Source organism: Photinus pyralis, unplaced genomic scaffold (assembly GCF_008802855.1).
Source record: "Photinus pyralis isolate 1611_PpyrPB1 unplaced genomic scaffold, Ppyr1.3 Ppyr1.4_LG8, whole genome shotgun sequence".
Taxonomy (NCBI): Eukaryota; Metazoa; Arthropoda; class Insecta; order Coleoptera; family Lampyridae; genus Photinus; species Photinus pyralis.
In genome coordinates this window covers 1,768,114-1,835,786 of record NW_022170819.1, presented here as the reverse complement: position 1 = coordinate 1,835,786, position 67,673 = coordinate 1,768,114, and the positions used below count along the sequence as shown (strand labels likewise).

At 36.6% G+C, this 67,673-nt stretch overlaps 3 protein-coding genes across 5 annotated transcripts in view; all 3 read left to right on the top strand.

The window, feature by feature from the left end:
• Positions 1–13,594, top strand: part of LOC116177968 (lysine-specific demethylase 7B-like) — a 14,227-nt gene extending 633 nt beyond the window's left edge. Inside the window, exons 3-13 of the mRNA XM_031497169.1 lie at positions 1–194; positions 7,611–7,902; positions 7,951–8,096; positions 8,144–8,552; positions 8,603–8,814; positions 12,079–12,290; positions 12,342–12,456; positions 12,506–12,687; positions 12,738–12,952; positions 13,004–13,124; positions 13,257–13,594. The exon at positions 1–194 is cut by the window's left edge and continues 227 nt beyond it. Of these exons, the coding sequence (XP_031353029.1) occupies positions 1–194; positions 7,611–7,902; positions 7,951–8,096; positions 8,144–8,552; positions 8,603–8,814; positions 12,079–12,290; positions 12,342–12,456; positions 12,506–12,687; positions 12,738–12,952; positions 13,004–13,124; positions 13,257–13,342 (2,184 nt within the window). The 3' untranslated portion in view covers positions 13,343–13,594. The remainder of the gene's footprint in view (positions 195–7,610; positions 7,903–7,950; positions 8,097–8,143; positions 8,553–8,602; positions 8,815–12,078; positions 12,291–12,341; positions 12,457–12,505; positions 12,688–12,737; positions 12,953–13,003; positions 13,125–13,256) is intronic.
• A 2,132-nt stretch (positions 13,595–15,726) lies between these two features.
• On the top strand, positions 15,727–22,457 carry LOC116178830 (alpha-taxilin). 3 transcript variants are annotated; one of them, XM_031498454.1, is made up of 3 exons: positions 15,727–15,872; positions 18,943–19,289; positions 20,845–22,457. In XM_031498454.1, the coding sequence occupies exons 2-3, from the start codon at positions 18,951–18,953 to the stop codon at positions 21,805–21,807; spliced, it is 1,302 nt and encodes a 433-aa protein (XP_031354314.1). In that variant the 5' UTR covers positions 15,727–15,872; positions 18,943–18,950; the 3' UTR covers positions 21,808–22,457. The 3 variants fall into 3 exon arrangements, with proteins under 3 accessions (XP_031354314.1, XP_031354312.1, XP_031354313.1); XM_031498452.1 differs by lacking the exon at positions 15,727–15,872 and adding an exon at positions 15,908–16,017; XM_031498453.1 differs by lacking the exon at positions 15,727–15,872 and adding an exon at positions 18,785–18,863.
• Positions 22,458–27,952: 5,495 nt separating this feature from the next.
• On the top strand, positions 27,953–49,750 carry LOC116179614. Its single transcript, XM_031499416.1, has 31 exons — positions 27,953–28,057; positions 28,116–28,254; positions 28,299–28,507; positions 28,558–28,769; positions 35,421–35,556; positions 35,603–35,762; positions 35,814–35,917; positions 35,969–36,170; positions 36,219–36,409; positions 37,583–37,675; positions 38,155–38,365; positions 38,412–38,614; positions 38,661–38,829; positions 38,874–39,089; positions 41,304–41,560; positions 41,606–41,841; positions 41,892–42,016; positions 42,061–42,222; positions 42,275–42,456; positions 42,506–42,695; positions 42,746–43,059; positions 43,106–43,219; positions 47,401–47,595; positions 47,640–47,865; positions 47,915–48,126; positions 48,174–48,351; positions 48,403–48,712; positions 48,760–48,982; positions 49,027–49,194; positions 49,245–49,446; positions 49,493–49,750. The coding sequence occupies exons 1-31, from the start codon at positions 28,025–28,027 to the stop codon at positions 49,699–49,701; spliced, it is 5,781 nt and encodes a 1,926-aa protein (XP_031355276.1). The 5' UTR covers positions 27,953–28,024; the 3' UTR covers positions 49,702–49,750.
• Positions 49,751–67,673: the final 17,923 nt, after the last annotated feature.

The window sequence follows — 67,673 nt, the reverse complement described above, 5'->3', positions numbered from 1 at the left end:
ATGAGTGTTCCTCCTAGTAATTTTAGTGTGTATGACGTCGAAGCTTCCGTCGGTGGCGAAATGGAACTCGATGTAATAGATGTTACGAGACAATCCGATATTAAAATGAAACTTAGTGATTACGTCGCTTATTACAATAGTACCAATCGAATACGAATTTTCAACGTCGTTAGCCTCGAATTTTCCGAAACAGGGTGAGTTTTTATTATTCATTTCGCAATTTCTACATCTTAATTGGCGCAATCAATTACATTCTTTTATTATCAAATGAGTAACTGTGACGCTATAAACAACTTTATCTTTGCAAGATTATAACCAGAAATTATTGCACATTCGTCATCAGTAAAACATTCTTTCATTACCGGTGAAGTCTAATCGAATGTTTATTAGTGTTACGGTGACTAAAAGATAAGTTCGCATGAGTGTTTCATTCAAGTCATGATCAGGTCACTTTCACGGATCAATTTTATCTGGTATTATTGAGAAAATCACTATGATAATTCAATTGGTTTCGCATTAATTGTTTATTGTGCGAATATTTTTAATTTGTTTACTTCGTTCTAAAAAAACATTAGATTGATCATGTGTGGTTTGGTATTGCATTTGTTAAACAGAATTTGACTTTATTTTGTAGTTTTTACACTTCATTTCTTTGGGTGGGTATAATAGGTACCTTTAAATATTCTTTGAATAGATTCAGTCTATAGATATTCACTGTTACCTTTCGTGTACCTAGAAATTCAAATTTTTCATTTTTGTATAAAATTTTAACACGATTGTATTTAAACAATGATCCTTGCAATGATCCTACTTTGTTAGTTGTCTTTTTTTGTAGTTTGCAGTAGATAAGGCACCTATCTGCGGATTTCGTAGCTGTACCTTTGGTTACAAAGGTCCTGGGTTCGAATCCCAGGAAGGACATGTTGTTTGTGATTGTATTAAAATAAAGGGTAAGGGAAAAGGGCGGTAGTTGGTAGGAAACTGTCCCTTTTGTTGAGACCTTTAATTAGAATACCATGAAAGATAAAACAAATTTTACCCCCCCCCCCCCCCTCCGTGCACTCCCAGAACCCGAAAAGAAGTCGCGGATGGAAGTTATAGTTTGTAGAAACCAATTCCTTTCAATGAAACCTTTCATTAGAATACCATGAAGGGTAGAACCGAGGGTAGAACGCCCCCCCCTCCCCCTCTCATTTTCAAAAGTTTTACCACTAGAGACATGCGTATGCAAAATCTTGTGTCCGGGTAGGTTCGGATGCACATCTTTTTGAAATTTTAAAGAAAATGCGCAAAAAATTAAGGGGCTATATTACACTCTAATTAGACCACAGTGTTTGCATCTCGGTTTGCATAAAAGATGTTGAATATTGGAAGTGGTGGTGATGTACCAAATTTGAAAAAAATGTGTGGCTGCAAAACATTTTAGAAAAAGGCACTTGTATATTGATTAGTAATTACATCCTGTGTATAACATGTCTTTGTGTTGAAATTTTGCATATTGCTTTAAGATCGACTCCTTACACGTGTTCGTTAAAACTAAGGTCCAAAGAATACCATCGACGATGTTCGTATTATAAACGAATGTTGGATTGCGCATGCGCAAAACAAATTTTTTGAATGGGCCATAGTATTATTTCCATTCAAAGTGCCTGTGTATCAAATGTCATTTTATTATCTTAACGAATTAAAAAAGTGGTGTTACGCATGCGCAAAATAAATGTTGTGTATCAATATTAGTTTTACATCTATTTGAGGTGCCTGAACACAAAATTTCATTTAGATATCTTAAATTAAAGAATTGGATTGCGTATGCGCAAAAACTAACGCTTTATCTGCAATTTTGTATATGGGTGCTTCGAATGCTACAGTGACAAATTCTTGACAAAACAACTTCTTAGCTCGAACCAAAGAACGCGCTTTTTTACCTTTTGTTTGTATTTATTGCTAATATGTACCTATCACTAATAATACATTTGTTATCTACAGTCAAGCAACGTTGCTCCCTGTTAGTATCTGGATATCCACTCGAAAACTCCGCTTGTTAATAAAAAATGTGGAAAAAAGTTTTATGACGTCACGTTGCTAAAAACTCAAATATTAAAAAACGTTTTTGACAGAGTCTTACATCCTTTATGTTTAATGTACATTTGTAAATCCAAAACGAAACATTTCGAACTGTCTGTAACGTACTCGGTTTGTTATAAGTTAATCCCCGACTGAATTTACGTTGTGTAAGTTTGGTTGGGTGTACCCTCATATTGTGAACATTAAATGTGCGCATGCGCAGTCTATGCGCATTCTGCGTATTGCCAACTACCTTATTTATGAAAATATTTCTTTGAAATTTTAACCATAGATGCCTCTAGTAAAGAAAAACAGAGCGCACATATCTATGGCAGTTTAGGAAGTACTGATCATTCCATGGAAAATGCACTGAAGTTACTTTTCTTAGGGCGAAAACCTTTTTATTTGTTATTATTAAAGATAATTGATTTTGGCAAAATCTTTTTTATGTACAATTCATCGCGATAGACCGTTTTTATACAGGGTGCTTGGTTTTTTTAAATACGACCCCAGACTACATTTTTTCATATGGACGTAAAATTCTTCATTGTTTTTTTGTGTGTGAGATTAATTAGAATTATTTGGAACTATTAAATTTTTCCAGGTAACAAATAAGTTGTTGTTTTAAACATTCCTGCCATCTTTTATTCGCCATGGAAACCGAGATGTCTGCAATAAAAATATGTATAAAATGCAATATTTAATGTAAATATACCAAGTAATAAATAGAAATTTTACACTTATTTCAAAAACTCCAAAGTATGTAGAGTTGTTCGTATGAAAAAATGTAGTTTAGGGCTGTATTAAAGAAACCACCCTGTATAAAAATTGTGTATCGCGATGGATTCTATATAAAAAAGTACATACTCTAAAAAAGATTTTGCCAAAATTAATTATTTTAAAAATAAGAAAGTTAAAGAAATCCACTAAATTTGAGAAACGTCCCTTAGCGCCCAAACGAGTAGAGATGAATTCTGTTTGCACCAGTGATTTTCTTTTTAAAATTGAGCTCCGACCTAGGTCCATTTTTTTCTATCTCTTAAAATACAGGATGGTTCTATAAGAAAGTGTCCAATCTGGACTACCTACCCTGTACATACATCTATCTATCTATCTATTCACAGGAGAGCCCGACCAGGCAGCACTTAGGCACACCAAAGGCTCATTGTGCTCACCCCCTTTCTTTCGCAACTAAGTTCAGGGTCCGTTCCTCTCAAACCCTGTTTAGCCTAAGTTGATTCTACCCTTCCCTCGTTCCAGATAGCTGTGATGATGTTTGTCTCTGATCAGGACGTCACAGTGACAGACCACATGCTTGGTAGTTTCATCTGCCTCAGAACCTGAATGTGTGCTCCTCCACAAGCCCAATGTTACACAGGTGATAGTTGACCATCCAGTAAGGACACAGGTGATTGCCAAAGCGCCCTGTTAAAAAGGTCCTGAACTGTCTGAGTCCGGTTGCTTCTTACCAATGAGTTTGGAATTGCAATCCGAGTTAAGCCACTGCTCGCTATCCGGGAGAATGACTTTATAACTCTTTGGTCTTAGTAAGACCTGGATCACATCTTTTCTTGTGAGGAGGGAATCTGATCCGAGGGTTTCCTTCTAACACCACCCGTGCCCAAGGCTGCTTCGATCCTTCCACTCATCCCAATCGTTTACCCGTATGGAAGCCTTCCGAGCCTCTGCTTCCACAGCTAAGTGTAAAGGTTTCTAGTTCCAGAAGTGCCTCCATGGCCAAAGTTGGTGTGGTTTTCATGGCTCCAGTGACTTCCCAACACGTGAGTCTCTGGGCTTTTCTGATTGGCTTTGCCGCCCCTGTCCATGGTAGGCTAGCAAACGAGTGCACCGTACAGTTTAATATACCAGTTGAGGCAACACTCCACTCTGCGGACATCTTCTAGTAACCGATGAGCTCGTCTCCGTCGTCCCGATGGAGAATATAATGACTTTGCTTCCAAGCATGGCTCAGATCCATCTTACCGATTTTCGGTGGAGCTCTCTCCCTTACCTGGCGCAGCCGGAACACTCGCTTTCGTCACAAAAGTGACGCGCGAGACCCCCGCGTGTGTTTGAACTTCTGCCGTTGGAGTACCTGATAGGATGCCTCATCGACACCAAATGCGAGGAGGACCTCCCGGCGGAAGAACGTCCTCAATTGGCTCGTCCGGAAACCAGGATTTTGCCTCTGGAGGTGCTGCAAGATGGTGGCCGTGTCATCCGGGAGCCTGTATAACACAGCTATTACCTTGGTTACATACCCTCTAGGAGGAAACAACTTTGAATTTTTGGTGTATACCCTTTTGACTTAATTTGAATTAACGTGAATTAATGTGAATTAACGTGAATTAATGTGAATTAATTTGAATTAACGTGAATTAATTTGAATTAACGTGAATTAATTTGAATTAACGTCAATTAATTTGAATTAACGCGAATTCATTTGAATTAACATTAATTAATTTGAATTAACGTGAATTAATTCGAATTACCGTGAATTAATTTGAATTAACGTGAATTAATTTGAATTAACGTGAATTAACGTTAATTAATTTGAATTAACGCGAATTAATTTGAATTTGAATTTTTGGTGTACACAAAAAATGGTACTTGTTTCCCCTAGGACGCGTCAGTCCAAGGTGTACTGGTCTTTGCATTCGGCCTCCCCCCGTCCATCTCGTTGACAACTACACCCATAATGCACCTCGGCCGAGGCTCAGTGATGTCCACCTCCGGGTGTGATTTCGGAACGATGGTCACTCTAAGCCCTGCCGTAGCTACTTGCCAATAGGTTGGTGGTGCACCCGTAACTTTGGGTATTCCAGAACCTTGAGGCTTCTTCTCAAGTTGCCCTGAGCCAGACCCTGGAGTGCTTCCCTCCGATCTGAGACGCTTGGTGCCTGACGTCGGGTTGCCGCCCTGAGCCAACAACTCAGATACAGCACTTGGCCTTTGCAGGGCTATTCTTCTTACGAATAAGAGCTGGCCCAACACCAGGTCGTTGAATGAGGCCCTGCGTTGGAGCCGTCGACTCTTTCAAGGGGCCTGCTCTGTTACCGGACTCCTTTTGAGGACCCGGGCTTGTTGGCCCCCTCTGACGAGGAGCCCAAAAAGGGTTTGTTTGAATAATCGTCCATACAATTCCCACGAGTAGTGCGGAAATGCAGAGCCGCTTGCCCAGGGCTTGGCTGCCAGCGCCTTCCTGAAGGAAAGGGGCCACCACTCGGAGGTTGCCCAGTATCCGAGGGGCACCATTATCACCACCTTGACTTGAAAGTTTGGTCCACGGCGACGACTCCTATCCGTCACCCGAAGACGCGCCCGATGAGTGCCTCCACAGCATGGGTAGTTGAAGGTTTGTTGTAGGACTTCAACGCTATCTCATTTTGTAAAAAATTGTGAAACTTCACCTATATTGTGCCAAAATGAATGATGATACTTTTATTTATTTGTTTATTTATTATCCCTCTTTTGTTCTGGGCCCTCAACCGGCTTGCGCCCAGTTAATATACAGGGCGTTTCAAAAAGAATCATCCGATTTTGTAGGTTTATAATTTGTTTAGACGCCATTTTGACAATAACTGAGCTGGGCGTTGACAGAAGCGCGCTACTGCTACCTAGCGGAAACCACGCGAAACTCGAGAGCTTCCTCTTACTAACAGTACATTGTTCTATCAAATCGGACTTATAGATGAATAGCAATAAATTTTTAAAATCGGATGATTCTTTTTGAAACGCCCTGTATATAATATAAATTTCTAAGGATCCTCAGGTCCTTTATAGTTTTGTATTGTCGTCCGTCCGTCCGTCCGTGTGCGCTCTAACTCTTTTTAAAAGTGGTCGATTGTGTTGAGATTAGGTGTACGGATACTTTGGACATTAAGGACGGACGCTATGGATTTTCAGGAAGCTGGTTCAACAAGAACAAAAGTTATAGGACTCCCAGTGAATCGGAAACAGGAAAAACTGCGGGCTCAATATAATAGAAATCAAAATATTTCATTCCCTAGGTCATGTATCGAGTTTGGACTTTCGGTACATTATTCCCTATGACTCTTAGATGTGTAACAATTCAATATAGCTCTTCTCTGTGGTATAGGTCAAAAGTTTTAGAGCAAAATGTACCTAAAATTATTTTTTACACATGAATTTGGAGCTTTAAAAGTTTTAAAACGCATGATCTTGATGCTGAAAGAGTACGTCACGTGCACATTTGATAACCGCATGTGTGTGATTCAAAGATGTTAAATTATTTTTCTGAGGTTACATGGATTTTGATCAAAATATGTCAAAATCGTTATTTAAGCACCAAGATCGTTGGGAAAAAGACTAGGGGCTTTATCTCAATGCCCAAGATATGAATTTGAAATGGCGACCACGTGGATTTTGATCAAAACATGTCAAAATCGTTATTTATGCACCAAGAACGTTGAGAAAAAACCAAGAGCATTATCTCAATGGTAAAAACATGAATGTGATCTATTTTTGGCGGCCACATGGATTTTGATCAAAACATGTCAAAATCGTTATTTATGCACCAAGATCATTGGGAACAAGATTAAGAGCATTATTTATCTCAATGCCCAAGACATGAATTTGATGTATTTTTTTTAGTATCAATTGATTTTATTTAAATATTATATAGAATATTTCGAACATTTAAAAAAGGTTTAAAGAGGAAGAAAATTTTTAATTGTAAGATTAAAATAAATTATCGTTAAAAGTGATTGTAATACTGAGGATCCTTCGATATTTTGTTGTATCGGTTTATTAATATTCGGTTTAAAATGGCTTAATTCGTATAACATAGCGTGAAATAGAATCATACATCATGTGGGTGGATTTTAGTTAAATTTAGTGTGACTGTAAGTATGCATATGTTGTATATTGGCGTGGGGTTACGTTATCAGTTCATTTCTTTTGTTATCTTTATTTTACTGTAAAACATAAAACTCCAGTAAATGTTTTCTTATTACGCATCCTGATTTATAGAACTGCAAAAAGTGACATCTCTAGTATGATCATTAAACCTCTTGTATTTTTGTGTAACAAGTAATAACTGAGGTGTGTTGCCTAAACACAAAACCTATGCGACCGCCCATAGTGGTCATGAACCATAACAACCGTTGCCCGGGGTATGTTTAGGCAACTTAAATTGAAGTGGTGTACATGACGAAACCATACATTCACCGCAAAGACGATTAACAACTGGTGCTAACTAACGCTAAGACTAAGTAATCTTGAACTGACGGCAAATAATTTATTTTGCTTTTATTTTTGAGTGGGCGTGGTTTCAGCCAAGGCTGCTCTACCAACCCAACCCACTATGCATTTACAAATATCCATGCCCAAACTCGGATTCGAACCACGGACCCTTAGCACCACAGTTCAGCTTTAACTGAACTGCGCCACAGGGGGGCTGCAATACAGCATAATGTCACAGTAACGCTTCATATCATATGCATTGCTATTGTCATGTATCTGACCAATTTGTACATGTAGTGCCAGTATTATTAATCCATAAATCTAATGTGGTATGTTCACAGATTGTCCAGATATGTGGAAGCTCCAATGGTTGCACGAAAATTAGATTGGGTTAATATAATGTGGATGCGAAACTACCATATACCTCCACCACGTGTTCAAAAGTATTGTTTAATGAGTGTAAAAGATTCGTATACTGACTTTCATGTCGACTTCGGTGGTACAAGCGTTTGGTATCACGTGCTGAGAGGTGAAAAGATATTTTATTTTATTCGGCCCACACCTGCAAATCTAACATTGTATCAGCAGTGGATGACTTCTTCAAATCAAAGTGAAACCTTTTTCGGCGATCAAGTGAGCTTATATTGGCGACGTTTCGCAATACTAACTGTTTATATTCAGGTCGATTGTTGTTATAAGTGTACTTTACGGCAAGGTCAAACTATGTTGGTTCCAACAGGGTGGATACATGCAGTTCTAACACCGGTTGACGCTTTGGTGTTCGGAGGGAATTTTATGCACAGTTTGAACATTCCAATGCAATTACAGTATGGACTAAATTAAATTGGGTTTGTTCTAAATTGTTTAATTTCAGAATTTACGAAATTGAAAAAAAAGTCAAAACCTTAGAGAAGTTTAGGTTTCCTTTTTTTGAAACGATGAACTGGTTTGCTGCTCAAAAACTCTATCAGCAAATACGCGAATTAAATAGCGAGGAAAAGAAGTGTCCCGATCTGCTTTTAGCTGGTCTAAAGGCTCTCTTGGCAGTATTAAAACAATGGAATTTAGAAAAGGATTATAATGTTAACGTACGAGAGCAAATACCCACCACAATAAATTCGGCAAAACTGATTAAAGATATATCAAAAGAGATTCGGCACGCTGAACGCTTCATAAATGCACTAAATCCTCCCAAACCAGAACGCGAATCAAAGAGGAAGAGGAAACGGCCCTTCAATAAAGACTTTGTCGATTACCCGCTGTCTCCAAAATCATCCCAAGAGGTAAATTATTGGTATTATTGGAGAAGGTAAAATTTCGAACTATGTTGCAGTATTTTTCGGAACCAAGAATTGAGCCCAACCAGCCACGAATTAAATTAACGTTACCCAAACCGGCGATGTATCCATACGAGAATATATCGTCGCATAACATATACGCCAATAATCAAGAACCGGCCACGCCTTGGGATAGCAATCTGTTCTACCGTCCTGAAGAAACTACCGCTATTCATCGAGGAGGGGCAGTTTTAAAATTTAAATTAGGGTATGTCTTTGTCGAGATTTTAGGAGAATCTGTTTGGTATGAAGTTAGCACTGAGCAAGAGCAAAGAGCAATCATTTTGGAATTCAAAAAGTAACTTTGGAGTCTAGAGGATTGCTTAAACCTTGTCCTCTTATTCATTCATTTTGAAAATTCAATCATAACTTAATTTGTCGCCGGTGACGATCCTTGAGAGCCAAGGGCCTCCCATCTTCAGAGATCTTCCCTATTTGCTCGGTCCTTGTTAATCAATTCAGGTACAACACCAGGGAAGGCGGCTATTTTTAGCTTGTCGCTCAGGGCGGTCTTCCAAGCTGTGCAAAAAAACGATTAATCCATAACTTATCGATTAATAGATAATTAGTCATTTAAAAGTAGTGCTTTGCAAAAAACGATTAATCGATAACTTATCGATCAATAGATAATCGATAAATTTAAAAAAAAAGTTGACTAATCGATAATTTATCGAAAATTTTAAATCTATAATTCCCCACAATCTATCGATTAATCTCACAACTAAACTAAGAAAATAGATAATTATCGAGAGAATTTTTAGCGACATAAACTTGAGAAGTCCATTTTTAATGTTTATACCAGCTTACTTAAAACAAAAGCGATCAAATAAGAGCAGTGTGGAGTTGCCATGATCTAGTGCTGTGCAAAAAAAACGATTAATCCATAACTTATTGATAATTATCGATTATCGACGGCCGATAAATTAAAAAAAATATCGATTAATCGATAATTATCGATAATTTATCGATTAATCGATAATTAGTCATTTAAAAGTAGTGCTTTGCAAAAAACGATAATTTGATAACATCGATAATTATCGGTTAATCGATAACTTATCGATCAAGTAAGAGCAATGTGGAGTTGCGATGATCTAGTGCTGTGCAAAAAAACGATTAATCCATAACTTATCGATAATTATTGATTAATATCGATAATTATCGATTAATCGACTGCCTATAAATTAAAAAAATTATGGATTAATCCATAATCGATAATTAGTCATTTAAAAGTAGTGCTTTGCAAAAAAACGATAATTCGATAACTTATCGATTAATCGATAACTTATCGATAAAAAAGATAGATAATTATCGAGAGAATTTTTAACGACATAAACTTGAGAAGTTCATTTTTAATGTTTATACCAGCTTACTTAAAACAAAAGCGATCAAGTAAGAGCAGTATGGAGTTGCCATGATCACAATTCACAACCTATTTCTCTACTAATTTTTTAGGATTATCGTCCACTTGATCACCTTTGATTTAAGAAAACTTCAGCACACCTACGTACAGTTGCTTTAATATTTTTCAAAACATCCTGTTTTTATTTAAATTATCTCTCGCAATACCAATACAAAAAAAGAAAAAATGTTTGCGAGTGTACGCATGGATGATGTAATTATACCGTCTAGATTGGGATCCATCTTGTAACTATACCGATTCAGAACATATTTATATCGATAACATTTATAAAAAAGTATCGATAGTTTTCTCTTTATAATTACTACTTCTTATCTATTAATCGATAATTATCAGAGATGAACAATTTTCGACAAGTGTCAATAATAATCGATTATTATCAACATCTAACAATCATTATTGATTATTTTCAAAAGTTATCGAATTATCCATACTTATCGATTAACGATTAATCGATAATTATCGGACTAAACAGACTTATCGATAAATCGATAACAATTTTATTTATCGCCCATCACTAGCTGCTATAGCCCGAATTACAGGATCAGTCAATTTGGTTTGGGTACCTTAGGTTCCTTCACTTCCTCAATTTGATACTGTGCTCGAAAGGAATATATCATCTGCAAAAATTGGGGAAGTGACCGTCGTATTACCACGTAGGGTGTACCCTGGTTGACTTCTCAGCATGCACAGGAACGGTTGCAAAACTGTTAAATAATAGGGGCCAAAGATGGTTGCATTGTCGAAATATCCTTATATGCTTCATCTACCATACATATCGCCTTCTTACGGAGTGCAAGTGCCAGTGCTCCTTGAGGCACTATGTCGAAGGTTCAGGTCTAGGAAACGCACTCCACTTTTTTGAATTGTTGAGGCACCTGAGACCGCGAGGTATTCTCCGTCACAGCTTCAGTATTTAAGAAAATGGTATATTCTCCATACTAGAACAGAAAGAAGTTTGTCTTCCAGTTACTCACGTGCATCGCAAAGAGGGAAGATTTGTCATGCTGTGACTATTATCAGAATTTTAGCAGTATACAGACTTGATTAGACTATTAGAAAACTGCTTATGCTCCTTCGATTTTGAAGCTGAGTTGTGGTCGATTCAATGTAAGAAAGAGAGTCTTAAGGAGTATTCTTACGAAAATCACGTTCGCGCTCATTTATACCAAAACGCAAGCAAATCGAAATAATTACGAAAAAATGTCTAGAAGATGCATTGTAGAGAACTAAATTTCTAATAAGATCGTTCACTAGGGCATATGCCTACTTCAATGGTTTTTGAATTGAGTCGGTTTATGTAGGTGTTTGCAATACCTCCGAATGCTTATAACACTAAACATCACGGTAAACACATGCCGTCGCAGCGTTCTTTGTTTTGTGCAAAATTACATGGTCTATCATTTGCGCATGCGCAATCAACTCTTATTTGTTAATATATTTCGTTGAAATTTTTACCACAGATGCTTCTAGTAAAGGCAAAACAAATCGCACATAGTAAAATCAGATCTGCGCATGTGCAGAGTGCACCAGGCCGACTTTCTTATTTATGAAGATATTTCTTTGAAATTTTAACCATAGATGTTTCTAGTAAAGAAGAAAATAGCTCACATAGCTACGTCCTTTTGGAAATTACTGATCAATTGCATGGAAAATGCGCCTTATTGAAATAAATGCTCGCGAACGTGATTTTGGCAAGAAAACTCTTTATAATTCCACTAGTTGAAGTGGGATAGGCTGAGTATATTCTCCATTTTTCTTGCATTTTGTCCTCATACAAGATAGGGAGTTCATAAACCTCTTGCCCCCTGTTTTACTTTAAATTTTGTTTGGAGTTGGTAAAAGGAATTCGATACCAAGACATCCCTTGTTTATTATTGAACCCAAATCTCGATTGAACCCCTCAAAAATCTCAAACCTTATGAAGAAATGGTTTCAAAATTATTTGCATCAGAATTCCCACAGAGAAATTAACTCTTGGCATTCCAACCAGATTCTGTAGAGATGCTTTGCTTGTATGTTGTAAAGCATTCAAATTTACTAAAAACTTTTTAGAACCAAAGACTATTTCGCCCACAATAAACCCCCCGACGTTACCGATACGGAGGTTGTGAACCATTTAATTTCGCCTTCTAGTACAAAATCAATTTATGACTTCCACGATGACAGTGAAAAAGAGGAGGGAAGATTGATGGTTGATGAAAATCATAAAAAAGCAAAAAAAAAATTGGCCGCTCCAAGAAATGCACCGAAATCGAAATCCGCAAGTAATTTTTGTTCCCTTTAGTTTGATTAGATGTATGAGAAATTTCTTTTAGCGTCGTGGTGTGTCAAAAATAAAAAACCAAAAAATGAAGGGGGTGACGGTTTACTGCCCAAAAATGGGATTGAATCTCTCCTGAAGGCTTCCGTTCTTACAAACAAAATTAAAAGGTAAGCAATACCGCTCAGTTTGGCTAAGTTTATTTAATCGATGTGTTAGGGAGGAGGGGGGCTGTGCGTCACCTTCTACAGAAGATGCTATAGCCGGAATGTTATCAATTAGTCAAATGTACATCCAGCCTGGAAGGAATGTATCTAAAAATTCGCGTAAACATGGCGTAGATAGTGACTCTCCTGTCGACGAGGAAAATGTAAACAACGTTCATCAGGACGAAGACTACAGTACATATCTACTTTTATGTTTCACTCTCCTAAACATGTAACTCTTGCAGTTTATCCGTCGTTAGATAATTCGGACGATGAAGAAATTCACATATTCAAACCGCGTGGTCGTTCAAAAATTGACGAGGCGTGGAATCCCAAGGCTAGAGTCGGCCCTCTGCTGCCGAAAATGAACAGGCCGCTGAGGGAAGGGACAAAGAAACAGGCTGTAGAAAAGGTACTCGAAGCAGCGGCAGCTAAACGTGCAACTGAATCTCCAGAAAAAGTATTTCATAGCTTCCCTAGTCGAGGGGTGTCATGACATTTTTAATTTTAGAGTCCAAAACGACAATATAGGAAAAGAAAGATAAAACCCAAGCCAGTTATGAAGAGCCCACCATCCAGTTCGTCTGCAGTTAGTACACTGCCTAGCACTTCTTCCACCAGTCCTAGCGTTGGTAAGTAAGGACTTTGATACAATCACAATTCCATAGCATATTTAGTCAGTGGTTAAACAATAGTAAACGAACATTAACTATTGTAAAAAACCTTTGGTACAATGTATAGTTTAATTATTTTTTCTGTTTTAGCAATAACACACAAACAGCGAAAAGGAATGAAAACGGTTAAACAGCGGCTGGGAAAAATCTTAAAGATCCACAAAATGATCTACTAGCCGTAATTCGATACTTGAAGAATTGCATCCGATTTGTGTTCTTTTATTAGTACAGTATTGTTAGATTATGTTAAAATCTATTGTTTAGTAGAATACTTTCAATTTGATTGGACGGAATTGTAGAATTTGTTTTTATCCTTGTTAATTAGTAGTATAGCTAGTTTTTAACTTTTAACAATAGCGTATTTTCAGTTTATGATTTGTTAAACATTTCTTAATTTTATTTAAAATAAAACGATTATGAATTTTGTACTACTATTAGCATTTGTATATTTACCAACGACAGTTATGTGAAAATGTTAATGGACCCCTCCACTTGAAATATTTTATATAAATAATTTTTTGATATCCCTCTAGTTTCCTCAAGAGTTACAATACTCAATGCCGGGACTGATCTCGACAATCAACAGTCTCGAAACCCCGAACGAAGGGCGAGTTACCTATCTCGGGGGCGAGATTCTGCTAATAAAAACTCTTTTGTTTAGAATCTATGTGTGATATCTGAGTTGCGATTCACTGATTTCCACATGCTTTGTTTTAATATTGAATTTGCCCCCTGTAATTTTCCATCTTGCTCTTAAGACAGGGATTTTATTGCACCAAAGATGAGTCACATCCTGTGTAGTTCATCCTTTCTCAGAAGATTGGTACCTGTACATTGTTCCCAAAACCTGTTTTTAACCTATATGTCACCTCTTGAAACCTACATGCTACTTTATTTTGTTAATTTTGTTGTGCATTCACATCATTACAAACAATTTTGCTACACAATTTAAAATTAATTTGCCAACTGATTTTTTTCTTGGTAAGATCTTTTTTCTCATCCTATTTCTGTTTTTATTCGGTGAACTGGGATTTCCAAAGTTTATTCTTGCAATGTATTTTATTTCGATAATCTTCATAATAATATCAATAAGTATTAAATTTCAGTGTTTTATTTACGTTCGCTTCCCAACCGGACTTCAAGTCATAGCGCTAACTAAGGGCGACCCCTTTGATTATATACTACCTTCAAAGGGGGACCCTGCCTTAGGTGCTTGATCACGTGCCACTTTTCGATTAGGATCTGTTTAGTTTTGGAGGGAATAGTCATTCGGGTGGCCATTTTTAAACGTTGCCGGGTTGACTTCATTTCCGTGTTCTTGTAGTGTGAAGTTAGCGTACAACCTGTGGGTTAAGTAAACTACAAGTTGCGTAAAATTATTTAAAACGTCGAAATTTGTCTCTTCAAAAAACAATAATCGCAATAGTCCTCATGCTAGGAAGTGAATAAGTTACTAAAACAATTAGTGGAAGTAACAGAGTGCAGTGGTATGTTGTAGTTCTTCCATAGAATCATCCATTCATGTCAAAATAAAGGACATTTCAGGTAACAGTCAGCTCCGACTGGGTGGTACGAATCTAGCACTCATACGTTGTGTTATACTTAGGCGATTCTTTTGCGTGTTGGGCCATCGCCCGACGCATCCCCACTATTAATATTCTATTAGACCGACTAGTGCCAGTTGGCCTCTCCTGCAGACTCTAGATTGCTCATCTGGGCACAGTCCGTATACCAATATCACGTGTAGGCACTTATATTTGTTGTCAAATTGATTTTTTTAATTAAATGTGTAGTACAGATAATAACAATAATACAAATAGGTAGGTACCAAACCAAAATTAGGTCTATTCATGGAATAAGTATTACCTACATATTCCATATGATCTCTGCTACTGCGAGGACTCTGTATAGCTTTCCTCTCGCTTCAAAATTTCAATTCAACGACATTCTAATTTATTTAATGTATTAATAATAGTAAAAGGTTACTATACCGTTTAGAATCCATATAATAAGTAACAATGTACACATACAGGGTGTCAATTTTAAAACTTGCAGTCGGCCATATTTTTCAAACTAAAGAAGATATTGAAAATCGCGCAAAACCATTTTGGGGGTATCAAGGGGGAACCAGACTGACGTTATGAGTGACAACCCCCTTAACCCCCCATTCCCCCCCCCCCTCTTCAAAAACCCTAAATGGCAATCCCATACTTGTGACACATCGTTGACTTACAGTACAGCTGAACGTGTGGAAATATAATATTCCTTTATGGCTCCGAAAATCGATCATCTTTTAGAACAGCTAGAACGTTATTAATAAGAGACATCCCGGGAGAAATGTAAGCGGCCGATTTGGTCGCTAAATGCGAAGGGGTAGCTTTCCAACGATGTGTCACAAGTATGGGGTTGCCATTTAAGATTTTTTAAGAGGAGGGCTGAGGGGTTAAGGGGGGTGGGGGATTGTCACTCATAACGTCATTCTGGTTCCCCCTCGATACCCCCGAAACGGTTTTGCGCGATTTTCAATATCTTCTTTAGTTTGGAAAATATGGCCGACTGCAAGTTTTAAAATTGACACCCCGTAAAGTGTAAGCTACTTTTATTGGTTTTCATAAAAAATATGCATAAAATTTAAATGAGCGCGGGTGAATTTTTTTTCTTAATTTTGGCAAATCCGCCCCTGAATTCAGATCTAAATCTAAAACGGTAAGTGAATCTGAATTACCTTGTTCTGTTCTAATCATAGAACGAGTTGAACTAAAATTCTATTTATAAAAATTCGCTTAAATGATGCTAGTAGTTTTGCGTGTTACGTTTAGTTAGTTCCATTTAGAGTTCTTTCGCTTTCAAAGTAAGTTCATGGTGTGCTTTTATTTTTGATAATTTTAAAATTGGAATCATTGCGTAATATATGTATCTGATGTATGGTGTGTCTAAGTATAAGCACTGAATACGCATAATATGCACGAGGAAAATTATTGCGTGCCCACCGCTAAGTATAGGTACCGTATTCATTTTTCTGCGCTGCATCTGAATTGGTCAATGAAACATTGTAATAATATCAAAAAGTTTAATTTTCCCGGTACCTATAATCGTATTATCAGTTGCTTTAATTTGCATATCTACTTAACACTGCATAGTCGCGAAGACATGTTTTCCGGAAACCGGTCTTTCAGGATACCGCTATTTTTGATAATTGCATACTTTAACGCGGCGCCTTAGACATTTTGACCGCTTTCCTTTTCAAGTGTCTCCAATCCAAGAGTCATGACGAACAATAAGAGCTGTCTTCAAAAACTTTTCGGAATCGTTAAGAGACTTTAAGGCCTATAATAGTTTTTGGAGCCTTTAAAAGCCAATCGGAGCTGTCGTTCTTTAATATCTTGTCGATAATAATAATCTTTGATACAAATGGAAATGATTTTGTTCTTCTGTAAGAGTGTGATTCGATTATTCTGCAGTTAACTGTCAAAGGAGACCATTTGAAGTGGATTTTATTGTTTTATTTAAATTTATTATTTATTCCCATAAAAATATATGTCTGCAAAGGAAGATATTTGTGTTTGTTTTTTTGTTGTAAGCGGCTCTTAAAATTTGGTTCAAAAGTATTGGTTGTAGTGTACCTACACAACTATAACTCCTATATGGCTCTACGCTTCACTTCACCCTACAATAACAAGCAAATAAAATCAACCCGGCAACGTTTCAAAATTGCCACCGGAATGCTGTTCTCTCCAAAACTAAACAGATCCCACTTAAATTTGAAATCGAACGGTGGTACTTGATCCAAAGTCTAAGACAGGGCTCCCCTACGTTACTTCTAAAAAACGCTATTACCTGAAGTAGGGTAGGGAAGGAACGTAAAATGTTAAAAGCAATATGGAAACTTACATGGGTTCTAAACATAGGTTTCTAAACCGAAGAGTTTGGTCTTCACGCGGGAATTCCAAGGGATTCGCGGTCAATCAGGCAATCAGTGCGTAACTAGTGTGGTTACAAAATTCCTAACCCTATGACTGTCTCAAGGCGAAAAGAAAGATGAAAAAGATTTCAAACAAAAAAAGGGAACGGCATTTTCCAAACACGTACGTAATTCCGCAATGCGAGGTTTGAGATGACCTATCTCAATTTCGAAACAAGGATTGAAAATTATTAAAAAAAATAAAATGTATACAGAACACAAATAAATTATACAGAAATGCAAAGATTACTACCCGCATTAAATAATACAAAAAACAACATACTTTTACAAGATGTTTTCTCGACTACCGCTGAAACCAAGATGACCCTAACGTAAGAATGAGCGTTGGTGCTTTAGAAGACGCATACGTTATAATTACGTTTGTTTCGCACCCCAAAGTTTAACAGATGAGAGAAAGGTAAACACTGGTAACAAGCACTAATTCCACAAACAGTACATCCTTTCCCCATTTCAAAAAGGGTTCAAATAATTAAACACAATCAAATAAGTTTTGAACTGAAAAAATGAGCTAAAAATGCAGAAATCAGGTTTTGTAGAAATAAACAGAAATCCTCTCAAACAGCGTTGCCATCATGACACGCTATAATCATCATACATTTTCTTATCTGTTTAATTTCAACTTAATTATAATTGTTTGTTTTTCACAATTCGTCTAAATATTTTAACATCCATTTAAATCGTTCGAAATATATGTACTATTATTCCCTTCAAAATCATCTCGTGAAATGTGACAAGTTGGCTTACTGTGGTAAACACGAGGACATGATGGCATGCTTACATATAAGCAGCATCAAGCACGGTCGTATACACAGGTCTGGAAACCCTGTTTGTTTTTTATTCTTACATGTCGCAAAGATCAGTATGATTTTTGCATGTCGTCAGATTCGTAGTTCCTCGCTCAGCTACCAGGTGGCGCATGGATTGAAGTTGTCAGGATTTACACGTCATATCGCATAGCCAAAACGGGTATAAGCATATGTGAAGCATGCGTCCCATTAGCGGACATGGCGACTCAGGTTCGAATCCAAGCGCGCGCGTAATTTTTTTACTATACGTTCACTAAATGTATGCGATAACTTGTTTTGCTGCGATGTATATAATACAGAAAAAAAATAAGCGCGTGCTTGGGTTCGAACCCGCATTAGCGACCGTTGTAAACCGAGGCGAAATTGAACTACCTAAGTTATGATCGCCTTGGATACAAGGTTTTAAATTTGTATATCAATTTCAAAGACACATCGACGATTTTAATGCCATATTTCTTTTTCAAATACGCTTTAAAGTTTAAACGCAATTGCGAGACAGGCTGCGGTCAGCTGCGCCGAGCTCGTCTTCGACTGCCGAGCACGTATGAGATGATTTTACTCCCGTCCAAAACGTATCTGATAGAAAAGAAGTAGTCACTTACAAAAACTGGAACCGGAACCGAAACACAGAGCTGAAACCCTTCAAAAATAATTCTATAATCATTGTATATGTATTATAATATATAATGCTATAATTCATATTGGTTCCAACCCCTAGTTAGTAGTGTGGCGTTTCTCTTGTCTAATTTATTGGAATCTTTCAATAATTAGTTCTTAGTTACAGAATAGTTCCAATGTCTTTAGTTGCCGGTTAAGGCGATTGGCACTACTTATTTCAGTTGGCAGTAGTTTAGTTTGTATCTCTATAACCTTTTGAACAACAATCAGCAGTATCAAAATCAAATTGTGGTAATGAAATTTACTTTTATCTAAATTACTGACATAAACCATTCATTAGCGAAATTAAAATGATAATTATTTTAATTAGGTAGAAGGATGGATGTTAAGAAAGACGAGGTCGGCAATGGAAATAAGAAGAGACGGGAGGACAAAGTTAGACGCAGAGATACAAAAGCTCCCGATAATGTATTGAAGGAACTCAACGTAGCATCATTAACGGACCAGCAAAAGTACGACGCTTTGTATTCAAGGTATTCAAATTTGTACGAGGAGTATCGCACTTGCCATTCGTCGCTTAGTCTTTCTGAAAAGAAATGTGTTACGTTGCAAAAGGAGAAGAACCAGTTACAAACGGAACAAAGCAAGCTGGTGTTGGCACGTTCGCGGATGGAAAGTCTGTGCAGGGAATTACAGAGGCAAAACAAACTTGTAAAGGTAACCTTAGTCGATCCCACATTCTCTATCCCAGATGCGGTTCTTGTGTGTCTTTGTTGTTTTAGTGTCAAGCTTGATTAATTAAAGAGTTTTGTAACTAATGAAAAGATGACTTATCACTGTGCACGAATTCTGTGCCTGCAATATTTTTGAAATTGTTTAAATTTGCAAAAAGGTGTAAAAAATCAGGATTTGGTAATGTTAACACATTGGAGTAAGTAGGTACCAAAAAGTGCAAGCTGGGGTTCAAAAACTGTGGTTTTGTGAAGAAAAAGCAGGGTGATACTTAAGGACCAAGTGTCACAGAGTAGGCTCTAAAAAGCTGCTTAACATTTATAACAAGAAAGATTCAAACTATGCTGGATATCAATACAGACTGTAGCAAATTCTTTTATTGTAATTCTGCTGAGCTTTTTCTAATATTAGAAATAGGTAGGTATTTACTAAGGCAGCCAACCGTCGCGTATTCAGCAGAACCATCCCCTAATGACAAAACACAATCCCGCAATATAAAAATTAACATATAAGTCCCGGAATTGTACCAATGCATCCCATAAGACCCGCTTTTTGCTTTTGCATTTGGCAAGTGGGTGTCCCGTCGCATCGCGTTTGCACTTTGCATTACTTTTATTCAAAGCGTTAATGGTGACTGACGACTGACCTGCATAGCGTTTACGTATATAACTTCGTTTTTTATATCGAAATAAAATAAAATCGAAAATGTTGTATAAATAACCTGATTTTGTCTCGCATTGCTATTTTAAAAGTTGGCCGCCTTATATTTGCGCCCCTTGTAAAATTTGACCCAATAAATGCTTTATCTTACAAGGATGAATGGTTTAAATACTTAACTGCGCGCTATCATAAGCTTTTTTGTCATTCAGTATTCCGTTAGTATAGACCTATTTCCTTTCATTCCCTTTCAGCTTCCTTGTGGTTAAATAAAATAGCTTTCAATGCTACATACCATTTCACCTACACAAAAGAATGGTATTACCAAGAAATTTGCACTTAAAGTCATTATAACGGTTTTGAAGAGGTCGATTTTCGGGAATTTATCCTGTGAACGGTGAACCAATTAGTGTACTTTTTTAGGAATGATAAGTGAACCCAAACTAGATATTGGTAAATTTTTTTTTCATGAATTGTAAAGTGATTTTGCAGTTCAGTAATACCATTGTATAGGTCTCCCACCAGATTTTCACTTAAGTACTCGCCGAATCGCAAATATGAATCGGACGCACCGCAACCGAGGCGTTCACTTTGTTTTTATACACGCAAAGGTATAGCAGAAAATACTCCTCCGCGATGGTTTTTGGCTAATTTGTAGAATTTAAAAAAAATCTTAAACGACCTCCTGTTATAAGGGTAAATTCTTCTGAGAACCGCAGTGCCGCCCCCTCGGCCGCCACTCTAATATATTGGGGCTTTTTCACATTTTAAATTTCATTTTAAACTCGAAATTTCTTATTTGAAGTGGAAGTGCCAATTAAAACCTAATTCCTATATGACCCTTCAATGCGTTCATAATTAACAATTACTGTATTTTTTGCAGGAAGAAAACATAGCTAAAATTCGCGAGGAAGAAGAAAGAAGAAAGGAGGTCGCGGCCAAGTTTCAAGTAACCTTAAACGAAGTAATGGGCATGATGCAAGAAACGAACGAAAAAAACATTAAATTAAGGGATACCAATCTAGATATGGCAGTCAAAATTGAATCCGTATGTAAGCAATTTGAGCAGCGCAAAGAGCAGCATTCGAAAATGGAGCAACAAATTGAGTTAGAGAAGCAACTGGCGCAGGCGCAAATATTGAAAGCGCAACTCGAATATAATGCCGGTCAAGAAATGTGGACGCAAGAGCGAGAGATGCTGTTGCACAAAGTTAAAGAGAGCGAGGAAAACTGTAACCAATTACAGCAGACTATAAAGACCTTACAGGAGAATCTAGAATTTTACTCAGGAAAGTACCAAGAGTTCAAGTCATCTATAACCAAAAGTAATCAAGTGTTTGACGATTGTACTAAGCACATTGTTGTGTTAGAGAAAGCGGTAAAAATGTGGAAGCATCGGTCACAGAAACACGCCGAATCCGTGTTGGAATTGTGCGCGAACAAGCAGGTGCAAGAAAAGAAATTGGATCAATTACAAAAGCTCTGTAGGCAATTACAAGCGGACCGTTCTTCTTATTTAAAGTTGCTAAAGTCCAACGGAATACAACCCACTTCTGAGACGATAGTCGACGATCAAATTATCGTACAAGCGACTATGGATCAAATTTCGAAAAATGCGAAGTATTTGAAACAGCTTAAAGACGGTTTAAAAGTATTGGGAGAAGAGCTTAGCAATATTCAGCAGGTCGGTACGGACGATTCTGTGGAAAATGGTATTGACACAGACGTCACGGAGGTAGATGGTGAGGATGAACCCATCGACATTGCGAGTATAGAAGAAGATATTGCGAATAATTCTCTCGATGAGCACAATTCAATTAATACCCTCGAAAGTAATGTTGCTTAAGAGAGTGCGAAGAGACTTTTTTAAGTTCTATCTGCAACGGTGGCAGTGTTGAATCCTCACTTAGTGTTCATCTTACTTTTTATTTTCAGACCTTAGATTTACAAACATAGCTGTAGTTAGTCGAATTAGCTGGTTGTTTTCAGGCCAATTGGTATTGATGTGGAAATTTTAAGTCCTGGCCTTGAGACGCTTTCACAATCACGAGTAAGGTAATGGCCTTGAGAATGTTGTACAAACCATTTCCAGAGGGGCCAAATTTTCTTACTTCAATTTGTTATTAGTAAAGTGTTGCACAGTGTGGGGCCACTTATAATTTAGGCGCCCCCATAACACAATTTATTACTTAGTAAAAATTGCTAGGTTATTGTACACTACAGGAGGATAGGCATTTCCGCCGTGTTCCATACTGTCCATGTTCACATTGGACACCACAAACAGGAGATTATGATTGAAGAATTGTTTGGAGCATCTAAAAGAAACCCAAAATTCCTGTGATATAACCATTTAATTATAAATCAAAAAATCTGTTGTAAATTCAAATGGGAAACTAATATCATTTTATACGATATTCTATAGGCCTGGAACAAGCATTAAATTTGCACAGTTTTATATGTATAAAAATATAACTACAATTTATCTCTCTTCACTTTTGACTTTGTTTTATTTAGTCCACCAACCAGATCCAATTTTGCTGAATTACTCTTTATTCGTATACTACAGGTTTTGGGAATAATGGTGCCTATACAGGGTCATTCTTGACGAGCGTCAGTTAGAAAGATATGGAAAACCTTTGAAAATGAAAATAAACTGATAAGTTCTTTAAGGGTTTTGGCACATGATGAATTGAACTAAAAAATTTTCAAGATGGCGCCCCTACCGGAAGTAGCTATCAAAATTGTTATGTTAAATAGGGATCTATTTTTTCTACATTTTCGGATTCTACCTCGAATTTTGAGTACAACGATACCCAATAGTTGACCCTTTGCTCCAAGGGCTTCGTCGATATTCTAGTTTTTATGTCAAAAATTGAATTTGCAGGGGTAATTTTAAAAATTTATTTCCTTATGGTATGCGTAACCATCTAAAAATGTAAAACTACGTCACTTTTTCAAAGCTCTCAACTTTTTAATTTCCGTAACTCCATTTTTTTAAATGGCACCCCCCATTTTGTTCTTCACCATTGTTTTCCTTTTTCTCAGACCTTTAATTTGATACAAAATGTCAAAAGCTGCTTTAAACGGTTTCCGAGATATTCCATGTTTTAGTTACTTCTTGTGGCAAATTGATAAACTATGTCGCTTGATGTTAGTCTTTTGTTTTTATTATGACAATGTTATGTTTAAACGTCAAATTTTCGCTGCTTGAACTTATACTTCTCGTCAATAATGGCTCGTTTGGGTTACACTTTTTTCCGAAAGATACCCTGACAAGGCGCGACCCACAGAGGCTACAATTCGCAAATTACTACAAAATTGCAGGAATAACGGTATGTTTCAACCACAAGTACAAAAAAGAGCCTGTGGTAGACTCTGGAGAACAAGAAATAATTGTACTGGGATATTTTGCTGCAAATCCAACTGCATCGCTCAATGATATCCGAAGAAAAATTGACATATCAGACACGAGCGTACAAAGAATTCTCAAAAAGCATAAATGGTACCCATATTTGTAAAAAAAGTGTACTGTCTTTACATTATGAACGCAGAATTCAATTTTGTGAGTGGATGTTAGTAAAAATTCAAGAACAAATTAGATTTTTAAGTGATTTGATTCGGTCTGACGAGGCAAAATTCACTAAAAATGGTATGTTGTACAATCGCCAAATCCGGAAGTAACACATGGTGCACCATCAAATAACATGTTTTTTGTTTGTTTGTTTTTTGTGCCATAAAAGGAAATAGAATATTGTGTTACTCATTTTACAATGAAAATTTGAATGCGGAAAGGTATTTGGATATTCTGCAAAATGTCTTAGGCCCCGCGTTCGAAAATATTCCATTAGAAGAATTGGCGAGTGCATTTTACCAACAAGATGGGGCGCCAGCTCATAATTCCAGGGTAATTCCGGATTATCTGGAGCGAACCTTTAATGGTAACTGGATCGGCTATTTAGGCCCTTATTCATGGCCCGCGCGTTCACCCGATCTTACTGCCCTAGACTTTTTTCTTTGGGGAACTATCAAAGATATGGTTTATGCTACTCCACCAACAACAAAAGCTGATATGGAAAGACGAGTTAGAGATGCTTTCAATTCATTAACACCTCAACAGATCCATAGGGCAACTCATGGAAATGTCTTAAAAAGGCTAGAAACATGTTTAAACCAAGAGGGAGGAATAATTTAACACATCTTAAAACGTCAAATGTAGTAGATATTCGTTACGTTACTTTTATTTGATATCTTTTCAATTGTTGAGTTTCTTCATTAAATTCGTAAATTAAAACTTTATTAAAAATTTCGTGAATTTTAATTTGAACGATTCTTCCATGTGTGGTTTTGTTTTCTCATATGACTCTTTGGATATTATCAATTTAAAATAAACGGTTAACTATGGGGTACCGTTGTACTCCAAATTCGAGGTAGAATCCGAAAATGTAAAAAAATAGGAGGCCCCTATTTAAAATAACAAAGTTGATGACTACTTCCGGCATTTCCGGAAGTGACGCCATCTTTAAAATATTTTAGTTCAATTCATCATATGCTAAAACCCTGAAAGAACTTATCAGTTTATTTTCATTTTCAACGGTTTTCCATATCTTTCTAACTGACGCCCGTCAAGAATGACCCTGTATATATGTTACATTTAAAGGTGCAGAAATTTGAGACAGTTGCTTTCAATTTGCAGTTTCAGAGTAGTCAATAATTTTTTCTAAATAAATTGATATGTGTAAGTATGTATATGTCTTTTAAAGACATTCCAACCCTTTGTGAGTACTCTTTTTCGACACTGTTCTGGAGAACTTTGCTTAAAGTATCATGTCAGTCATGTTACATTAAGCAAAGTTCATGTCTCTTAATATAACCAATATCATTGTTTAAATAAAGCATTTAAACAATTGCCAATATCCATTTGGCGAGGCGCGAAAAAGGAACGGCAATTAGATAAAATGTGAAAAACTCAACAGCTTTGTGTTGCGATGAAGGCATTATTTTTACCTTTAATCTCTATGTTAATCTTGTGCATCCTTGTTATAAAGGTGATTTTGTTACACAATTTGATTGATCAGCATCAAAGTTCAAAGAAGGTACTTATAGAAAAGAGGTGGGAAGAAAAACTAATCACTTCATAAAATTAGTTACAGAACCCGTCGTGACTTGAACGGCGACACAGCTGCCTTAGGCCCAACAGCCCCGTTTGTACCTTATTTTTCCTATTTAAAGCAGGACACCACTTTCACAACTATCGTACTCCCATCTCTATCAATTTCAAACGTAACGCCAATAAGGAGCACTTGAGGTGTCCCCTCCTCCATACCAAAATTACGCGCCAAAGGAACGTGCAGCTGCCTCTTCGTTTTCCGCGCTAACGCCGATAAAAAACATTTAAACAAGAAACTAATCCATTCATAAATCATAACAAATCTAAAATGGACAAATATACATTAAAATTACAAATGACGTGCTTATTTGTAATAAATTTATACTAAATTAAAACATTCATACGTACAGGATGGCCCGTCCTTATCTTTGGCATTAGTCCAACCTAAAAAACGTCCTTCTGACGTTTACCAACAATACATAAGATAATAACATGCCACTGCAAAATATTCATACAAAACATGTTTTTTTTTGGAAAGGGCTGTAATGATCCTCGGGCTCCCAGCGCATCTGGCACTGAAAATGTTGACTTACCCTATACCTTACCTACAGTTGGCAACTCTGGGAAAAACTTTGAGCAGTCACCTCTACTTTTTAGCGCATTTCCACAAAAACAAAAGAAAAGTGCGCTATTGTGGCCGCTTTGTCCGTCCGTTCGTCCGTCCGCTCGTTCGTTGAGACGCTACTAGTTCTTTATCTTAAGAGCTATTGTTCTACCTTTTTCGCTATTTGGTTGGTTATGGTGTCGTGGCTTGCACCAAAGAAGGAATTTTTTCTGCGCGTATTACTAAAAAAGTTTTTGTAAAAAAACCAAAAAAACCGTTTTTTACATATGTTCCATAATTTTACACTTTTGCCGTTTATTAACGATCCTAGAGATCGTTTATAATTTTGTATTGCTGTCTGTCGTCTGTCTGTTGGTCTGCCCGTCTGTTCCTTTGTCTATCTGTCCTCTATCTGTCCGTGTGAACGATAACTTTGTTTAGAAATGTCCGATCGCTTTGATATCTCCATCAATTATGAACTGAATTGCATGAAATTCCATATGGGCATAGCTTTAGCCATATAATACGCAATGGCAAACGTTGAGTCGAATCGATTCAAAATTCACAGTGCCCTTTTCGCATCTCGACCATTTATAAACCGCATTGCAAACTTTATTTTATTTATAAAAGTATTTGAATGAAATTTGATACATATAGGCACTTGGAATAAAGGAAAATCAAACGCCAGTTTCAAAGTTTGGTTTTGCGCATGGGCAGTGCCAACTTTTTTATTTATGGAAGCATTTAAATGAAATTTGATACATAAGGCACTTGGAATAGAGGAAAATCTAACGCTAGTTTCAAAATTTGTTTGTGCACATGCGCAGTGCCAACTTTTTTATTTATGGAAGAATTTAAACGAAAAACGAAACGAAATTTCGAAATCGGGCCAAATATGAAAAGAGATTTCCCCCGGGCCACGTAACTTTTTTTGTTAATTTGAAGCAAACAGATTTTGTTACATAAATAGCATCCAAACTCTTAGTCACCACGACAATTTAACAAAAATGTTGTACTGACTAGGAGTTTTGATTCTATTTAATACATTTACAACCACATAATAGATGGATTTATTAACGAGCTCCTAGTTTATGATTTAGGACTTTCTGTCCGCTCGTCTGTATACATGATGACTCGCGAACGATTTCGAATTTTCCAATGATGTTTTCAGTATTATGTTTATTATCATCCGAGGAAGAACTGATTAAATTTTCAATGATCCAGGAGCTCGTTTGAAGTATTTAGTTATCTACATACCTGACAATTAAAAAAAAATTTTACATGAAAACAAAATCGACCATGAATTGGGATGTTCTTACTTAGAAGGAATGCTGATTATTTTCATTCTTTTGGAATTTGTATTTTAGTTAAATGAGAATGCTTATTTCTTTAAACCAAACCTCTGTGGCCGTTTGATAGCGGAAAGCTGTTCGCCTATGATTACAGCATTTTTCTTGAAACGGGTTCAAATTTTTAATATATTATTGTGTTTTTATCACCTTTAAATGAGTTCAATTTTGGTTAGCTTTAAAGTGTATTTTTTGTGTAAAAATTTTTGTTTTTCATTGAAGTTTAAAAAGGGAAGGAGTATGGTAGAAGGAAACGTGGCCACGATATAGAATTTAAATGTTCAATACTCGCCATAAACGTAACCAATTGGATCGATTTTGATTTTGTTCAATGTCATTTAATAATAAATTTGAATTTGTCTACAGGAAAACTGAGCGCCCAAGTTTTGATTTTTAGATTTAAAGAAAAATGGCCAAACTTCCGTAAGGTAAGGGCATTAGAATTTGTGCAAAAATCAAACAGTTTTCGCAAGGGGGGCGGAGGAACTCGGGGGAGGCGAATGGACTATTGCCATTCGTACTTCTTACATAATTCCACTTTCAAGTGAACACCCTGTGTAGCGTAAGAGTGGCATTCGTTTTGTGCTTTGTGCTTTTCTTTTTCCGATGCACGTTATATGCGATTCACTTTATTTGTAACAAAAGAATTTTGTATTGTTCATTTGGCAGAACACCTTTAATAAAAGTCAAGAAAGTACATAAAAGCACTTAATTATAAATAATGCCACGAGCAGATAAATAAATGTTTCTTGTAATTCGTAATTCAGGTTGAATTATTGTAGGTACTTCTTATGCACAAACAAATGTTTCCGCCACAATGCCGCATAAAAGATCGATCACATTGTATACTATTGAGAAATCTGAGCGCAGTTGTATGGCCCTGAACAATTTTGATTTTATTAATGATTATAGTAAAGCAAGTTGACTTTATTCTGATAAGAGAAACATGCTGAACTTTCTTTAGTGTCAAAAACGAATGCTTAATAACAGGTTGTGATAAATTATGCTTTGGTGGAAGGTGATTTATGGGTTATTTGTAAGATCTTAAGGATTTTTTTTTGTAAACGACATATTCGGCTTCTGTCTAATTACAGGGTTTTACAACAGTAACCCAAATTTGTCTGTGTAAAGCTCATAATGGAAAAGACCAGGCGCCTAATTACATCACTCGTCTCAAAAAACGCACTGGAAGAGATATAAAACGGTTTATCGATGAGAAGACGACGGAAAAGGGTGGGTTGTTTTATTGTGTGCTTTAATAGATCGAGTTTTTTTAGGTTTAGAAATTAATATTAAATTCAACCCCGTACAATATTCTGCGTTATCCAGTGACCATATTAACGTGGCATTCATTTCAATGTTTGGGAAGAATGATGTTATTGCCGGAAATAGGACGTATAATATCGTTTTCAAAAACAGTACCTTCGTTTTGGAACCAAGTACCCCACATTTCTTGACAATGCAGCCCGAAATGGATTTTGTGAGGGTACGTTAGTATATGTAATAAATATGCAACTCTCAAAATAATTATTGCAGTCAATTGAATATAACCACTTTCGGTTACTTTACGCTGCTCACAATAGTTACTCTTGTATTTATATGAAAAGTAATAGCACCAACTTACCATGGATTATAGTGCAGACAATAGCAAGCGAGGGTAAAGTTGCAGATGCCCAATTTTTCCAAAATGGCAAACATCTTTATTTGGTTATCGTTAACGATGAAAACCATTTACCGACGTATTCTAAGTAAGTTTGACGAATCTTCTAAATTTTCTTTTTATTTGAGCCGCTCAACCAAATGCATTTTTGTACCTAATAATGTAAACTACAAAACAATCATTCTCAGTTTAAAAATTGGCACCTTGTAATGTAATGTATAATGACATATAACTGCATAGGTATGTAATAGTGCATCCGCTCCCAGTTTTAAAATTAGGAAATTTTCAACTAAATCCGCTCTTACATGCCATTGTCTGCTGTAAGGGTTGCGTTGAATGATGGTAAGAGTCGATAAGCTAGCTCATAGCTCCACATCAAAATATATCCCGTCCCATCACCAATTTAAAAATTAGAAAATTTTTAATAAAACTTCTCACATGACAATCGTGTGTTTTTTGATCAGTTGTTCAATTTTGAGGGGGTCCAGAAGCTACCGCATAAGTGATAGATAAAAATGTATCATCTACTTGTTCCCATTAAAAGTCACCCATTATGATCCAATATTTTTGATCCGTTGCCAAATTTGGTTTAGTTAGAGGGTTTTCAAGCCACTATAAATATGAATCGGGTTTAAAATCACGATAATTATCTATTGCAAGGGTAGTAACTTTTGTGGACCATCAAATATTTTTGGTTAGTCGATTATTTAGAGTGTTCACAAGTATACAGGGTGAGTAAACTTTCGCAGGCGGTCTAAAGCACTCAAATGGTCGAGGTTAAAAAAGTATTAAATAAGCCTTATAAGCCAAAAATATTTATAGGTATACATGGTGTTTCATAAATATCGACATAATTTTTGTTTAATGGAACACCCTATTTATTTATGCATTTTGTGTCTTGCCATCTTTTCGTAATGTTGAACACTTTTCGGATGTTACATTGTAGAGTCGTCCAAAAAATGTTTTTGTAGCTTTTTTTTGCATTTAAAAAAGAAGGTATGTAGCGAAGTTACCTAGTGTTCTTCACAGTGGTCACAAAGTCATTAAGGGCCTAATCAGAGATTCACAAATTTAGCGAACTTCAGTCCGTAATACCCAAACACCCTATATTTCTTTAATGCAGACATGTTCCAAATGAACAAGTATGTTGGCAAATTAAACTGCTCGTTGAAAATAAATTTTGAGAGATGGCCTACTACTCCAAATTAGGGACGAACTGGGCTTCAGGTTTCTGGAAATTTAAAGTTAAACGTTTGTTTATTCACTCTGAAGAAAAAAAATCACGAGGAATCCGGCCCATTGCAGTTGGGAATTTGACACCTTGTGTAAAAAATGGTTATCTGGAGAATGACTCGTGCTCTTCAATTTGGTGCAGGGGTCAAGGGTGGAGAAGAGGCAGGGGCTCAGACGGCTTCCAGATACTTTTCATCTTTTCAGATTATAAACATGTCTTCCAGGCTGTATAAAGTAGGATCCTCAATCTCCATTCCACGGATGAATTTCTCTTTGAGAGTTGCTTCTACTTGGAAGCATGGGAAAAATCTGGTTGAGTACGATGGGGTACTAAAAGTTTCCCTTGAAACCTTACTCAACTGTAAACTGAGTGAAGGTTCTTGGGTTCAAGACCTTAAATAAATCTACTTTTTATAGTTTCATTTTAGTCAGAACCCTAGTTAACTAAGCAAACAGTTTGTTTACGTTAAAGAACAGGAAGTTACTAAATGTACTACCATTGAATAATAAATCTGAATAGAAGGTCAGTGAGATAGGAGAAAAGGTGGCCAGTATTCTTTATCTAGAATGTGCTGGTATCGTACGGCAAGTAACAAAACGTGATTAAAGGAAACTCTTCAACATTTTTTAATTCATACAATATAGCCGAGATACTCACTTCAAAATGAGTAGAGAGGTGAGAGAAAATGTTTTGACTACGGTGACATCATGCCATTGATAAACTTCCGCACGTCGGTAACTGGATACCTTTGATACCACGATCGTCTAAATATAGTTTTCAGATGAATATCCGACTTAATTTTTTAACAAGTTATAAGTTCTTAATTCAATAATAATAACAGTGTTGTTGCAGAACGTAAAAAGTCAATTATTGGATACAAGATAATTAGACAACAAAATATGCTATGATAATATGATAAAGGGTCCGTTTCACTTAGCCAAAAATGAACTAACTTTTTTTACGTATTGTGCCTCAATAATCATTTGTGCTCAATAGTGCATTTATTCGCACCGTTTGTGCCTTTTTGGTTTTGGAGATAATAGGACAAATCAAATGGGGGCAACTTAAATCGTTATTTTTTTGTTATTTGTGACATTTTCAACTAACTACATACGAAATTAGATCATTCACTATATAGTAGTAGGCGAGAGACACTTTGCCCCAAGGCCCATTCTCCAAACGAGTATCTATAACTTTTGTTTGAAAAGTTATTTTAAAATTTTGTTCCTTAACTCATCCAGTATGTACACAACCAATTTCGTGGAATTCTCTCCATTATCGTTGTCCGGCCAAGAATTGCAGTGGAACCTTTTTTTCGAATTTTCAAAAACTAATTCCAGATTCGTGATTTTTATGTTCAAAAACCGCCAGGCACCAAATTTCGTCGAAGCAGGGGTGCGCCCTTCCGTGATAGGAATTTTGAAAATTTTTTTCAAAATCGGAAAGGGCATACCCGAAAACCTAATTAAAAACGTGTCACTCATCTTTGTAACTGTTGTGTAGTGATTGTTTCAGGTACGGTGAAAATTTTTTTGCGGTTTTAGGTCACTAAGTAGGTCTATTTTAAGAATCCGCCCAAAAATGTCTGCAAAAAATACAAAAATTAAATTTTTTAAAAATATGGGCATGTAGCACATCGATTTTAGGGTTTTGAAGTTTTCTGAATTTAAATTTTTAGTTAAAAATGTTTTTGGGGGCATTTTGGAGGAGTGGGGGGTGTTTTTAAGGGGTGGGTTTTTATATTTTTCAATATTAACGTGTCATACATCGATTTATATGTTTTTATGGATAAGGATCCCGAATTCCATATCAAAATGGAGGTACAGCAAGTTATTCAATGTTAAAAAAGTAGAACGACGCCGACAGACGGCCCGAAAATAACATAAAACGCGCGGTACGCCTCGCCCGCGCTGCACGACATCATTTTAATAAAAAGATAATAATTTTGACGCTATCTTGTATATCTTTCTAGGATTTATTCAAAAATCATACTTTGACATCAAAATTGTAATCTCCACCCCAAGAAACCTATAAAAAGACGTATTGCACTTGTTATAATTATTATCTTTTTATTAAAATGATGTCGTGCAGCGAGGCGTACCGTGCGTTTTATGTTATTTTCGGGCCGTCTGTCGGCGTCGTTCTACTTTTTTAACATTGAATTTGCTGTACCTCCATTTTGATATGGAATTCGGGATCCTTATCCATAAAAACATATAAGTCGATGTACGACAAGTTAATATTGAAAAAATATAAAAACCAACCCCTTAAAAACACCACCCCAATCCGCCAAAACGCCCCCAAAAATATTTTTAACTAAAAATTTAAATTCAGAAGGCTTAAAAACCCTAAAATCGATGTGTTATATGCCCATAGTTTTTAAAACTTTAATTTTTCTATCTTGAATTTCACAAAATGCTCAAGGGTGTCAAGGTGGCATTCTCAAAGTAGACATCCTTACGAACAAAAAACCGTCAAAAAACCTTCACCGTACCTCACTTCCAGGTTAAGCCAAAAATCCCAGTTTGGCATCCAGACTATTAGGGAAGCGATTGAAGAATGAAAGGACACGTCACGGAGAACGGCAGCGACCGCGCGGTACGGCAATTATAGTGCTGTCGCTTGTTTACTTACATGTTTTCTATAATTATGTTTGTGTGCCAATTAATATAGTTTGCGTTGAGCAGTTTGTTGCTGCCCTTTCTTCCAGTAAGACAACACAAAAGTAACTCTGGTGATTGCTGAGAAAAAAATTAAAGAACTCCAAATTTCACCACTTCTTTGGGAGTGGCTCCCAAACGAAACACGTTTGACCCTCGGTTTATTTGAAAAAAAGTGCTTATCTTGAACCCCTCGGCCCTCTACCACCCAATTTTCACCCTGTATAACCAACTTTAAATGACATCCTTACCTGTCCATGTCTGTATATATTAGAAGTTTTAGTTTTTGTTAAGATGAATTCAGATATTTTCAATCGTCTGAACGTTAATCATCAATACAACACAAGGTATGGTCATAAGCTGCAGTATGAAAGACATAATCTGAAAAAGTATAAACAAGTATAAATTGTGCACAACTCTTGTACAGATAAAGCGCATTTTTTTATCCGAAATAGCTTTTGTTTTGACATCACTAATTGATATATTTCTTGCAGACGTCTCAATCGACCTTTGTGAGTAACACGAACTTATAAATTAAGATGGACTGTTAATGCTGAATTGACAAATGACACCTACACGGGGGCCGCCATGATGTGCACTCACATGGCGCGAAATTCAAATCAACTAATAAACAAGCATTAACCCAACATTAACCTCACATTTTCTAAATAAATTACTGTGACACATGTCATTTTCCAAGGCTGCAATAGTCTCAAAACTTGAGCACTAGGAAAATTCCCCTAGAAAATAACTAGAATGTGCACATTATGGCGGCGCCCATGCTAGGGCCATTTCTACCTCTATGCAACTGTTTGATCAGCGGTCCATCTTAATTTATAAGCTCGTGTGAGTACGCTCTTCCGACAATCCGATCTTGAGGTATAAGGGAATATACCTGATCACGATAAGAGGTTGAGGAGGAGGGCTATGGTTGGTAGAAATTAATTCCTTTCGTTGAGACTCTTTTCATTAGAGTATCATGATGAAGGATAAAACCAGTTCCACCCCCCCCCACCCTCTGATCTCGAAAATGAGTCGCCCGGAAAAGCTATAGTTTGTACAAATCAGTTCCTTTGATGAGACCTAAGCGTTCACTTGGTCCCAGGCTTAGCCCCCATTTGATTTTTCCTCTTATCTCCGAAACCAAAAAGGCACAAACGATGAGTATGAAAGCACGATTAAACACAATCGAAGTACTACGCAATACCGTCGATGAACTATCAAAAAGTTTAATTTTTGGGAGGGCTAAGCGTTCATTTAGCCCCCATTTGATTTTTTCGATTATCTCCAAAACCAAAAAAGCACAAACGGTGCGCATAAATGCACAATTGAGGCACAATACATAAAAAAAATTGGTTCATTTTTGGGCTAATGGGGGGCTAAGTGAACGGACCCTATGATAAATGTATGTTCTCTTGATTTATTTTTTGACGGTAAAAAACATTCCATTGAATGCGATTGACGACTGCGTCTTTTCTCTCTAAATTCATTATAGCTTTGAAATTTCTTATTCGATCCGTAAACTCGAGAACTTAAGCCGTTCTCTGCATACGACTAGGAAAGCGCTTCAATAGAAATTATATGGGTCGAATAGCGTGTCTAGGTGTGGGACTTAGTATAACATTTTGAGTAAATTGGATTCTATACCGTGTTGTTACGTTGTTAGGTGCCGATGTAAAGATAAAGGACACATCTATGCCTCTATTGTAACAGATTTTTGATTTAATACTCGAATTTTGCATAAATAATTGTAGAAGTACTTGATATTTATGGTATTTTCAGGTGCCGTAATTATTAATATTTAAAAAATATCAAAAATATGTTACAAGAGAGACGTAGAAAAAGGTTTAGAAGCAAACGTGCCGGCATGGCGTTTTCGAGTCTTCGTTTCGTAAAAGTGCAATACAATTTCTTTCATAAAGCCGATTTAAAAAACCTTTCATTTCACATCATAATAGATTATATTGCACTTCTCTCATTTGAATTTTAAAGTTGTTGTTTAAAGTAGTACTTAATTCCAAATTTTGTCTCAAAAACATGTTATTTGTGCATTTATATACGGAAACAGCAATTAAACAATATCTGTAAATGCTCGCACAACTGAGACTGACAGTATATTGCATATTCTGAAATATCCCAAAACATTGTCTATAGGTACAATAATAGTAAAGTTTAATTTCGATCTTAAAGTCTACATTCCTAAGAGGTGTGCAAATAATAACATGTATTACGTAAGCACAAGTTTGTAAATACAGAGATAATATTGCAATACGATCTTCACCTGCTGTTATAACTCCCACGCAGTCTACGAGATAAGTACGCGAAAGTAGCGTCATCTAAAGAAATCTAATCACTTTGATTCAGTTGAGTAGGTGGTATAAAACCTCGATTAAAATTTAGTTACTTTTGATAGTTATAAATTCAATGCTTTTAATAAGCGGAGTTTGTCCCAGAGGGCAACCTACGGAGAAACTCCGTTAAAGTGGACCCTTCAAAAAGCATTGCGTTGTCTTTCTATTCAGATTTATTATTCAATGGTACTACAGAAAAAATGTAAGTATTGTAAAACAGCGTATAATTGCAAATTTAGAAACTATTACGATAAATCCGAACAGTAGTGGCAGTTTAAACCCGTCATTTAATGTTTTTTTTGTGACAGTCATGTACGAGGGATCATTTACGATTTTGTCTCTGTTTTTTCGCGCATGTTTCGAATCAGTTTGTACGCTTGTCTGACGCAAACTAAGTATATTTTGCGATTGGTCGAAGATTAAGCATATGCCACCGTAGTCCCTTAGATCAAAAACTCGAGTCTACTAAGGTTGTACTGAACCATTCGTTTTAGAGTTTACAAATGGAGCGGAACACATTTCGATGAAATCGACAAATTTATAAGCAGAGCACCAAGCAAGATACTATCTTTTCCGAACCAAGCCGATGAACTAATTATAGTTGTAGAGAATAATTCCTTTGAACAAAAGGTATGTGCTCACAACGTGTTTAGTGATATTTAGTCCATTCTTTCAGCACAATGTTATGGTTTATAAATTCCAAGATAATCACATAATTAAACATCAATTAATTTCGGCGGTCCATTACAGTTACGTAGTTCTATACACTTTTCAAAAGCAGAAATATCTGGCAATATTGCAACAAAGTGGGAACTCTGTATTATACGTGTGGATTGGTAAATTAAACAAAGCAGTTTTCTAAGTTGGTGAAACAAAGTTCTTTTTAGGGGACGAATTTATCGAAACTTCACTGTTCAGTAATTTTGAACATATTCGTAAAGTATTTTCGATTTGCCTTTCGGACATCCCTTTAATTTTCATAGTGCAAAAGGTCCATTACGCTTATTTTTTTCGTAGGTAGGTACTAATTTTTTTTCTTTAGGATAAGCTAACTGTATTGTCCCATACGTCAAACAATCTGAGACTATTGGCAGATGTAAATTTGAGCAAAAGGCTTAGGCAAGTTTTGGACATTACCGTCGTTGTTACAGAGTCTAATTTCGCTTTGTTGGTATTTGCGCGAACGCAAGACAGTGGAATGGATTACATAATGATACCATTCACTCTACCTATCACAGAAAAGGGTATGGCACTTTAAGTAATTCCAAAACATTAGGTTCTTTTTATTTCAGAACAAAAGGCCGAACTGAATGAAATCATTTTGTGCATGTTAAATCTGGAAAAGGCGGTCCAAGTCTACAAGCCTATAAATAAAACGATTTTGCACACTGAGGAACTGCGACCACCAGATGATGTTATACTTTCTTCTGCGTCTCATTCTAAATTAGACAATGTGACCACCCCTATAATTTATCACAACAGTGTAAGTAAATATATCGATATAACGGGGTCTTAAAGTAAACATTTTTATTTTAATATCTTCTATTTATGCTTATTTGTTTTGCATGGTGTCACTCAAAAATGAACAGTTTTCAGTGACTCTAATTTATAAAGGATAATTTACGGCTTAGAAACTATTACGTTAAATACGAACAATAGTGGAAGTTTTAAATACACAACAAAATTGGGCGAACTTAATAAAGTTGCATTGAGAAATAGAGGATATCGTTTCGAATACGGATAACAGCGTAAAATACCGGAAGCGCGAAATTAAACTCATCATTGAAGGAATTTTTAATGTTGTATTATTTTCGGCGGTCGATTGTGCGCAAGTAATATGTTTTTATATGACATTGATATTTACCGTCGGATTTTGAATAATCGTATGGGTACTTCAAAATCAAAGGAATCATTCATTATACGAGACCCAGCCGTTTGTATCGAAACTCCAACAAACCAGCTCCAAATAATACTCGATATTGTTATTATGCACTGGAATAAAACGCCAATGTTCCGCTGTGTTAATATTAAAATGTTGCCCAATTAACTAAGCTTTATGGTGTGAGTAATTGCACCAATTAATTGTTTTTGAATGTCCTGCCAAATGACGTCGTGCACCAAATATTATTGCGCAAATGTTTCACACAACCTCGATAAACAGCTTTTAAGTGAACAAAGACAAAATTTCTGTTTATCACAATGAGTTTTTTAATTCAGTCGTCTTTTGTTGAACATACAGATGTTATTATCGCCTTTAATTTCCAGACATACTTTTGTTTCTGTTCGCTATAAAGCGATATATGTCTAAATCTTTCTGTGCTGACCAAAATATAAATTCGAAAAATTACTTTTAAAAAACCAGCTACAAATGTGAAAACGGCGTACCATAGAATACCGAATGATACCTTGCAACCATTGTACTCAGATATAAAGATTTTATGGAACACGACCTGATCTCCAAGGTCATGATTTCCATAATGGCGACCATGGTGATATTGCGAGTTCTGTTTCAATGGCTTTCTATTAGTCCAGGTGTAAGATTAATTGGAACGATGAAATCATTACTCACCACTCGTGACAAAAAACTTAATTATAACAGAGAAAGACCAAAGAAACAGAATTTCTGGTAGTTTATCATTGTTATTATGTTCCTTAGGTTATGGATTTAAGGATAAAAATTGAGGAACTCACGAGAAGGCTGAACTCATTTCGTGAAAAATTAAATGCAGTTTCCCTCGGCCAAGACAGGGTACGTATAATTTTTTTTTGAACCCTTTTGTGTAGTATTCCCTAATTCGATTATTAATAATGGGTAATGTGGGTAGGAGCTTATTGGGTTTACTGTCCTTATGTAGTCATGCACTTAGCCATCGACCTGATAAGTTATAAATTTAAGGTTCTTTTTTGCAAAATTGTGGATTATTTTGTATTTTTCAAAAATGTTACCACTTCGGTGTTTTGGAAGGGAGTAAAATCTTCTCATAAGTAAATAAAATGAATTTAATATTATTATTAATTATACGTATTAGCTTGTCGCTTTATAAGCTATATTTAATATTCTTTTCGATTATGATGACGCGTGTTCGAATCCCTCGAATGCGCGCTTTTTTTCTAGAGTAGATCGCGAGTCGCGACAAAAAAGGGTCGAAGGATTATGAGAGAGAATGAAGTTACTTCTGGCCGGCCGTGCCACTCTCGAATTTTTTACTTATATCGTTACTCTTGTAGAATATCTACGGCAAGCTCACCATAAAAGGTCAACTTCGCGCTCGAAATGTTACCATTACCCATATGAAATCAAAATCTATAAATAGCGTGGAATGGGAACCACGCAATTGGCTGTCCTATTCGAGGAACCAAACGATCAACAGCATAGCTACCGTAGAAGATTTGCAAGTCGAAACGTTGACACTATGGAGCTCCGCAGACATATTGAAGGGTGATATAGACTTCATAAATTAAAAGGTAGAGTGGTGTATTTTCAGGCGCATTTTTGCGTGGTGGGAATCAGATCATTTCAAGTAAAGCAACATTCAACTCTGTAAGGGCGAACAATATTTATACAGGGAAGATCAACGAGATTGAGTTTGAGAACGTCTACCTGCGTAACAACCCGAGCGTGATTCGAGGCGTCAAAAGCTTTGATAACGTAAATGCTGAGGATACCAAAATATCATACTTAAATAAAGTAAGTATTTTAACGAGAGGCCTCCTTTATTTGCTACTTTTTACAGGGAAATGCTACCGAAAAATTTGTACAGCTTACAAATTCAGAATCTAAAAATTATTTATTTACAAAAAGTATGTTTGTAAAGAATTTTAATTTTGAAGAAATAAATGGGATGCACTGGAACACTTTCAAAGATTCAGTGTTTCGTGTTGGTTCCACAAGTCGAATTACAGGTAACATGTTTATCCTATCCTCGTTATACAAAAAAATATTTTAGGCGATTTGACGTTTCCAACAATAAAATGTAATAGCTTATTTGTGAAAAAACTGGGAGCGGTCGACTCCACTAATTTGTTTACAACATCCACTCCACAAAATATTACTTCAATTATACGGTGGAATACGGTACTTGCTGAAAATGTTAACTTGGATCAAATTAATCATATTAAATTTTCTAATATGGCCACAGCAAATAAAAGGAATATTATTAAGGGTAGGTGAATGAATTTGAACTTTTGCGATTTATTTTTATTATACTTTTGGGTGCATTTTAAGAATATAACATTTTTTTCAAACGCTTTGGCATTTGAAATATCAACATCAAAGTTTTTGGCACCATTTCTGAAACGTAGAACAGTAGTAGGTAGTAGGAAAATACATAAGCTCTTTCTTGAGCTTTGCAAGTGTTTGTGATCTCTATTATTTCCGTTCGTACTCTACACGTTTTTTTTAAACAAATATTTTAATCACCCAAAATTTACTGGGTTCATAAAAACACGTGACAAACGTTTTGAAATAATTACAGGTACCTTAAATCTAAAATTACACTCTAACTTTGTTGAGGTGGCAGATCGCGAAATAGAGAAGTCAAAAATAACTTTATTGAAAGTAATACTGAAAAGGTGATTATTGTTATCAGTTTATGCGATTTCCTCACATCTTTGAATCTTTGATAAACCAACGCGATATCCCTTAACCCCCACTTGAACTTTTCATAACTGTGGTAAATTAAACACGTATCAATGTGAACAAACTGCTATCATTTATTGTTTTATCCAAACCCATTAACGTTTGAAATAAAACCTAACAAATAAACTCTTAAGATAATGTAATTGTACACAAAGAAAACATCTGCAAATTTTTATCACGTAAACGTCTTATCAATTATATAAATGTAATAATTTCGCATATCTAATATTGGTCAGCATTTAATTAAACAAAACGTATCATCAGTGGCGTAATCAGTTTTAGTGGTAGCGTGAGCTACATAAGTGTAGTAAAATAAGTCGATTTATTTACAATACGTACACGTGGCATACGACGAAGTCGAAATGCACGTGGCAAGCGCTGACGTACTGCGCTGTCCCTCGATTGTGCTCGGAGGCGGGTCCTCTGGCCGTGGAGCGAGCTGGCAAGGCGATGTGTTCTTGATGCGAGTGGCTTTTACTGAAGGGAGCCAACGTGTTGCATTCCTCCGACACCCCACGAGATACCGGAGGTGGGCTGCTCAGGGTTTCCTGGCCCTCTTCAGTCAGAGAACGGGAATGTAAGGATTGGCAAAATTAACGATGGGAACGCAAGGAACGCAGTTAGGGTGCTGAGAGGGACGAGGACTGCTCCAGCATTCGCCTCGTAGATTTCAACATAGTGCTAGCATTGTGCGAAACTACGTACGTCTGAGGAAAACCCTCTGACAAAACTCCGCCAGAGCAGTCGGCAGCGGAATTCGAACCCACAATCTCTCGAATATCAGTCGGCAACGCAATCACTGCGCCACCGGCTCCGTTTCGCCTTGTACTCACGCCGTCCAATCGGAAGAGAGCTAAAATCACTCTACGTCGAGGGAGTGCACGGCACGGTCACTACACCAGTAATTGTCATAGACATAAAAAAATTAGTATTAGCTCTATTTTAAAAATACGCTAAAAATCATGCTTTGTAGTTCAATGGTAGAGCATTGGGCTATAAATCCGGAGGTCGGGTATTCGAACCTGGGTTGAGGTGAATTTTTCATCAGTGGCAGAGATGGGAATTACCTTAGACCAGTTTCGAGCATTCTGCCGACTACTCCGAATTAGGTTTTCCTGCAGTTTTCCTAATTTGTAAGGTAATGGAACAACTTAAGACCTTCTGCAAAGGCACCTCTAATTATGCCCAGAACAAGAGAGGGATAATAAATAAATAAAAAATAAATAAAAAAGCAGACCTGCAAAGGGACCATTCACAGATTAGAGGATAAGGAGGCGAATGTACCCTCTATATTTAGGGGTAAAATCGCAACTTCTACAATTAGCTTTGTAACACGCAGATTCAGTAGAGGCGAACAAATGAACTAAGAATATGAATTTAAAAGTGTAGGAGTAATAAAGTGCGAAATTTAAAAACGAACTAACGAACAGGCAGACAGAGAAGTTGGCCGGAGGGCGGTTAGAGTCTGGGAACCTGTGGGATACGAAGTATTTCTTTAGATGGATGGAGTTTGGAATTATTTGTCTAATAATAAGCCTTTATGATTTTTTTTAATTTTGTATTTTTCAATATGGCTTTATTTTTGAGTTTTGAGAAGTTTCAGTCTAGACCCACTGTCGCCAATTTTGCCATACGCAAAACCTTTGCACATTACCTCTATTTCTAGTTTTATACCCCCCCCCCTCCTTCCCCCCACCCACCATGGATTTACTTAGATGTATCATTTTTGTTTCTACAGGTCCAGTTGCAATTGGCGAACTAAGAGTCGACAGGACGTTGACCATGCACCACAATAACTCGGACCTGAGTGCGGAGGAGCACGTAATAGGTACAAGAGAATCCGATCTACTTTTAAAGCATCGCCAGCCCGTGAAAATTAAAGGAAATTTACACGTACCCAATTTGTCAATTTTTCCAAAAACTGAAGTATTTGTCAATTTTCAACAATTCAAGGAAGACATATTAAATAGTTACTGGTCGAAAACCAAATTTCAGGTAACAGACGAATTTCCACAAACTTTTAGTGATTTTCGTGTGTAGGTCATTCCGACATTTGTTGAAGCGCAACAGGGGATTACAGTACCGGATTTGACAACTAACGAATTAAATAACATTCACGTCAGTAGCTACCTTACAAACGACTTGGAAGATAAGCTTCCGATTAATTGGGTGTTTGAAAATATTACCGTTCTTGGAAATATTAGAACAAATCCATCTACAAAGCACACCCCAAATCTTCAACAGCTTCAGCGAGATGCCGTCAAAATGAATGGGTGGTAAACATATCAACTTCGGATTCTGTTGATGTACCTAACGTTTTTTGAAGGTTCAACATCAGCGGCCAGAAAGTGATGCAAGGTCGACTACGTATAAAAAATTTGGTTACCGATGTGCTTGATGATGTCAAAGTCGACGACATTTGGAATTTGAAAACTAATCCAAGTTCTATAGGTAAAGACCCTTTTGGTAACATTGAGTAATAAATGGAATTTTAGAGGACAAAATTTTTGAAACTTTAATTGTAAAGGAAAATGTTTTTGCAAACACCATATCAGCAAACGCCATTAATCGTGTTCATTTGCAAAAGTTGAAGGACGAAGTTTTGTATATTGATAAAGAAGAGTATATTGAAAATATATACGCCAGCAACATTACGGGTAAGTGCATGGGAAGCCTTGCTTCTGTGGTGCTCATACGCACTAATTTCAGCGGGCGCTGTAATAATGTCCTTTATAAATGGTGTCGAGTTCACAGGATACCAGCAATATCTAAACGAAATGTATACTACAAGTGTACTAGAAGAAGTAAACATAAATGGCAACTTGAAGGTAGCTGGTATACAAAGTCTTTTAAAGATCAACGATTACGATGTTGCAAGCTGGAAGAAGACAGTAAATTTGCTATAAACGTATCACATTAAGCTAGTAAGTCAAATTTTAGATATTTGAAGTGGATAGGACACGTCCCACTTTTACGCAGAATGTGAAGATTGATGGAGATGTGTTTGCTGAAAATGTTGAAGCGATATTAATCAACGGAATCAATTTTTCAGACCTTGTTCAGGAAGTACTCTATAGAGAGTTTGATCAGAATATTACCGGTTATTGGACGTTTGCTCAGTTAAATACCCGTAAGTATTTAAGGCAGATGGCGTATTTACATTACATCATTTAATGACAGCAAACATTTTCGTCTCGCAAATAAATGAGTTTCCGGTGGACGCTTTGATAGACAGGGACAGTGAACTAAGCCAAAGCCTGTCGGTCTTGGGCGACCTGTACTTTAATCATGCCGTTTTTAAAAAATCGATAAATGCGAAGAAAATGGCGTGCGACGTTAGAGAAATTATCACAAGTATGAAAAATCCATCAACTTTAGACTGGGATACCGTTCACGTTACTAGAAATGTTACTATGTGGGATAAAGATTGCGACCTTAACGTCCTATTGAGTGAGGCGGTTAACTCAAAAACTAGTAACGTTGTTGCATCGCAGGTATGCTGATCTATACCCAAAACTATTGATGCCCATCTGTTTGTAGGTCACATTTGAACATCATCTCTCTGCTAACACCATGTATGTGAGAAAGTTGGTTAACGGAATATACTTGGACGAAATCTTAACTGACGCTGTTCTCAAGGATTTTACAGAGCAGGTCGGTACGGTTTTTTGAAATCATTGTGCAATTGTTTTTTTTTTGTAAACACTTCTGTTTTCAAAGTGTATGTTATGCTTAAACATCTTATCACAACTAACAAGCTTTAATAGCCTTTTAGGGTAGATTGAGACACTGTGTCTATGTGAAAGCAGTTGCAAACCATTTGATTTTTGAATCATTCAATGTTGCTGTGAAGGCTTGAATAGTCCAAAATGAAAAGAAAATATGCCATAATTTATGTACTCAAACAGTCAGTAGATTGTTAATGGATGGTTGACGAAATGGGATCAGAAACACACACTGGGCTTCAGTTTCATGAAATTTAGTATTGGAAATTCGGTTTACTCACTGAAATAATGTACCAATGTTCCGCAATGTGGAAATGTCAATGTTACCTTTATTTATTCAAGGTTTTAAGAATTTGGAAAAGCACTAATTAATCGTCTTCAAACTTTTTCGCCGTTTAAATTAGAATCTGTCGCCCCGTATAAACAAGATAGGCGCACAAATTTGGTTAATAAATTTGTTTTTTATCGATACTATAACCACTTCAAGCATAAACTCAACGTTTCAACAACGCTTTCGTGGTCAAATTGATCTAAACGCGATTACGCGCATCCACTAATGCAATAACAGGAAAATGTTCGTTCGCGTATTAAGAATACAACATTAACATATTCACGATCCCTTCGTTTTATTCGTAATTGAAATTACACAATACATTTTAAATGCACACACGACAATAATTTCGTAATTTCAACTTTCTTAATAAAAATATCACATACTTTTACGCAGTTGTTTTAAATCTCGCGTATCCCTCCCTTATACAAACTCGTCTTTAAAATGTTACGCTCTCTAAAATGCCGCACACGACTTACATAGTTTCGCTTTGAAACTTCGGCTAAGAATCCCTTTCTCCCACCCAATTTTATACTCGCCCATTCGAAAACCCGAAAAGGACCCAACGCAAACAAAACTTCGGCTACCTTTTTTAGGGATATGTAAATCGCTCCGGCTAGCTATCAGTCAATACTCTTCTTTTGGCCTATTAGGAATAAATAATAAGCCAATAATCTTTATTAAGGTAGGAAACGGTTCTGAATTTCTTTAAGGTTAACCTTATCTGCAATAGAATACATTAACGTATTACTGATGACATAACAAAAAGAAAAATCAAAAAACCTCAGGCAAGGTCTAATTTTTCCAAAAAAGCATATAAAACACTTTACCCTCGACTGATAAGGAGAACAACACGTGTTGGATGTGATTAATGATATTCCATGGCAAAAACCTCTTCGAAATAATGAAAAGTATGGGGAAAAAAGTAGTTACGGTTGCTAGGTCTCCTATATTTAATAGGAGTCTTCCATTTTCGAAGTAAATCTCTTATTTCCTAATGCAGTTTAAATATAGGAGAAACTCTGAAATTGACATGAAAAATGTACATGGACAGAAACTTTCGATTGAGGGTGGTGTGTGCCGCTCTAAGGATCGGATAACATAAATAAAACGCAATAAACGAGGAAGAGTGGATTTTAATTAAACATTTTAATAACAAAAACAATCAAATCTATATAGCTCTAGGGACTTCATTAATTACAAGAAAGGGGAAAGATCTATTAAAAACCTACAAAGGTATGTAGTCACTTACTTTCTTACTTCTGTTCCAATTTGCGTTTAACAATTTTACATTATAATAGTTTTCAACCTGTACGACAACATTGGAGAATTTTTATTCGGGAATTTCATCATAATTTTACACCGATATTTAAAATATTGTCACCATTTTGCACGGAAATGAATGGGTTTATTACGACTGTTAAGTAGCACCAAAGAGTATAAGCACCAAGAGCTCACGGTACGCAGACTATGGGTAGAGTCATTGAATAAAACCACGTTTTATTAAATGGTAGAGTTCAGATGCCTGCCATTTTGGCCAGGACTGATAACCTGTCTCATTGTAATGAAGAGTTACATGTTTCGAGATCCATTCCATAACAGTTTTCATATAACCTAAAAATTTAAATATTGAGGAGTCATGAAAAATAATCAACAAACAAATTCAACAAACATATTACGTACAATAACAATAATCGTAACTGAATTTTAAATATCGTACTTGCATGTTGAAGTCACCTTCCTGAAACGTTACATAGCACTGCAACTAGGTACACATAATCTCCTAGGTACCCTAAATTATCTAAACACCCTGTATATTAATCTCAAATGAAAGTCACTCACACCTATGGAAAATTCCACTTGAACTACATACGTATAAAACTATAATAGGCCCAACATTGGATTAACACCTTGTACTAATGTTCAACCTTCCCCTAACACATGATAAATCTAACCCTGAGCAGGATAAAAATTAATTAAGCTAATCTCGCAATTTTTGTATAAACGTAATTGTAGAGACCTTTTCGATTAAACTCCTCCATGAGAGCCTATGTATGTGTCCCTAACCAATTAAACAAGGTTGCCTACCCCTAAATAAGGCTCTTACCTCAACTGTTAATTTATTTCTTTAGGAACCTTGCGCAATGTTTTATAAGGCCTTGCAAATTCAAATTTATAAAGCAAACACCCTAACAAAGTGACAAGCAAGTATTACAAAACAATTACCCAACATCCTATGCTAATTACTCTAATTGCAAACACATACACTCTGCATGCCACAATTATTTTGCTGTCTCAGGTAAAAAACACCTTCTCCTTTTAGCGAGTAAGAAAGCACGATGTGCACTCGCTCGCGAACCTTTTTTCTTTGTGCAATTTGAATTGCTTAACTTCGTGCGAAAATATGTCCAGTGGCATAGCATGGGTTTTTCTCCTTTAATGAAATGCATAAAACCGGAAACGATAAAATTCAAAAACTGTCAAATGTGTTACATCACATGTGTATTTAATACAAATGAATCAAGATCATTTTAATTGACCTTGATTGACTCGGCGAATGAAAGCCAAGATGGCGGAAAAAGTGATCTTTTACTACTATGGTTAATACGTGCATAACTATAAGCAGAATGTGTAAACAGTACCTAGTGTTTAATTTTAAGGATCCTCAGATCCTTTATAGTTTTGTATTATCGTTCGTCCGTCCGTCCGCGTTCGTCCGTGTGTCTGTTTAAAACTGGCCGATTGTGTTTAAATTTGGTGTACGGGTACTTTGGACATTAAGGGCGAACGCTATTGATTTTCAGGAAGCTGGTTCAACAGGAACAAAAGTTATAGGACTTCGAGTAAATCGGGAAAAGGCAAAACTGCGGGCTCAATATAATAGAAGCAACATATTTCATTCCCTAGGTCATGTATCGGGTTCGGACTTTCTATTGCCTATGACTTTTAGATGTGTAAAAATTCAATATAACTCTTCTTTGTGGTATAGGTCAAAAGTTTCAGAGCAAAATGTACCCAAAATTATTCTTTACACATGAATTTGGAGATTCAAACGCATTATCTTGATTTAAAGATGTTAAATTATTTTTCTGAGATCACATGGATTTTGGATCAAAATATGTCAAAATCGTTTTATGCACCAAGATCGTTGGGAAAGAACTAAGATCATAACCTCAAAGCTCAAGACATAAATTTGATACATTTATGGCGAGCACATGGATTTTGATCAAAACATGTCAAAATCGTTATTTATGCACCAAGATCGTTGGGAAAAAGACCAAGAGCATTATCTCAATGACCAAACCATGAATTTGATCTATTTTTGGCGACCACGTGGATTTTGATCAAAATATGTCATCGTTTTATGCGTCAAGATCTTTGGGAAAAAGGCCAAGAGATCTCAATGACCATAATATGAATTTGATTTATTTTTGGCGACCACGTAGATTTTGATCAAAACATGTCAAAATCGTTATTTATGCATCAAGATTGTTGGGAAAAAGACCAAGAGCATTATTTCAATGATGAATTTGATCTATTTTTCCTGATTTTTGGTGACCATATGAATTTTGATCAAAACATGTCAAAGTCAATATTCTTGCACTTAGATCGTTGGCAACAAGATTAAGAGTGTTCTTTTAATGTCCAAGACATGAATTGGATGCATTTTTGTCAGCTATAAAATGTATTTTGTAAGATTAAAATAAATTGTCGTTAAAAGTGATTGTAATACTGAGGATCCTTCAATATTTCATTGTATCGGTTTATTTCTATTGCAGATCATAACGGGTTCTAAAAAATTCCTTACACTGGCGGCATCAGAAGTCACAACTATAAACGCTAATATCCCCATTGTTAATGACGTTAATATAGTGGAATTAAACGCAAATATTATACACAAAGATAATGTGCACGATGTCGTAGTAAAAGGTCCTAAACTCTTTTTTGGAGGTTTACAAGCGTTTCGGCTAATGGTAAGTAATTTTGATAAAAGCAAAATAAAAAGGGGAACTCCTAGACGAGCACCGTGTCAGATATTAATCCACGCGATTTGGTAAATTTAAATAATCTCTCCGTCATCCCCAAGGCTTTCTTCTCGTCGTTGACAGTAGGAAACAATTTCGATTTTGAATATGTGAACAACGTGAATATGACCTATTTCATGTCAGAGAGACTACTGCGAAAGAGCTACGAGCCTCAGTTTGCTGAAGGAACATATTATTTTGACGATATTCTTATATTGGGTGAGTAACATTGTGAAACGATCTCCTTGCAAAATTTATCTGCCGACAGGTGAAAGCAGTATAACGTCAATCAATGGACTGTTGCTCAACGATATTGTATTTGACTCAGGAGCCCAAGTGATCCAGACCAAGAAAACGTTTACAAATACAGTGCGGATTAATGGAGATGCATTCTTCCACTATTTTAATGGCGAAAATCTGTCAGAATTGTACAGAAATTCCCTACTGATTGGAGAAGACAATGTGATTAATGGGTATATTGTAAGTGCACGCTCGCCTCAGATAATGCATTCATTAAATCGTTTTAGAGGTTTAGCAATATTTCTGTATTCGGTAATGCACAAACAGAGCGTATTAATGGCGTTTCTGTAAGTGACATTAAACAATATTTGGCAAGTAGCACACCTACTGTAGACGACGATATAATTCGGAGTACTGTTCTAACGTTGGATCATTTAATTGATATCGGTTTAAATCATTCTGAAGGTTTTTAGATTGGAATCCATAGGAATAGAATGTATGTTTGTTAACTTTTAGACATGGAGGCTCAATACTTATATGTGGAAGTGATCAACGAGTTTCCCATTTCATTTACGAATGTCGCGCAAACGTTTGCCTTCCAAAGTAAGGGTAGTGTATTGCTGCTGGTTACACAACACGAAACTGGAGATTTGTGTGGTTTCAAAAACGTATGTCATTGTCCCAGCCAAAAAGTGTTGCAGATTGCAAATGAAAATTCATTTAATATAATCGGTGAAGGTACAAGGGAACGAGTGTTCAGTTACGAGGGGGATAGTGAGAGTTATCATTTATCCACAAACACTATAAGCAGCAGTGAAACTTGCCTGTTGGTAGCTAACCACTGTTGATTGAAAGTTTAACATTTCTTTTTAGAGCAAAGGGAATTAATGAATCAACGTCCCTTATGTGGATGACTTTTTCGCAGAATGGAGCGTCTGATCACTCGTATTATCCCAAGAATCTAACTGGATATGTTAGTGGCGTTCAGTATTTCAGGCACGATAATGATATGTACGTTGTAATCACTCGATATTATGACCCAACTCTCAAGACCCACAACGTGCCATGTCTTGTAATGAAAGTGGAGAAAGAGAAAGTAAGTTATCGCTGCATATAGGTGATTATTTAACCAGTATTTAGGGGGATGTGGAGGTGGTTCAATCCATCGAAGCGCGTAATGCGCGGGTGTTACATTTGTTTCATACTAATCAAGGCGTTGTCATTATTATTGGGTCTTTTGCCCCCACTGAAAAAGTGGGCGATGGTTTTGGCACAGCAGTGTACAGATTTAGCAAGAAACCGAAGAGGGTAATTGCTACCTTGATAAAGCTCATTCGTCTACATGGATGGTTTTTCAGTTTGATCTGCTTCGCAAAGTTCCTAGTGTGAAATGCATATCGGCTGTGGGAGTAGTGACTGGTCCGGACAGTTTATTTGTCGTGGCCAATGAAGATGCTCCTTTGCAAGTGTACAAATATCATCCAAAGTTTGATAATTACTACTTCTATCAAAGTATATTCACAGAATCGCCGGTTCTTGGACTCAGTACATTTTATGCGGGTAATAAAGGTGATAATGTTCAATTTTATTTTAAATGAATTTTTAGGGGATCCTTGTTTGTGTGCCGTAACAAAAGGTGGCCAATTTTACATTTACACCTTTCAGTATCTGCAAGGATGGGAGGTCTTGTGTAAGGGAGAAATTGATGGGTTGCAGGCGTTGGTTCCTTTTAAGCTTAGTAACACTAACTATTTATTTGCGATAGCTAAAGATACCAGTTTGTTGTTAAATGTTGTCAAACACGGTTTCAATTAACTTGCACCGTCTATTTGTGTAGCTATTAAAGAACACGGTTTATGTTTTAGTTAGAGTTTCATTTCCGTTCTAGTCGAGTCCCTGTTTCTGCACTCTCCTACTCCTAAGAAAATACCATTTCTGCTAGGTAAAACTTTCAATGCAAATGGAAAAATCTATGGTTTCCTCAGTTCTTACTAGTAAACTTGTTGGATGAAGATTTGACACTATTACCTACCCTCGATTATAATTCGTAAATGTTAGGTACTTACAGACAAACTGTGACCGCTTGACAAAGATTACAATTAACCATAATTAATTTCAATAGCGGGATAAATAGACGAATAACAGAAATAGGAAACGCAACGCAACAAACTCGTGAAAAGAATACAATGAGATATGTGGGTCCATCTGAGTGACAGAGTAATCCTTCAGTGACATAGGCCTGCATGGTTAATAAATAGCCTACGATCACCAAATGCAAATATATGTAAATGTGTCCGTCGACCCCCATGTCCATTGACAGTGGACAGTCATACCGACGCCCGTTATCTACCCCCTTCTCGAATGTGTGTACGTATCTAATAAAAGGCGTCATTATTTTACTTTCTACTGAATTCATGCAGGCGGGGTAGTTATATTATAATCACATAATACAATAATGTTATACACGTATTAGATCTGTGTCTTACATTCTAAAAACTAAGTCTGGAACAGAACAGATCCTCACTAAAAGGGAACACAATTTTCAAATAAGTGCAAAGCCAATGCAGATCTCTAGTTTTTGAATCTGGAACGGCTATAAACCTGTATCATTTGCATACGGCTTCCTATTGTGGTTGATAGGTGGCGATGGAATACTACTGCTAGACCTGGATGCAGCAAAATAAGGGGTATATAGACAGCCTCCTTCGCTCCGGAGTGCCTCAGAAAACTTTTGTAGTTAATTTGCCCCAATAAATTTTCCTTATAAAGTTTTGCTCTTCAATTAGTAACTGTTCCTTACAATATCCAAATTCCACTTTCTCTTACATTTTGCATATTTAAACAATTTTTCACGTATACGAGTATTGAAAAATGTAACCTCTACCGTGGCCACGTTTCTTTTCTAACTTACCACTAGTTAAATCTCAATGACAATGATAAATATGTCAATTTTACACAAAAGTAATCACCCTATCGGTAGCAAAACTCACTTATAGGAAACGCCCTTATGTAAACCGACAATCCAAATTCAAAAGGAAGAAAACCGGAAAGCCAGTTCGATTATCATTATTTTAATACGGTACAATTTTTCCCTATTCTATCAATTTAGAAAAATCAAATTCTTTAAAAATTATCCTATTACTTTCAATAAAATTTAATGCAAATTATTAAACTTAGCCGATATCTATTTGTACACAAATCAAAAGGATTACGTTACCTTAATTACAGCGTTTTCTAGAATCGATGGATACAAAGGAAAATGGAACTATAGAACGAAAATTGCTGAACGTTACTATATATATTCGTATGAAAATGATCGGGAAATGAACTTTCTATTTATATCGTCTGCTACCAAACGGTTTTCCGCTTTCGCAAACAAGTTCAATGTTACACGTCGAAACCGAGTTAATTTGTCTCTTTCAACTTTCGCTTTCGAATTATAATTTTGAATTGATTTATGTGCCGATAGTTCTGAATATGAATTTACACGTACACCATTTCTACGAAGACATTTTTTCAAAATTCTTCTTCAACATTAAATATCCCATCTAGTACCCTTTATGCCACATACAAGGTGATTTGGGAGGAAATATTTAACAGACATGCCCAAGAAGCAAAAATAAACAAAATAAGCTCAATGTTCAAGCCCGATTTTCATTTATTTCAGAGATATTTAGAGATAGAGATAGTAAATGATAAAATTAAAGAAAAAAAATTTTCGAAAACTCCATACCGCCCATTTCGATACATTTATTTGGTCGTTTATAAATGGACCTGGTAGCCAGTTTCAGTGAACGTTGATTTGCTCTAATTAACGCCGCAGCATTAAGAATTATCTCTGATACAAATGAAAATCAGATTTGAACATATGAGGTTATTTTTTTTTAATTTTTGTTTTGTGAAATTTTAAACTTTATGAATTTAACAAAAAGTTACAATATTAAAATATTACAAATAAAATTGTTTAAAAAACATTAAAAAAATTTTTTTTTTAATTTAGCGTATAATTAATATATAAAAAATTTCATTAAATGCTGTTTGTTGCGGTAAAGTGCCTAAAATACAAGCCGCATTTCTCTGCTGAACAGCTAAACTAAATCTTTGTTTTAAAAATTCAAAACAAAAAAAAGCTTATTTTGACTTCCTGGACATGCCTTTAAAATTTTTCTATTTCCATTTAATCGAGTGTTTTGTCGGTAGAGGTTATCCGAAGGTACTTTTCTGTATTTTCCCTCTCTTGATTTTTTGAAGGTCTCGCGTGCGCGTTGCTTGTTCATTTAGAGATTGTGTATTCATCGTGGCTACTTGTGAATTTTAATCCGCCATTAGTGTGTCTATTTTGTCATTACCCGAAAGGGCTTTTTGTATTGGCTGTTATAATAATTTCTTTGGAGTTTTTCTCTCTTTCTGATGTTTTGGTAGGCTGCTCCATTGAATACGCTTAGCGGATTTATATTTACATATGTACTCATTGGGATGATGCAGCATTACTTTAACACGTATATAATAATAATAATAATAATAATAATAATTTTTTTATTTTATTTTTTTTTAAGGACCCTACATAACTTCACCAGACACAGACACAGACACTAATCGTTACTTGATTTTAATCCGTGCGATTAGTTAACCAGGCTAGACCTGAGTTCTCACAAGAAACACCGACCATAATAACTAATAAATAACGCAACATACACTACAAAGACAGGTCCACCCAATAAAATTACACGCCCTAGCACAGTTAAAAAACACATAACTCCTTCTTCACAGAAACACACCACATTTTCACAACCCACTCGTATTCAACAGCAACGCAAAAACCTTAACAGAACTACAGGCTCACAACATACTAAAATATCTCCACCAAAAACCCAAGCAACTTCACAAATACAACCTCAAGAACAAAGAAACATCATAAACACAAGTAACGCAACATGTACTACAAAGACAGGTTCATCCAATAAAGTTACACGCCCTAGCACAGTTAAAAAACACAATACTCCTTCTTCTCAGAAACAACCCACTCGTATACAACCGAAACGCAAAAACCTTAACACAGGCTCACAAAATACTAAAATATCTCCAGCAAAAACCCAAGCAACCTCTCAAATACGACCTCAGGAACAAAGAAACACCATAAATACAATTAAAAAACACAAAACTCCTTCTTCACAGAAACACACCACGTTATCACAACCCACTCGTATTCAACCCAAACGCAAAGCCAAAGAAACACTTACACAATAAACTCCATTTAATAAAATTACAGGAATTATTATAATGATTTTTTTTTTGTTTTGTTTTCCTCTTTCCTGATAGCGTTGGCTATTGTGCCCATCAATAGGTATGTTGGTAAGTACGAATTACATACTATCCCTAGATGTCCAATGTACGTGTGTGATTTTTTCTTTTAAGGACCCTACATAACTTCACCAGACAGACACAGACACTAATCGTCACTTGATTTTAATCCGTGCGATTAGTTAACCAGGCTAGACCTGAGTTCTCACAAGAAACACCGACCATAATAATAATAATAACCAAAGACAATACACCACAATTTACAACTATTAGGTTTGGACAAAAACACATACAAACATTTACAAAAAGCAGTCATTATCAACACATGCCATATTGTTCGTAAATTTCTAAACATAACACAAGATACTACATACAGAAATGATCCACAACGTATACATGTAAACAACAGCACTCCCTCACAACACGGTACACAACATACTGTAATATCTCCACCTCTAACCCAAACAAACACACAAATACAACTTACCGAACAAACAAGTACAACAAATGATATACAACATATACTACATTCAGAGATTCACCTCTGAAGCAAACCACATTATCACGACCCATTAGTATTCAACCCAAACGCAAAAGCCTAAACAGCACTTTAGACTCACAACATGACACACAACATACTGTAATATCTCCACCCTTAACTCAACCCACCACACAAACACAACTTCCTGAACAAACAAACGCAATAAATACAAGTAACGCAACATGCACTACAAAGACGCCCTCACCCAATAAAGTTACACGGCCTAGCACAGCTAAAAAACACAATACTCTTTCTTCTCAGAAACACACCACGTTATCACAACCCGAACGCAGCAACCTTAACAGCACTTGAGGCTCACAAAATACCGTAATGTCTCCACCAATAATCCAAGCAACAACACAAATACAACCTCTAGAACAAAGAAACACCATAAATACAAGTAACGCAATTTGCACTACAAAGACAGGTCCACCCAATAAAGTTACACGTCCTAGAACAGTTAAAAAACACAAAACTCCTTCTTCACAGAAACACACCACATTATCACAACCCACTCGTATTCAACCGAAACGCGAAAACCTTAACAGAACTACATGCTCACAACATACTGTAATACCTCCACCAAAAACCCAAGCAACCACACAAATACAGCCTCAAGAACAAAGAAATACCATAAATACAAGTAACGCAACATCCACTACAAAGACAGGTCCACCCAATAAAGTTACACGTCCTAGCACAGTTAAAAAACACAAAACTCCTTCTTCACATAAACACACCACGTTATCACAACCCACTCGTATACAACCCAAACGCAAAGCCAAAGAAACACTTACACAATAAACTCTATTTAATAAAATTACATAGGAATTATTATAATGATATTTTTGTTTTGTTTTCTTTTTTCCTGATAGCGTTGACTATTGTGGCCATTAATAGCTATGTTGGTAAGTATGAATTACATACTATCCCTAGATTTCCAATGTGAGTGTGTGAATATTTATTTTATTTTTATTTTTATTTTTCTTTAGAACCCTACATAAATTCACCAGACACAGACACGGACACTAATCGTTACTTGATTTTAATCCGTGCGATTAGTTAACCAGGCTAGACCTGAGTTCTCACAAGAAACACCGACCATAATAATAATGGGCACTAAAGGTGGCAAATCCAACCACCTTTAGTACTTACCTACCCACTTTACTTTCCAACTCCCACGCCCATGTTCCCGACTCTCCTACATATACACAACACGCAGGTGGATATTTGCTTACGCGAATATCTTGAAGAGTGACGCCTTCACGTGTTCCTAGTCACCCCATATTCTCATGAAAATGGAGTTTAAACAAAGCCTCGGAAAAATGCCGCTACCTGAGGAGCGTCAGGGCACGTCTGGAGCTATCGCTGGGCGTTGCAGCATGCGAGCCGATAGTGACGAGTTGGTGATCAGGCGGCCGCTCGTCGGGATACCCGAAACCTTTACAGCCGAAAGAAGACCACGAAGACGACAACGACCACTTGAAGAGGACCACCAAGAAGAAACCTTTGTGCCTGCTTCTCAACCGCTTGTGGATGGGACCAGCGCAAAGGAAACCTCCAAAAGACGTATGAAATGGGACGAAGGGATGAATCGCTTCATTTTCGGTACGTATCTGGAGATCACGAAGATGGAAACGGACAGGACAGCATACAGAGGTAAACTATATCACGCGTTCATTACACAATACCCACATTTAGCACACTTAACAGAACAACGCATTGCAGACCAACGTAGAGTTATCATTAAAAATACACTCCTTACATTAGACACACAGGAACAAATCAGGCACGAAATTGAAGCACTACTCAACACAAACAACACACTCGCCGTACAAGATAATACATCCGTTCTAAACAACTCTGAAATACAGACATTTGCGACACTGCAGCCATCGATAGATACAAATAATCACACGAACCAAACACTCACATCCCTTCAAAAAGAATTCGACAATGCATTGTTAGAATTCTCAAACACTGACCCAACGCAAAGACCACGAATACCTAAACAAAGTCACACTACAAAATTACGCACACTGTCACAAACATTAAATGACCACATTTTACCAAATTACATTAACGATAACACAAGCTTACATCAACTACACTTTGTTGTGTATTGCGGTGCGGTTGCAGTTTCTAGATGCAACGGTGCAAGAATAGCAATAAACAAACAACAGCACACAACAAAAAAACGCTCACCCCCGGCCTGGGAAAAACGCCTGATAACTCGCATCGATGACATCAGACGTGACTTAGGTCGGATTACACAATACATACAAGGAACTCGTTCTTCAAAACTAACACGACAGGTACAACACATAACTACAAAACTAAACAATCACACCACACGAGAACAAAATACAAACTATAACGAACATAGAGATACACTCACACAAAAACTATCAATATACACAAACCGTTTAAAACGCTATAGGGAAACTGCAGACAGAAAGCGCCATAACACACAATTTAAACATAACGAAAAACTATTTTACAGATCACTAACACAAAACAGCACTAATGAAAAACTCATTCCACCATCTCTACACTCACTCCAGCAATACTGGTCTGACTTATGGACCAAAGACATTAAACACAATCCACAAGCCCCGTGGATTACCACAGAAACCACACGCACTGAATACATTACCCCTATGAATAACACAAACATCACTACAACAGACATCATTCAAACTATTAATCACTTACATAACTGGAAAAGTCCAGGCATTGATAACATTCACAACTTTTGGTGGAAATATTTTACCTACACTCACTCTTACCTTGCGCAACAATTTACTGAACTTCTTAATTCACCAGATCGCACTCCTGCATTCTTTACACAAGGTATCACTTACATGCTCCCAAAAGACAACAATACACAAGACCCATCTAAATATAGACCAATTACATGCCTTCCTACAATATACAAAATCCTTACATCATGCATTACAAACAAAATATACCAACACTGTACTGATAACAACATTCTATACGAAGAACAAAAAGGGTGTACCAAGTATTCCAGAGGCTGTAAAGAGCAACTCATTATAGACTCTGTTATACTTGAACAATCCAGACATAACAAACGAAACATACACACTGCATACATTGATTACAAAAAAGCATTCGATTCAGTACCACACTCTTGGTTACAACAAGTACTCTCAATATACAAAGTCAGCAACAATATTACACAATTCCTCAATTACATAATGTCATGTTGGAACACTACGTTAACACTTACACTAAACGACACAAAACTTATTACCGACCCAATACAAATTAAAAGAGGAATTTTTCAAGGCGATTCTTTAAGTCCGCTCTGGTTTTGTCTTGCTCTTAATCCACTTTCATATTTGTTAAACACTACTAACTTTGGGTACAATATTAAACACAACCATTGGACACGCAATAGAAATTATTTTTAAATTGCCGCCATGTAGTCGGACGTCATCGTACCTACGCGACGGTTACAACGAAAACGAAAAATTGTGAGATTAAAAGTTAGAAGAAAGTGGTCAGTTGTCATTAAATTATCAACAGACAATTCATTATCCATCTCGGCCAATTACCATAAATTTATCCCACCATCCTATTACATTCCCTTCTGAATATTAGTGCCGTTATGGATAATCGATGGTAAGTTACAAAAATAAATACATTTGGTCCTTCGAGCAGGATTTGCGGAAATTTTTTGGATAATAAGTTCGAATCGGTCGAACTTGAGATAAGTTTAATCTCGCAATTTTATCGTTAATACATACCTATTAGTGAATTTTCGGAAAGACAAAGGGAGGTTGATACCCTGAGTACGAAGGCGTGCGATTTCAGCGGGAAATCGTGGTTTTATCAGCGGGTTATCAGAGGGCTTGTTTTCGACTCAAACTTGTTTATTTGTTACTTATTAGAATACAATATTCTTGTCTATTGCTTATCTTTACCATACAGGTATTGCTTGTTGATAAAGAGACGTATAATATTGCAATGGCAACTGTAGCGGAACGAAAAGTTAGAACTTTGACTGCTAAAAAAGAGTCGTTATTTACTTATTTGTAATACTCCAAAACTTATACGATTTGTCTAAAGATTTAGGTAATTCCAATAAACTAGAAAAGTTTAAGATATTGTATCGGTCCTTAGAAACTACAAAAAAAGATTTAAATGTAGTTTTAGAGGAAATCGCGGAATATAGTTTGGAAGTTAATGAAGATTATAAGCCAGATTTTAAGGTTTTGAGTACTATAGATGAACTTTGTTGTCACATTAGTAGGGCCGCGGAACGTTATGTAAAAGTAAAGGCAGCGGCAAGGGAAGGCGCGCCGGCAACGGGGCCCTCAGGGACGGCGGCGGTACCCAAATTACCGAAAATTGAATTACCTCTGTTTTCTGGGGAAATCAGGGAATGGGAAACCTTTTATTCAATATTTGAAAGTTTGATTCATGGAAATAAGGATTTATCGGACGCCGATAAGGTGCATTATTTGGTCGGGAGGCTTAAGGGTCCAGCTTTGGCGGTTTGCTCCGGATTAGCTCCCACGGGGGAGAACTATGAAATCATTTGGAAAGCGCTTCTCGATAAATACCATAATAAAAGAGTTCTCGCTAATAGTTATTTGGAACAGATTATAGACTTTAAGCCGCTTCTATACGAGGCTTCAAAGGGCTTAAATATATTCTTAGAAAAATTTGATGCGGCAGTAAAGGCTCTTAAGAATTTAAAATTAGTTGATTTAACGGATTTCATTTTAGGCTATTTAGCCTTATCAAAATTAGACCCGGCCACAGTAAAATTGTTTGAAATTTCTAAGCGAAATGCGGAGCTTCCTAGTTACGAGGATATCATAACGTTTGTAAAAGACCAGTCAAAAATATTAAGTTTGAATAAGAAGCTACCACTAAAATCGGGAAATCTGGGTGAAAGCGTAGGAAAAATATCAAAGTCTTTTTTGGTCAATGAGGCTCCTAAGGAGGAGAATGCGGCTACCACTTCTCATACTGGAAACAGTTGTATTTATTGTCATAAGGGGTGGCATTATTTAACTAGATGCGACAAATTTAAGCGGTTGACTCCGGCTATGAGGTATGAAGCGGTGAGAAAAAATAATTGGTGTTATAATTGTTCACATCATGGTGTACGGTTCTGCACATCTGATCGGTCGTGTATCGAATGTCAAAAAAGGCATCACATTCTGCTACACATGGGTAGGCCAAATAGGGAAAGTCTAAACGAGGCGACAGGGTCTTCGAGGGGAAGTGCAGATTTGGATGTGCAGAGGCCATCGGTTTTAGCGGAGAGTTCAGGATTGGTGACTAACCTGTGCTCGACGGAGGAGGCAACAGCCAATCCGATGCCTACTAAGCATACGGTTTTGTTATCAACCGCGGTGGTCGATATTCTAAATTGTCAGGTTGGAGGTCAAACAGCTAGATTTATTTTGGATAGCGGAAGTCAAGCGAACCTGTTAACGACTAGGTGTTGCAAAAATTTGGGTATTAAAATTTCGAAATGTTATTCCTCGGTGCAGGGATTAGGTAAGGTGTCGGAATCGGTAAGGGGTATGGCAGATTTGTTGATCGCGTCTCGTCATAATCGGAATTGTAAATATGCACTTAAGGTGTTAATAGTCGAAAAAATTACGGATAAACTTCCTAGGCTTCAAGTTGATACCGACGGCTGTTCTCATTTGAGAGATATTCCGTTGGCTGATGATTTATTTTACCAATCTCGAGAAGTGGATGGGATTCTAGGGGCGGAAATATTTTCTGGTTTAATTGGTTCTGGTAGAGTATTGGGTACAGCCGGAAAACCAATTGCTCTTCAAACTACTTTGGGGTATGTTGTAATGGGAAAGGTGCCGGTAGCTCCAGTACAAACGGATATCCAGGCTTGTTTTACTGTATCCAATGAGTCCTCACTGGAACAGTTAATGAAAAAATTTTGGGAAGTCGAAGAAGTTCCACAAAAGGCAATTCCTAAACCGGAGGAAGTTGAGTGTGATAAACTTTATAGGTGCACAAAGGCTAGAGATGAAGAGGGTAGGTTTAAAGTCGCTTTACCATTTAAAACTTCCCCAAACAATTTAGGAGATTCTAAAAGCATGGCTCAGTGTCGTTTATTATCATTGGAGAGAAGATTATCTAAGGTTCCGGAACTTCGATTGGAATACAATAGGGTGATGCAGGATTATATCGATCAAGGTCATATGCGATTGGTTCAGGAGATTAACGAGGGTCAGTCATCCTATTTTATTCCTCACCACGCGGTATTTAAACCCGAAAGTATTAGTACTCCGGTAAGGGTTGTGTTTGATGCTAGCGCTCCCTCAGATAGCGGCGTTTCTTTAAATGATCTGTTGTACAGCGGGCCAAAGCTACAGGCAGATATATTTACAATGTTAATTAATTTTAGACTTTTTGGTATAGCTATAACGGCGGACATTCGTCAAATGTACCGCCAAATAAAATTAATTGAGGACCATTGGAAATTTCAGCGGTTATTATGGCGTTTCGAACCTCAAAGCGAAGTAAACGTTTATGAGCTTACAACGGTAGCGTTTGGGGTGAAATCTTCTCCTTATTTAGCGTTGAGAACTGTTAAACAATTGATTCTGGAAGAAGGCTTCAAATATCCGTTAGCTGCTAGAATAATAAATAGGGATTTATATATGGATGATTTGGTAACAAGTGTCAGTGAATTTGAGGAAGCCTATAGTCTTCATGTAGAATCTATTAAATTGTGTGCGGCGGGAAGATTTGAATTAACTAAATGGTCTACAAATTGTACTGACTTGTTAGAAAAAATTCCTATTGATAAGCGGTTATCAAATTCTGTAAGTTTTAAGGCGGATACTAAAATTTTGGGAATGCAGTGGAATCCAGATTCAGATTCTTTGAGTTTTTATATAACACTTCCCGAGTTGAAGTGTACCAAGCGGCTAATCTTGTCAACAGTGGCGAGATGTTACGATCCGATAGGTCTCATTGCTCCCTTTATTCTCTATTTGAAATTATTAGTAAAAGAGTTGTGGCGGTTGAATTTAGCTTGGGACGAGGAACCTCCTGAAAATATTATGCAGGAATGGATTAAACTACATAACGAGTGGAGTATCCTGGAAAAATTTAAAGTGTTACGACATGTAGGTGCGATAAAAAATACACCGGTCATGTTGGTAGCATTTGCGGATGCAAGTTTTGACGGGTACGGCGCGGTTATATATTTGAGAACGATAACAGCGCAGGGAAATATTCAGGTTAGATTAGTATGTGCAAAATCTAAGGTATCTCCTTTCAAAAAAATCACAATACCAAGATTGGAACTTTGCGCGGCAACATTGTTATCCAAATTGCTTAAGCACGTGATCGAAGTTTACGGAGAGAGAATCGTAATTTCAAAAACTTATGCATTTTCAGATTCGACTACGGTGCTTCAATGGTTGAAGTCAACCTACATTACGGATATTTTTGTGGCTAATCGGATAGAACAGATTAGGGAAAATCTGCCTTCTAGTGTTTGGCGCCATGTGAGTGGTACGGAAAATCCTGCAGATTGTCTTTCTAGAGGGTTGTCCCCTTTGCAATTAATGGAACACCGTTTGTGGCTGTCGGGCCCAGCGTGGTTACAAATCAATGAATCACTTTGGCCAGTGACTTCTATTGATTTGGGGGAGGAAGGTCTAGAAGGCGATCAACATATACACACCAGTTTAGTCAATGTTCGGGAAAAGGAAGAACATCCCTTATATGAGTTGGTTTTGCGTCGTTCGTCTTGGTCATTTATTTTAAGGACTACGGTATGGGTACTTCGGTTTGCAAAATTAATTCAACTGGGAGAATTTGTTACTTCTAAAGATTTATTTATAGCGGAGTCTATATTAATCAAAATGGTTCAATCTAAACATTTCGGTTTTGATATCAAACAATTAGTTTTGGGTAAGGAATGTTCGGAAAAATTGCGGAAATTAAGACCATTAGTTCAAGATGGATTACTTAGGGTGGGGGGTAGATTGGGTCGGGCCCAAATAACCTTTGATCAAAAGCATCCCCTAATTTTGCCAGCTAAAGAGCCATTAGTTGATAGATTAGTGGATTATTATCACCAGACTAATCTGCATACGGGGCCTCACTTACTGGAGGCTATCATTAGACAAAAATATTGGATAATAGCGGGTCGGAATCTCATTAGAAGTCGGGTACATGCGTGCAATCACTGTTTTAGGCGTAAACCACTTGCAAAACCTCCGATAATGGCGGACTTACCATCCTGTCGGGTACAGCCAGCTAAAGCGTTCCTGCATACGGGAGGAGATTATTTCGGGCCTATCAATATTACTTTAGGTAGGAGGCGAGGAACGTCGATGTATAAGGCTTACGTATGTTTATTTGTGTGCATGAGCATAAAGGCTGTACATATGGAACTGGTAAGTTCCTTATCAACTAATCATTTTTTACAAGCCTTTAAGCGGTTCTTATCTCGTAGAGGTCCTTGTGGGGTTCTCTATTCGGATCAGGGAACCAATTTTATCGGAGCCAAGCGGGTACTTTCGGATCTATACATGTTTTTAAATTCTCGGGAGTATACCGATACGCTGATGGCGGAATTATCCACCCAGGGCGTTGAATGGAAGTTTAACCCTCCCTCGGCACCACATATGGGTGGTATATGGGAGAGTCAGGTTAAATCAGCCAAAAGTCATATCTACAGAGTTATCGGTGATCAATTGTTAACATACGAAGAATTCGCTACTTTTTTAACACCGATCGAAGGGTTACTAAATTCTCGGCCTCTGTGTCAATTGTCGGCGGATCCTTTTTCCCCGAGCGCTTTAACACCCGCTCATTTTTTGACCGGGTCACCGTGGGTAATTTACCTGCGGAACCAATTTTAGAGATTCCACTCATAGATTGGATAGCTTCCAAATGATCGATCGTTTAATTCAAGAATTTTGGAAACGATGGCACCTGGAGTACCTTAATACGTTGCAAACTCGGAAAAAGTGGTATAAAGATACCTACCCCTAATATAGAAATTGGAACGGTAGTAGTTTTAAAGGCAGATAATTCACCGCCACTACATTGGCCGTTAGCAATTGTCACGGACGTATTTCCCGGAGAGGACGGTACGATCAGAGTTGTTAAAGTTAAAACCACGAAAGGGAGCTTTACGCGACCTGTCGTTAAAGTATGTCCTTTACCTACACAGTAGATCTTATCAGTTTTGGAGTATATAGAGAAAGTAAGGGATTTTTTTTCTTTCATCTCATTTTGAGATTTGTTTTTTTTTGTTTTATTATGCGGGAGCAATGGTATTTGGGAAAATTTAAGGTTATTCAATGTTTAATAATTACATTTTTTTTTTTGGTATTTTTTAGGTACAATTTGAGTTGAAAACAAGTTTTCATGGTGGGGGGTATGGACACGCAATAGAAATTATTTTTAAATTGCCGCCATGTAGTCGGACGTCATCGTACCTACGCGACGGTTACAACGAAAACGAAAAATTGTGAGATTAAAAGTTAGAAGAAAGTGGTCAGTTGTCATTAAATTATCAACAGACAATTCATTATCCATCTCGGCCAATTACCATAAATTTATCCCACCATCCTATTACATTCCCTTCTGAATATTAGTGCCGTTATGGATAATCGATGGTAAGTTACAAAAATAAATACAACCATGAAATACATCACAACATTACACACCTGTTTTACATGGACGATCTTAAATTATACTCTTCCACATGCATCAAACTTAATCACCTTCTACACATTACCGAAACATTCTCACGTGACATACAAATGGACTTTGGAATCGATAAATGTAAAACACAACACATCACAGCTGGAAAAAGACAACTTTTAGATTATGAGCTAGAACAGGGTAATTTAATAAATTCCATGGACGAGAATGAAACTTATAAAAGTATCTTGGTTTTCAGCAAAACACACACATTAAACATACGAGTATAAAACAAACACTTATCACACAATACCTACAAAGAGTACGCAGTATACTTAAAACAAAATTACACGGTAGAAATACAATCAAAGCTATTAACACTTATGCCACACCAGTGCTTACATACTCTTTTGGGATTATACGTTGGACAAATACAGATTTAGAACAAATACAGAGAAACACACGTACGCTATTAACAAAACACCATATACATCACCCTCACTCCTCTACTATACGACTTTACCTTCCTCGTTCGGAAGGAGGTAGAGGACTTACAGATATAAAAATATTGAACCAAACACAAATACACAATTTGCGACAATACTTTTATAACAAAACAGATACTTCAGTCCTACACAAAACAGTAACATATGCAGACAAATCTTACACACCACTTAACCTACGCGAAACTAATATACTCCCACCTCCATCCAAACTTACATACATCACAAATAACATACAGACATGGAACCAAAAGCCGTTACATGGACGATTTCCGCAAAAGGTTAGTCAGGATTGTGTTGATTCTATAGCAACGCACACTTGGTTGTCTGAATGTGATATCTTCCCGGAGACTGAGGGTTTCATGTTAGCAATACAAGACCAGGTCATTAATACACGCAACTATAAAAAACACATACATAAAGACAAAACAGTGACAAACGATTCTTGTCGACTCTGTTCACAAACATCAGAAACAATCCAACATATAATATCGGCATGCACACGACTTGCACAAACTGAATACAAACATAGACACGATCAGGTAGCTAAAATCATACATCAAAAATTAGCACTTAAACACAATCTCATAACAGATACGACACCATACTACAAATACACGCCACAGATCATACTTGAAAACAACACACACAAATTATATTGGGACAGGACACTACTCACAGACAAAACTATCCACAATAATAGACCAGATATTACACTTATAGATAAAACGCAAAAATCCATTTGTATTATAGACATTGCCATACCCAACATTAACAACTTAACTAAAACACATGCAGAAAAACACCGCAAATACACCGATATAGCTATCGAGCTTAAGACGCAATGGAGAATGAAATCTACTGTTATAGTTCCCATTATTCTTAGTGCTACCGGAGTAATACCAAAGACAATACACCACAATTTACAACTATTAGGTTTAGACAAAAACACATACAAACATTTACAAAAAGCAGTCATTATCAACACATGCCATATTGTTCGTAAATTTCTAAACATAACACAAGATACTACATACAGAAATGCTCCACAACGTATACATGTAAACAACAGCACTCCCTCACAACACGGTACACAACATACTGTAATATCTCCACCTCTAACCCAGACAAACACACAAATACAACTTACCGAACAAACAAGTACAACAAATGATACAACATATAACTACATTCAGAGATTCACCTCTGAAGCAAACCACATTATCACAACCCATTAGTATTCAACCCAAACGCAAAAGCCTAAACAGCACTTTAGACTCACAACATGACACACAACATACTGTAATATTTCCAAACTTAACTCAACCAACCACACAAACACAACTTCCTGAACAAACAAACGCAATAAATACAAGTAACGCAACACGCACTACAAAGACGCCCTCACCCACACGACCTAGCACAGCTGAAAAACACAATACTCTTTCTTCTCAGAAACACACCACGTTATCACAAACACAACCCACTCGTACTCAACCCAAACGCAACAACCTTAACAGCACTACAGGCTCACAAAATACTGTAATGTCTCCACCAGTAACCCATGCAACAACAGAAATACAACTTCAAGAACAAAGAAACACCATAAATACAAGTAACGCAACATGCACTACAAAGACAGGTCCATCCAATAAAGTTACACGCCCTAGCACAATTAAAAAACACATAACTCCTTCTTCACCGAAGCACACCACGTTATCACAACCCACTCGTATTCAACCCAAACGCAGAAACCTATACAGCACTACTAGCTCACAAAATACTGTAATATCTCCATCAATAACCCAAGCAACCTCTCAAATACAACCTCAAGAACAAAGAAACACCATAAACACAAGTAACGCAACATGTACTACAAAGACAGGTCCATCCGATAAAGTTACACGCCCTAGCACAGTTAAAAAACACAATACTCCTTCTTCTCAGAAACAACCCACTCGTATACAACCGAAACGCAAAAACCTTAACAGCACCACAGGCTCACAAAATACTGCAATATCTCCACAAAAAACCCAAGCAACCTCACAAATACGACCTCAGGAACAAAGAAACACCATAAATACAATTAAAAAACACAAAACTCCTTCTTCACAGAAGCACACCACGTTATTACAACCCACTCGTATTCAACCCAAACGCAAAGCCAAAGAAACACTTACACAATAAACTCCATTTAATAAAATTACAGGAATTATTATAATGATTTTTTTTGTTTTCCTCTTTCCTGATAGCGTTGGCTATTGTGCCCATCAATAGGTATGTTGGTAAGTACGAATTACATTATCCCTAGATGTCCAATGTACGTGTGATTTTTTTTTTTTTTTTTTTAATGACCCTACATAACTTCACCAGACACAGACACTAATCGTTACTTGATTTTAATCCGTGCGATTAGTTAACCAGGCTAGACCTGAGTTCTCACAAGAAACACCGACCATAATAATAATAATAATAATAACTTCACCAGACACAGACACAGACACTAATCGTTACTTGATTTTAATCCGTGCGATTAGTTAACCAGGCTAGACCTGAGTTCTCACAAGAAACACCGACAATAATAATAATAATAACGGCTTTATTTAGGCGGGGTGTCAGCCAAAGGCTGCTATTAATCCCAACCTTGATACAGAAAAAAGTACAAAAACATGATGGAGTATTTAAAACAATTTATGATAATTAATATGGTATGATAGCCCAGGTGAGAACAAGTAAGCATACAAGTAAAGCAAAAAAGAAAAAATAAATATATAAATAAAAAAAAAATAAAAAATTAAAAAAAAAAATATATATGATTCAGTGATAAAGAAGTACTCTAAGGTGTTTTTTGAAACCGTTGGGACTTAATAATTTAAGAAAGTTCGGAACGTTATTGTAAATGAGTGGTGCAAAATAAGTAAATGCACCATGAAACTGAGTTTTATGGTGCTTTGGTATGTCAAGAAAGAATGGGTTACGGAGATTACGATCGTGAATACTACTTCGAAATTTTAACTTATTATACAAATATAAAGGTTCACCAGATACTAATATTTTGTGAATCAGACATGCAAGATGTAAATGACGTCTTTCGCCCATGTTCAAAATTTTATGTGCTTGATAAATATGGGAAATATGTTCATATTTCTTAATGTTAAACGCATACCTGACGCAAGAGTTTTGGATTTTTTGCAGGCGAGTCTTATTTGCACTAGTTAGACACGGACCATAGACAGTGTCACAATAATCTAAAGTTGACAGTATTAAAGAATCTACAAGCTGCCACTTGACCTTTGGTGGAAGAACGTATTTGAAACGATATATACATTTAAGCTTTGCGTAAGCAATTTGAATCAGTTTATTGACGTGGAGGGAAAAGTTTAAGTGACAATCCACTGCTACTCCTAAACTACGAGATTCCCTAACTAATTGAAGTGGGGAATCTTTTAGATATAATTTTTGGTCCACATCTTCCCACAATGCAGTAACAGATTTTGGTGTTCCCAATAGCATCAGAGAAGATTTAGAAGGATTTATCTTTAGGGAATGTTTCTCAGACCATCTCTCGAACCGATTTAACTGCTCATTAAATTTTCTCAAAGAGTAATTTAGATTGTTTCGATGGACAGGATAGATTAAGTATGTATCGTCCGCGTAACTGTGGATGTAGGAACCGTTTAAAGACGTATCCATATCGAAAACATATAAACAGAAAAGAAGCGGTCCGAGGATAGATCCTTGCGGAACCCCCATATTAA

Excerpts from the sequence above, each read along its gene's own strand:
- LOC116178830 (XM_031498454.1), top strand. The coding sequence starts at position 18,951 with ATGGATGTTAAGAAAGACGAGGTCGGCAATGGAAATAAGAAGAGACGG. Across the intron at positions 19,290-20,844 it reads GGCAAAACAAACTTGTAAAG|GAAGAAAACATAGCTAAAAT; the intron begins GTAACCTTAGTC and ends TATTTTTTGCAG.
- LOC116179614 (XM_031499416.1), top strand. The coding sequence starts at position 28,025 with ATGCTTTGGTGGAAGGTGATTTATGGGTTATTT. Across the intron at positions 28,770-35,420 it reads CATTTACCGACGTATTCTAA|AGTTTACAAATGGAGCGGAA; the intron begins GTAAGTTTGACG and ends CATTCGTTTTAG. Across the intron at positions 49,447-49,492 it reads ACTCAGTACATTTTATGCGG|GGGATCCTTGTTTGTGTGCC; the intron begins GTAATAAAGGTG and ends ATGAATTTTTAG.